Source organism: Rhineura floridana, chromosome 6 (genome assembly GCF_030035675.1).
Source record: "Rhineura floridana isolate rRhiFlo1 chromosome 6, rRhiFlo1.hap2, whole genome shotgun sequence".
NCBI classification, from domain to species: Eukaryota; Metazoa; Chordata; class Lepidosauria; order Squamata; family Rhineuridae; genus Rhineura; species Rhineura floridana.
Genome location: NC_084485.1, coordinates 14,794,780 through 14,866,868, shown reverse-complemented (window position 1 = coordinate 14,866,868; position 72,089 = coordinate 14,794,780). Strand labels below are relative to the sequence as shown.

The window sequence follows — 72,089 nt, the reverse complement described above, 5'->3', positions numbered from 1 at the left end:
ACAATTGTCAAGAACTCAGTAGCGCAGCCCATTCTAGCTGACGTGCCCTCACCACCAGACAGCTGATTTGCAGTGCCAGCAAGCCTCCATTGCCAATGCACAACCAGAAGCACACTTTTTAAGGCTCCCAGTTGTGCATTGGCAGCTGTGTCTCCTCCTGGTCCATATCTGATGATGTCACATATGATGACAGGTTCAGGCGGGCTGGCCATGGTTGGGGGAATTAGCCTCACGGGCCAAATTGGGACCCAAATTAGGACTGATTAGGCCTGCAGCCCAGAGGTTCCCTGTCCCTGGTTTAGACAATGCTGATCTACATGGATCAATGGCCTGACTTAATATAAGGTGGCTTCCTATGTTCCCAGGATTTCAGATGCTGAGAATCAAAACTGTACAGTCCTGCTGAGTGAGTGCACCCAAGAAACAAACTTGTGTTTTTGTCAGAGTTGCAGGATGGAAATGTCAAGGAAGAAACCTACCAATTTTGTTGTCCTATTTGCAAGGCGGCTTCAGATGGCCTTGTGACCAGAACTGTATTGTGGCGTGTAGCACAACGCCCCTTTAATCTGGAATGATAGAATGCATTTTAAATGCTTTCTGACAGCCCCCAAACAAACCTCCAGCCTTCTTAGTAAGTTCCCATGTAAGCTGTCAGGCTAAGAGAAACATTATCATTTATTTTTAAATGTCTAAAAGTGTTAGCAAAAGTCTACTGTGGAAGTTCTCTCCCTTCTGTTTATGGTTGGTGAGTTATTAATCAAAAGAGGAGAAGATGACAGGGTCAAACATGGACATCTCATTCACATGGTAACCTGGACCTTTGACGAATCAGGAGGCCTGTGGATCAAGCAATAGCACGTTTGGCACATTAACAAAAGAAAAGGGGTAAGCCAAATGCCAAGTTAGTTGTCAAAAATGCTCTTCGGCAGTGCTGAATTTAGGAACAAGCCAAGTAAGCCATGGCTTAGGGCATCACATAATGTTGGAGATACATAAGAAGATGTATTAAACTGAAATCGCTTTGGTTTAAATATAAAATCCACCAACAAAATCCTGAGCCTTGACCTCTCCATCCCAATCCATACCCAATCCTGTCCCCTTCCAGGGCTGCTGGACTAGTGCCATCATCCACAGGTTGCCCATTGTTACCTCAGGCCTCAAGAGAAGACAATGGGAACTAGCCTTCCAACACATTTTAACATTGTATTCCACACCAGGCACCATCTCTGCTAAACCCTTCCTTGACACTTTCCCACCTCTCTCTCTCTCTTTTACAGTATGAGGCCTCTGAATGTTGGCATGGCATAGGGCCTCAGCATGTCTTAATCTGGCGCTGCCCGTTGGGGACATGAGTTGGGAAGAAATAACAGCACTCATTTCCTCTGTTCCCTTCCACATTCCTGTTTGAAGTACAAATTACCTGGCTTTCCATGATGCCATGTTCCATTGCTTTTTTAAAAGAAATCCAACACACCCTAGGGGAGGGTGGATCTAAGTGAAATGTGGAAGCGATAGGCTGCTTCCCTACAATATATACAGTATCTTCTTAGCTTTCATCTTGCCGGTGAAAAATTATGTGATGGAAGGTGACTATCTATCTATCTATCTATCTATCTATCTATCTATCTATCTATCTATCTATCTATCTATCTATCTATCTATCTATCTTATAGCTTTCGTCTTGCAGGTGAAAAATCATCTGATGGAGGGTGAGTTTGAGCTGAATAAACAGGAGGAGGAGAAAGGGTTAAGCCTGCCTGAAACCAGGAGAGCCGCTGCCAGTCAGTGAAGGCAATGCTGAACTAGATGGACCAATGGTTTGACTTGGCATAAGTTAGTTTTCTATGTTGCTCCAGGTAGGGCTGGGAACGTCCCCTGCCCAAAACCTTGGAGAGCTGCTGCCACTAGGTGTGGAAAATACTGAGCTGGCTGGACCAATGATCTGACTCAGTACAAGGCAGCTGTCTAGGTTCGAACCCAGGGGCCACCATTTGTTTTGGCTCAGTGGTTCGGATGTGGAATTTCAAGAAATTGCAGTGGGCTCCAGCCACAAAATGCCTGTGGTGGGGCTGTGGCATAACACAAAATGCCTGCCCTGGGAAGAGGGGAGTTAGGAGAGGCCAGTGCAGTGCAAAGAGGAACTGAGCAGGAAGAACGAATGGTCACTTGTACGTTGCGGAGTTCTGAGGGGCTCTGGAGGGATTATGGAGGCCTTTGGCTGGAGGCCACTTTGACACCTGAGTGCAATGCACTGGAGAACCCTATTTTAACTTGCCCTGCTTTCACTCAGATGCTGTTTGCCTCTGGCTGCTTGGATTAAAAAAACACGAACTCTGGGGAGAAAACGAAAGCAAAAGGAGCTGTACTGACTCATAAGAAAAAGTTTTTGCCCTGATGCTGATCTAAGGAAGAAGAAAGCCTGCAGGACTACGTGTGTTTGGTACTTTGAGTCTCAAATGCAGGAGCAGGGGTGTGCTCGTCTGGGGTCGCCGGGGATCATAGACCTGTTACTTTTTTGGGAGCAGGGTCCCAGCCAAGTCCCTATGCACGAGCCAATGAGCATGAAAGGTGAGTGTGCTAGGCACTGTGAAGAGCCCTTGTCCTTTTGTGCTGATTGGAGCCAGCCAGAGGGAAAGGAGGTGAGTCAGCCACTGAGAAGACTCTTCCCAGTAGCTAACACAGAGCTTCCCCTTTCATGCTGATTGGGTCGTAGGGGCTCCTGTTGTACTGGAGCGTGGACTTGCGAGACATGGAGAGGAAGGGAGACAAGGGAAAGAGGGAAAGGGGCATGGCTGTGACTATCATGAAGGGACCCTGCACTTCTGAATTTACCACTACACCACTGTGCAGGAAACTGGGAAAGAATCACGAAGGGGAAGGCAGGTAAGAGAGAAACAGAAGGGAGAAGGAATAACCATGCTACTTGCTAACAATTTCAGGAGGGGAGTTGGAGGGCTGAGCAAAAGGAAAGCCACTAACAGGAAAAGGAATGGGGCAGAAAGCCAGACAAAGAAAGACCTGCTCAGTGGCACAGGACATGCTTTGTAGCTGAAGAGCCATTGTTCCAATTTTTCGCATGCTGATATCCATTCGACGACACAGAGGTAAAATGAGTCAGGCCACATCTGCACCATACATTTAAAGCACTTTTATTCCACTTTAACGGCCCTGACTCCCCCTAAAGGATCCTGGCAACTGTTGTTTGCAGAGGTGTAGTCATCCAGGGTCTCAGGGGATCTTAGACCCCTTACTTTTTTGGGAACCAGGTCCCAGCAGGGTCCTTATGTTTCTAGCAACCTATGAGCCAATCAACATGAAAGGGGAATGTCTTAGCCACTGAGAAGAGTCTTCTAACTTGTTTCCTTGCCGTTTCCTTCTAGATAGATACCCTAAAGCAGGGGTGACCAGTGTGGTGCTCCCTCGAAATGTTGTTGGACTCCCGTTCCCACAGCCCCAGCCAGCATGGCCAATGGCCAGGCATGATGGGAGCTGTAGGCCAACATAATCTGGAGGGCAGCACATTGGCTATATCTGCCTTTAGTGGTTGGCCCATCCTATGTCCAGCATGTTGGAATGTATGAGGTTCAACTCCAACTTGTGGGTTGAGGCTGCATGGGGTTAAAAAGGGTAGCTAGAGAGGAGACCTCTTGGTTGCTAGGCTATACCTGTCCTTTGATCTCCTGCTGTCTCTCCCTTCCTGCTAGACTGATATGCAGAGGATGTTGATCCCAGTTCCTTCCCTCCTTCCCAGTTTTCTTTCTCTTGAGAGGGGAGCAGACATATTCCTTTGTCTCTCCCTCTTCTCCAGCATGGGGGCGAGCACTGGGCTCAGTGCTTGCTGCTCCAACTTAGCTAGTTAGCTAGATATAGGACTCTTTCCTATCAAACATGTACTTCCAGAATAAAGTAGTTATTTCTTATTTTAAAGCTTAAAGTCTCTGTCTGACTAATTTGCAGGGAAGGTAGAATCTTAGCAAGGTTTCGAACACACACGCATAAGTTCGCTCAGTACTCTCCGTTCCGCAGCGCAACTCTGCAGGCTCCTACAGGACATTGGGCCCAGCGTCCTATACAGCACCCACAGAAACTTATCAAAAACACAGGTGCAGCTAGGGCTGGATGTTGGGGCTGAAGTCCGGGGCCCACCATCCCAGAGACCCCCAAATGGCTATCCAGAGAATGGCAAGAAAATGGGGACAGCAGCAAACAGGCATGGGGTTAGCACCTGAGCCAGGATGGGCATGCTAGGGCAGGGGTTGATGCTGGTCACCATAACATCTTCCTCTTCCTCCTTCACATTTTATTGTCAGGGGCAGCTGGCTGGGTAATTACATGGCTATACACTCATTATATTTTTTTTAATTTAGAAACATATTACACTTTTCCATAACAAAGTGGTTCTTATGCCCAAGTAAATGTGTTTTAGCATCAGGTCAGCAGAAACAAACTCCGTTTCATCTGTGTAGTCACGATGGAGCTATGATTTCAGTGATTTGTTTTAATGTGAAACTGCACATGCTCAGGGTATCATCATCATCATTATCGTCATCAGGATTGGCAAACTGGTTTTGCTTGTTTTTTGTTGTTGTTTTGCTCTAACATATCTGAAATGTGGAAGCAGCTGTAAAGCATGGAATGGCAGTGAAGGGAGAAGAGAAATGGTGTATGCTTCATAACTGACATAATACACATGGCCATTTAAAGGAGGGCCTCTGTTAAGGCCATTAGGTCAGTGGTCTAAAATTACCCACTTGCACCACTGATCAAAAAGAAACCTGGAGTGGAGATAGAAGCGATTTATGGGCATCACATACAATGGGTTTAGAATGGCTGAAACAGCACATCTGGGCAGTTGAGGCTGGTCTTTTAGGGCAAGTGGGGCACTCTCCTGCCATCCTCAGTCGGCCCTCAGCCAGCCCCCACTGGTTTGCTTGATTTCTTGCAACCGTTCCAGAAGATGACCCTGGCTGCCAGGTTCTTCTTCCTCAGTGTTATCATTGGTGGCTGGTGCCCATTGGGACTGGTGGGGTGGGAGGCAGGCGGCGGTAGAGCCAATGACAGGCAGCAGTGACTTATTCTGGTGTGGCCCCCATCCTCCTCCTCCTGCTGAGGTCCGCAAGGGCAACACTGAGACAAAGCAGGAGGAAACTGGCAGACAGCGCCACTCTTTGGACTGGTTGTAAACAGGAAGGCAGGCACCTAGAGGCTGCCTAAAGCCAGACTGAATGGTGGGGCAGTGCCCCTTGGCCCAACTGGACCAGCCTCCACTGGTCTTTGTAGAACTCATCAAGGAAGAGGATGGGGATAAAACTAGAACTGGTTGGCTCTGCCAGTCATTGGCCGCCCTGCTTTCTGCCCTGCCAGTCCCAATGGGCACCAGCCAACACTGGATTTGGGTTTAATCCACTAGCAACTTCCCCCACGGAAGCCTGTTTCAAATGAATGGGAGCTAGATCTGCTAGAGCAGACTAGTGTTCTTGAACCGATCCTGTTTATTCCACGAATTTACTGGTGAGTTGGACAGCAGTCTTCAAAGCTCTGTGGATTATTCTGAAGGTACAAAGGTACTTGGTGGGAGTGAAGCTGAAAAGGTACCTGATGGAACAGAAGCTGTAACTTTCCTTTTTCCCTACAGATAACTTTTTCTTAACGGCTCCCAGGTTCGTGCAGGATTTATTGCACTATTAACATGACCATAAACAAGAACAACCTTGTTGATATAGATGCGAGAGCTTTGTTATTTTACCTGCTGACTCAGTAAAAATTCAGAGGCATGTGCAAAGGGCAGGATGATGATGGATCTCTGCAGTTATGTTATAAAACCATCTGGGCAGGTGGCCTTTGGACAGAGGCAATGGATAGCCTGAAGGCAGGTATGCGGCAACAGCCAAGTTAATAGGCAAGGTACGTGGGATGATGGGGTTGCGCATGTTGCGCACGTGCTTTGGGTTAAGAGGTGTGGCAGCAACATATTTCTTTTTCTTTTTTTTACAATAATTTTTATTCAAATTTTCATAAAACATACAAAACAAAATCATAAAACATTCAAAGACAAAAAACAAAACAAAACAAAAATGATTAAACAAAAAAATAAAATGTTGACTTCCCATTTGTCGCAGATCAAATCAGTTGTAGGTCTACAATATATAACAATCCTGTCTCTTAAATTATATTATAAAATCACTTTCCTCCAGTAGTTATCTTAATTAATCATCAAATCTCATAAACATTACTTTATTCTTTCCACAAAAAGTCAAAGAGAGGTTTCAATTCTTTAAGAAATATATCTATCAATTTTTCTCCAAATAAACATGTCGATTAATCCATCTCGTTAATAATAATAATAATCTTATTGTCATAACCATAGTCCAAATAAACATATCGATTAATCCATCTCATCAAAATCTGTTAGGTCCAATAATTTCAATAGCCATTATTCCATTATCCATATTAATTCCATCTTCCATCTTCAATAGTCCTGTTAAGTCCAGTAATTTCAGTGTCCAATCTTCCATTATCAGTATTCCATAATAATCTTGCTGTCATAGCCATAGTCATATAATAAGAGTCTGATGGGAATTTCCTCTATCCCAAATATTTTCTTGCAATCAATTCAGAATAAGTTGCTGAAATATTGTTGTAAAGTCATATCTGTGTTCTTCTTTTTTACAAAATGCACTGGCTCATCTCTTGAGAGTTTTTCCATTGTCACATGGCTGCAGTTAATTCCATAGATTTTCTCTATATCAAGCTCCATCACGTCATTCCAGTCCAGAAGATTATCCAAGCCATTGATAACTTTATCTCTAATATCTTCATTAATTTCTTCAGAGATAACGTTAAATTCCAAACAGTAGATTTTATTTCTAATATCCATAAACTCCAGATCTTTTTCCAATTCCACATTTGTTCCAATCTCCAGGGCTTGTATCTTCCCTTTATTTTTTCTTTTCTCATCTCTGATCTCATTCTCCTCTCTCACAGGATCCCCTATTTCTTTAAGCTCCTGCGTCATTTTGCTCAGTTCAATTTTCAGCTCCTTACTGCCCTGTCACAGGGTTTGTTTCGTTATCTCAATCTCATCCATTATTTTCTGAAACATAATTACTTCCAGATTCTCAGCCACTTTCTTGATTGCCATTTTTAAAACCACGAAAACAAAACAAAACAAAAATAAAGAAGAACCACTTCTTATTTCAGCAACAATTGGGTTAATATTCCAGGCTTGATGACATCACAGTATAAACAGAGCAGCCTGCCTTATCTCTCTATGTTCAAGAACACAAAACAAATTTAGTTCCCAGCATCAAAACAGTTAGTGGCGTCGTGAAGAAGCAGATTCATCAAAATAAAATAGACCAAGAAGAGAATAGTCCCAGACAATATAATGTTCCTCGGAATAGAAATCCCTCTTCTGTTTATATCTTTAGAATGCACTTCCAGGACAGCTTTTTGCAATAGAAACAGAGATAAGCTGTTAATTTCGTGAATAACAGAGAAGAGTTATAGCTCACCCAGAAGTTCTTTAAAGCTGATTCATTTGACAAATCTCTTTTTGCTGCAACAATTTAAACCAAGTAAAAAAAATAATAGAAAGAAGGGTGCTTGCCTGTTAGTCCGTTTTCTCTTTGAAGAAAAGATAAACGTATCGCATTAATCAGATAGAGCTTGTTCGGAAGTCCGTCCGGCATTGCTGGCTGGACCTTTTCTCATAAATTAATGAAATCCAGTCCTCCCAACAAAAACAGGCTTTTGAGGTTGATCTCTACGTTTCTCCCTGCCCGGGAGAAATTTCATCAGTCAAAAAAAAATGTTCTGACTGATTTATATCTGAATAAGCTTCTTTTGAGGCGGGAGCCCGTCTCAAAAGCAGGCACAAGCGAAGTCACCCTTCCCGGAAGTCGCGGCAGCAACATATTTCTAAGTCTTTCAGGTCTATACAAGCAGAACAGGACTGCAAGTGATTGGCAGAGAGGTTCAGGTAGAGCATCATGTGTGGGCTCTTAGATTACAGCTTGAAGGTTGAAGTCATATGTTAGAATTTTCCATCATATGAACTTCACTCACAGAGAAATCTAGGCAGTGGAGGCTTGTCCATCAGATCAAGTGGGGCACCACCCCACAAATATCAGTTTACCCTCCACCAGCCCCCACCTGCCTATCTTCTTACTTACAACCAGTCTAGGGGGTGGCACTGCTTTCATATTCCTTCTGTTCCTTAGTCTCAGTGCTCCCCTTGTAGAACTCAGCAGGAAAACCAAAATTAGTTGGCTCTGCCTCTCATTGGCTCTGGCTCCACCTACTATTGGGTTTCCTGATTTCTGCCCCACTAAATCTAGGTATCAGGAATGAAGGTATCCTCGTTAGCTTGAGGACTAGAACCTTGCTTTAAGCAACAAAAGCGTCAGACTCTTGGCAAACTCTGCTCAGTTCACCATCCCCTTGTCAAACCACACCATATTGTTCTCAGAGGAATGGGTGCTTCTAATATGTATTCCTATGGCTTCCATTAACCTTTAGTGATTTACCTATGTGATGTGATCCCTGATTGGCTGGGATATTGTGATGAAAAAGAAAGAAGCAGCCCCCTTGTTAAACAAAACAAACTGGCACTGAAGCAGCAGCAGAGCAGAAGAACGGCTGCAAACAGGCATGACAAAGTGAAGGTTTTTCAAAGTATTTTTTTACACATACACTCCTGTACAAAGCACTTTTTGTTGCATATAATGTTCAGAGAGAAAAGAATTTGTGCAGCTCTTAATCTTAATGCTTGTAAAAGCTGAAATAACTTCGATAGGGGGTGGGGGAACACACCAGACGTCCAGAGGAATTAGAGCGGCCGTGGAAGATCTGGAAAAGGGCAGAAGTGATGCTTGCTTGCATTTTTGGGGGGGGACGGGACCCTGAACTCTATGGTGAAAATAAGCAATTTCCAACTAACGTTTGTAACGTTCACTCAGTACAAACTTGAATTGTAGTTGCTTAAGAAGATTTTAAGTCAGCTGTCTGAAGCTTTTTTGTCTGCAGAATCATTTTCGTGATTGTTTTGTACTATTTTCGAATGATGATTTGTTGCTGTACACTGCTCTGATATTGTGATCAGAGCTTGGAAAAGTTACTTTTTTGAACTACAACTCCCATCAGCCCCAGCCAGCATGGCGCTGGCTGGGGCTGATGGGAGTTGTAGTTCAAAAAAGTAACTTTTCCAAGCTCTGATTGTGATATACAGGTACTTTTCTAGATAACACATTCAGACTCTTTCAAGTCCAGGATGTCGACCATGAATATTGATTTGTGTCTTCAGCTGTTGTTTTTATGCTGCATTATAATTTTACAAAACTGACAATAAAGGCTATGTGCTTCCACCACCAGCCATGTGCGGTTGTCTTACACACTGAAGCTATTTGGGAATTGAAATATATAAAACCAAGCTGAAAACGGGGTAAATTTTCCTACTCATTGCAGGAAGGGGTCTAATTGAATTTGCTAAACTGTGGACTATTCTGCAAAACTCGCTCTGGGAATGCATGAAAGTTGCACGTGTATATGATGGCCATCAGTTTGGATGGATTTAAAAGAGGATTAGGCAAATTCGTGAAGGAAAAGGCTATCAGTGGCTGCTAGCCATGGTAGCTCTGCTCTGCCTTGAAAGTATGCTTCCAAATGCTAGTTGCTGGAAACTTCAGGAGGGGAGAGTGCTCTTTGCTCTCAAGTCCTGTTTGTGGGTTTCCCATGGGCAACTGGTTGGCCACTGTGAGAACAGGAGGCTGGACTAGGTGGCTCATTGGCCTGATCGAGCAGGCTCTTCTTATGTTCTCATATAAATGTTACCTTTGGAAGAGGGGGAAAAAATGCTACCTTACACCTCAGGTGTGCAAAATGGGAGTCTTGCAACAATCCCTTCTGCAGCCTGTTCAACAGCAGGTCAGACTTGCAGAGCAACTGTTTCATTTCTTCGCATGTTGTCATTTACCATCAGCCCATAAATAACCGTACTGGAGCCATTGATGTCGGGCTCTTGGCAGAGTGTCTGGTCTCTCTGTGCCTGCTTTGCAAAATGACTCACGCCCTCAGGGGCGCGCACAAGGTTAAGAACATGCCTATTGTCTGTGAAGATCATCCTGCTATAGCAGGGGTGGGGAGGCGGTGCCCTCCAGATGTTGAGGGCAGTGAAGGCTGGCCTGTTAGGGCGAAGGCTCAACAACCTCAGTCAGACCCCCTCCTGCCTATCATCTTATGTGCAGCCAGTCCAGGGGGTGGCACTGCCGGTCAGCTTGGTGCCAGTAGTGTCCTTGTAGAACTCAGCAGGAAGGAGGGTGGCAACAAAAGTAGAATTGGTTGACTCTGCCTATCATTGGCTCAGGCCCCAATGGGCACTTAGTGTTGGGCTCCCTGCCTTCCACCCAATGGGCACCAGCCAACGCTGGTTGCTGGACTCCAGCTCCCATCATCCCTGGCCACTGACCTTGCTGGCTCTGGCTGCTGGAAGCAGAAGTCCAGCAACTTCTGCAGGGCCACAGGTTCCCCACTGCCAGGTTATAGTATTGCCAATCATTGGATTTGAAAGTAGCTCGCCTAGCATTATTTTTGCTCCTTGCACAAGGTTTCTGTGAAGCATCCAGTACCACTATCCCTACATCTCCCCGTCACATTTGCCACACCTTCAGACATTTTCTTGCCACCTTCCCTCAGAAGGTTGCTTCCTGTAATACTGTTATGACCCCATGAATTCCGTAAGAACGTAAGAAGAGCCTGCTGGATCAGGCCACTGGCCCTTCTAGTCCAGCCTCCTGTTCTCACAGTGGCCAGTCAGATGCCTATGGGAAGCCCAAAGCAGAACCTGAGTGCAAGACCACTCTTCCCTCTCGCTGTTTCCAGCAACTGGCATTTGGAAGCATACCGCCTCCGACTATGGAGGCAGAGCATAGCCATCATGGCTAGTAGCCATTGATAGCTTTATCCTCCATGAGTTTGTCTAATTCTCTTTTAAAGCCATCCAGGTTGGTGGCCATCATTGCCTCTTGTGGGAGTGAATGCCATAATTTAACAAGGCACTATGTGAAGAAGTACTTTCTTGTATCTTTCCTGAATCTTCCAACATTCAGCTTCATTGGATGTCGCTGAGTGTCATGGCCCCGTCAGAGGACTCATCAGATGAGGATGACTCAGGAGTAACAGCAGCGGACCCAGAAGCAGCAGACCCAGAAGGAGAAATGGAGGAAACTCCTGAGAACCCAGCTCCTTCTCCCCCTCAGTTGCAGAGCACCCCAGACACAGCTGAAGCCCTTCAGCCAGACGCAGAAAGTGAACAGGATACTCCGCCCTCACCTGCAGAACGTAGACAACAGAAGGTCAGGCAGAAGAGGGGCAGGCCTGTCCACTTAAGGCCAAAACGCTGATGGCTCACACCTGCTGACAAACCTGCTCCTTAAAAGTCAAACCTTGGTTTCAGCTTGTTGCTGACTACAACGTCAGTCGTGACCACTGTGTGTCTTCCTATCCCCTGAACCTTGACTGGGACTGATCTCTCAGCAAACTAGACCTGGACCTTCACTGACGTCTCTTCTGGATTTCTGGCTTGGCATGTAAGCTTTGAATGGCCTCTGCCCTTATCTTGCTTCCTCCTTGCTAGCCTGGTAGATTTATAGCCAAGCTGCCGGCTGAGGACTTACGGCCTGGCAATTACCAAGGAATCTCCAGCCCTGCCTGCACCTCCACCGACACTGCTGTCTCAGTGAAGAGCTGACACTGAGTTCTAGTGTTATGTGAGAGGGAGAACAACTTTTCTCTATCTGCTTTCTCCATGCCATGCACAATTGTGTACACTTCTGCCATGTTGACCCTGACTCACCTTTTCTCCAGAGCTTGGGAAAGTTACTTTTTTGAACTACAACTCCCATCAGCCCCAGCCAGCATGGCCGCTAGATTGGGCTGATGGGAGTTGTAGTTCAAAAAAGTAAACTTTTCCAAGCTCTGCTTTTCTCCAAACTGAAAAGCCTCAAATGCCGCAACCTCTCCTCTTAGGGGAGTCGCTGTATCCCCTCCACGCATCCAGAAGTGACAGAAGTAAGACACAGAAATTTAAAAAACCCATTCCAAGCAAACAGGATAAAGGGTGGGGTGGCAGTGGTGGGAAAGTAGAACAAAGGTCCAGAATAGAGAAAGGCCTCCAAGAGGAGGGAGGTATATGGCACCCCTGCACTGCAACTGTGAGCCTCTCTTCATCCTTTAGCCCTTCCTCCAAATGAATTCCCATCACTGCACCATGGCCTTTGTAATCTACTTCCTTCCTCAGTATTCGTCCCTACCTGTGTTTCCATTTCCCTATCAGATGTATCATGGCTGCCACTGACACAGCACCTTCTTGTCTCGCCTTCTTTGGATCCTGGCACAGATAGGAGAGAAGTTAATTCAGTTCATAGTTAAGGGAAAACCTACCTAATTTGCACTTTCTGAAACAATGCACAAACCAAAACACAGCTATCCATCAAAAGGTGCACTTCTCCAAAGTCTGCTGTGTAATTCCTCCAGCCACGTAAGGTGTACAAAAATGCATATATGAGGGAACAATGAGCATAGGAATACATATATTAGTGAACATAATGTTCAAAATACATTATTTCGGGGAAATTGTTTTGCAAAGATTTGTATATTATTGTTTTTGTGTACACTCTGTAGAAATGTAAACGATTAAGCAGGATATAAATGTTTTAAATGAATAAATCAATTTTATTTATTTTATGGAAACATGTATGCTATGGCCCATGGCTAAAAGCGAATAAAGTGTTGTTGTTGTCTAAAAAATCAATAAGACTAAATTGTATACAAAATATGTAGACTGGGAGAAATTCACATTAAAATGTTAAGGTGTTTTTTTTTTTGATCCACAAACAGATGTGGAAATGTGGAGAACTGAACTTGAAACTGGAAAAAAGAGAAATGGAGAGAAACGGAAATCAACAGATTCAGCAATCCCTGGATCCCAGTGCAGCCTTCCCCATGCTCCAGATGTTTTGGGTTCCAACTCCCAGTGGCCCCTGCCAACATGGCTGATGGCCTGGGATGATGGGAGCTGGAGTCTAGAGGGCACTAGATTGGGGAAGGCTGCCCCAGAGACTCTCCTTGTGCTGCCCCATTGCAAGATCCAGGGAAAAGGGCCCTGCACCTCAGACAATTTATGATAGTCATGTACCTGTGTCCAGTGCCAGCTTGTGGCTCCATGTTAGTGGGGCAGTGGAATCCGCTCCAGGTTGGACGAAAAGGCGGAGCAGATTCTACTGCCTCAACCGACATGGAGCCACCAGCTGCCGCTGCATGTGTGTTAAGTGCGGCTCCCGTCTAGGTTAATCTTGGCTGGATGTTACTGGATGTTACCCACTTCCCAGTTTCCTCCTTTGCCCTGTACAGACTTTAGTGTAGTGGCCTTAAATCCCAATAATGGCTCCATAATTCACAAGTGGTCTCCTCTCCATAACCTCTCCCCTTTGGGACCGTGGGACACTGTGTGCATTCAACATCACAAAAACAAACTACATATTTCTCTTTGACAAGGGAAACAACCAGCACAGGAAGCCCTATACCAGTTTGTTTCCATAATAATGGGCGATTCCGGGACAACTTCCTGGTTATAAATAGCTATTGCTATATTGGAGCAAAATTACTGGACGCAAATGGTCACGATGAATTGATGACACTCCACCGCTCACGCCTCCGTCTCTCTCCCATTTTTGTTTTCATACAGGATTTCAACAATAGGTAAAAAACAGTGTTTGGGTCTCTATGAATTTCCTTGGAAATAATCTTGGAAAATTGTCACTTGTTTGCAGGAGCTGGCCTAGAAAGGAGCCGGAAGGCACTGAACATTAATATATTCGCTCTGCTTTTATTGAAAGCTGACAGATCCGAAAATTGGAGGGATCCCTTTCAAGAGTTGGAGGGATCTTTCAAGGTCAGGGAGTCCAACCACCTGCTCAGTGTGGAAGATCCAGGGATAGAGCATTCCCAACGGATAGATGTCTGCTATTTGCCTGAATACCTTTGGAGAGGGAGAGTCTATCAATCTCTAACCTCCTGTAGTTTAAACCCATCGGTATAGACCTAGTCCTGCCCTCTGCTATGTGGCAGGCCTTCAGGTATTTACAGTACCTGCCTGTCAGATTAGGTTTGGCTGATCTTTGAAGGAAAGAGCAAGGCTGAGGCCCAAAGCTACACTTGTAAACTCAAAATTAAGTTGCAAAAAACTGTAACCCTCTTTCTCTATAGCAATCTGTTCATCATGAAGAAGAGCCCTGCTGGATCAGACCAAAGTCTCATCTCGTCCAGCATTCTGTTCCCATAGTGGCCAAACAGATGTCTATGGGAAACCCACAAGAAGGACACAAGTGCAAACTCTCGATCATGTTCCCCAGTGACCAATTTGCAGAGGCAAATTGCTTTGGATACTACGCAATATTCACTCCTTTCTTACATTTATATCCTGCCTTGCTTTTGTCATGGAACCCAAGGTGGCCTACTTGTAGGAACTCCCCCATTCAGGCACTGGCCAGACCTAGACCTGCTTAACTTCATCAAGGTGGTGGCCTCATGTACCTTGCCTTCAGATCATATCCTGGGTGCACAATGTCACAAGTAGCCATTGAAACAGTTTTTCTCCATGTATCCCCTTTTAACACAACCCAGGTCAGTGGCCATCACTACATCTTAAGAACATCAGAAGAACCCTGCTGGATCAGGCCAGTGGCCCATCTAGTCCAGCATCCTGTTCTCACAGTGACCAACCAGATGCCTTTGGGAAGCCCGCAAGCATGATCTGAGTGCAGCAGGACTCTCTACTCCTGCTATTTCCAGCAACTGGTATTCAGAAGTATACTACCTCTGATTGTGAAGACGGAGCGTAGCCATTGTGGCAGCAAATCCCACAGTTTAATCATGTGCTGTATTCAGAGCTTGGAAAAGTTACTTTTTTGAACTACAACTCCCATCAGCCCAATCCAGTGGCCATGCTGGCTGGGGCTGATGGGAGTTGTATTTCAAAAAAGTAACTTCTCCAAGCTCTGGCTGTATTATGAAGTATTTGCCAGGTATCCCTGCCAAGTATGGTGGCTAACAACTATGGAGAAAGCCTTGTGGTTGTAGCACTAAAAATCTAAAAAGTGCTCTCTCTGGGTTCCCCATTATTATTTCTTTGGCATCAGCCAAAGACCTTTTATTTTCCCCAATCTTTTCAGACGTTTTAACCCTGACCCAAACCATTTTTGTTGTTTGTTGTGATGGATGCCCTGGCAAAATGCCCACCATTATGAAGGGTGGGGTATGCATGGCGGGTAGACTTGCTTACTGCAAAAGACTAACTATAGCTGTGCAGAGTTTTGCCAGTGAGAGCTAGGTCACCTGATGTCTCAAGTAAAGGACATATTTTGCCCTCACTTCAACAATTTCCCCAAGTTTAGAACTGTGGGAATGAATGGCAATCAGTACTTAACAATATAACTTAGAGCAGCCTTTCCCAACCAGTGTGCCTCCAGATGTTGTTGGACCACAACTCCCATCAGCCTCAGCCAGCATTGCCAATGATCAGGAAAGATGAGAATTATGGTCCAACAACACCTGGAGGCACACTGGTTGGGAAAGGCTGACTTAGAGAGATCTTGTTGTTAGAAAGGACAATCAGTTGGCTGGAGCCGAATGTGCTTGCTGTAGAAAAAAAGAAAGGAATATGGACACACTCTGTGTGTGCGCGCATGAGTGCGTGCGCACATGCACACCGCTGCTGGTTCAAAAGCATTCTGTCGACCTAACAGCCCAGTATTGATTTGAGTTCATTCTTTGTCAGCTAGCTGCTGCTTTTATCGATTTTTTGTTTTCCCCTAGCAATAACATTGATATTAATATTGATATTTTTAAAGGAAATATCAATAAATTTAAAGAAATATCAAATGAAAGGAAATCTTGATAAAATTATTGTTCTTAATATCTATATTTTAGAGGTATATTTTTTTTGAAACAAAATCCATTTTCAAAAATAGCCATGGCAAATCTCTACATAAAAATCTGATCCGCAACAATAGAGTATAATTGCATTAAAGGAAAATTTGGTACCAAATCTGAATTGGACGGAATGATGGCACATCCCTAGTGTGTGTGCATGGGCGGATGCTATGTGCACATATGTGGCTTTGAGCTCACTCGCCACTGGCAACCCCCAGAAGGTTACCCATGAAGGAACGCAACCCCAGGGCTGGAAAAGGTTCCCCACCTCTGATTTATATAGAGGAAAGGGGAACACGCGGAAGAATAATTGGAATGGGGGGCCCTGCCCTGGTCACAAGCCCCTGGTGATCTCCACTGCCACCACCATGGGCTTCTTTTGGGAGGAAGGGTAGGATCTAAATTTAATTTTAAAATGAAGCCTGTTCCTATTCGGTGAGTTTGGCTTGAATTTGGGTGTGTGTGGGTGCGCGCATGCGTGCCTGTCTGTGTGTGTATTTGGGTAGGGGGTAAGTGGCTAAAGCACTTGTCTTCTGCATTTTCGGATGTGGGAATATAGAAAGTGGTGTGTGTATGTGTGGAATTCATTGGTACTCCCCTCAGCTACTGACTACTCGTTTTAAATTGCCCAGAATGCCCTGGAAAACAGTACATCACAACACAGGACCATTCCAAGGAGCATTCAGGGGGGAAATGGTGGCCCTTGAGCTGCATGGCCCCATTCTGGGCTCCGCTTCTTAGTCATGCTATAGAGCAGAGATGGGGAACCTTCCTCAGTCTGAGGGCCACACTTCCTTCTGAGTCATCTTCTGGGGGCCACACGCTAGTGGTAGGTGGACAGAGGAATAAAAGTGATTTTTACCTTAGTACAGTGTGTGAGCTCCTTTCCACTCACACTCACCCATTTTCCATCCAGAGAACCAAGAAGGGTCATCAGAGTTCAGGGACTCATTGCAGCCAGGTAAATACAGGCACGGACAATGCAAAGCAGGCCCAGCGAGGGGTGCAACTCAGGAAGGTGTGTGGGTTAAGGAGAGCCCCAAGGACTAGAAAGAGAGAGCCTGGACAGCCACATTTAGCCCCTGACGCTCAGATAACCCAATCCTTACTACAGCATGATGGGCTGCTGGGAGACTGGAAACGCAGTTCAAGAGAGTTTCGACATGTGATTTATTTTTAAATGGTGATAAATTAGACACTCCAGAAGCTAACACACTGTTAGGATGATTTTTTTTTAATACAAAACAGCAAATGTTTCAAAACAGGTTCCCCCCCTTCTCTCCTCTTTGCCTTGCCACCATCAATAAACATTAGGAAGGCAAGACTATTTACATTTTAATAAAATTAAGTTACTTGGTGCCACATTCTGTTATAGTCTTTATTGGGAAGTGGAGTAAAATTGCACACAGGGGAGCCATAAAAAGAGGTGGGGGGCGAAATCACTGTGAACAAAGCATAGATTCTGAGATTTATTTCTTTAAAATGGATCAGAGGGAAGACATAGACCTCCTTCCCAAGAACACAGGTCCCAATTTCTCCTGCTTTCGATTGGCATGGGTAAGAGTTAAAAAATGTTTCAGAGAGGAAGAAGCACCCGAAGAGAGTCTGATGTGTCAAGAAGGTGGCAATTGGCCATACTCAACTGGTGTTCAAATGATGTGGCCTCCATGGAAAAAAAGAAACCAGCGTTTAGAAAACACAGAACTGCGCTGATTTCAGGAAACCTCTCAGACCCAAACTACTAGGGCAGGAAGGTCCTTTTATCCATCGACGTCAGAGGAGCAACAGGCTCTTCAGCAGAGTGTTTTCATTTTTTTAAAAAATGGAAGACTAGTTTCTTAGGCCAGTGCCAAGGCGCACCACGAGTCTTGGCGAAGGGGGACCCTTAGTCCTGACTGCTGGGGCATGGTGGCTGAAGAGAAGGCATAGTCCTCTGGCTCGTACTTGAACTGGGTGTGGCTATCAGTCAGTGCCTCTTCAGATTGGCTTGGACCCTATGAGGATTTGCAACAACAACAACAATAATAACTGGACTTGTCATCATCATCAAAGGCTTATTTTCTAGGACATTGGTTATTTAATTTTGCAGCAAAGTTATGTGACTTATAAGCTGAAGTCAAGTCAGATCTCCACTCTTCCTGATCCCTGAAGCTCCTGGCCACATTTACCAAGGATGGAGAACTGGTGGCCCTCCATATGTTGTTGGACTAGAGTCCCCATCACCCCTGAACATTGGCCACGTTGGCTGCGACAACATGGATGGGAGCTGGAGTTCAACAACATCTAAAGCAGGAGTGGGCCCACCCACCCGATCTCCTCCCCTCTCCCCTTCCTCTCTACCCCTACCCTTTCTTCCCTTCTCTCCCGGTTCCCTCTCCTCTGCCTCCCTGCCCCTCCCTCAGGTCAGTTTTCCCTTTCCTAAGCATGATTATACAGGAGTAAATCCCGCTGAACTCAAAAAGCATGCGAATGATAAAACCTGTCCTCTCCTCTTCCTCCCTCCTATCCCTTCCCCCTTGCCCCTTCCTTTCCCTTCCTTTGCCCCTCCATTCCCCCATGGTCAGTTTTATCTATCCTAAGCATGATTGCATGTGAGTATATCCCACTGAACTCAATAAATATGCAAATGATCGAACCTGTCCTCCTCCCCTCTGCCCTTCCTCCCCCCCCCTCCCCCATGGTCAGTTTCACCTATCCTAATCATGCTTGCAGGGGAGTAAATCCCATTGAACTCAATGAGCATGCAAATGATCAATCCATTCTCAGCAAACTTGCACAGCATCCCATTTCTTACCTTCCAGATTAAAAAACAGAGAAATTCACTAATAGGCAAAAAAAACCCTTGCGGTTTAAGAATGTACCTATAGCCAACAGATTTTCTATCAAACTTTAAAAAGCAGGGAAATTGGGCACCTATAGTGAATGCACTAGGGGAGCAGAAACCTGACCTCTCTGAGATATTGTACTGCCCTATAAATTTATAAAAATGCAAACACCATTTGGGTTGGTCTTTCACAGTCTAATCCACTTCCTGTGGAGCTTGGAAGAATTTGGTAACAAGTGCCTCTGAGCATATGATGAGTGGTGGCAACACCTGCAATCAGCCCAATTAACAATCATGCAATCAGACGTGTGCTGTGCTGATCTTGTTTTAAGCAGAGAGGAAGCAACAATATTAAGACAGTTTATATTTGATTTATTTTGCAATTTTAATGAAGTTTCCTATAGTAAATCATTTTCTTTTGCTTCTATTTCTGTGAATATGTGACGTACAGCAACACTTTGCATAATTTACACTAAAAATACTCCAAAAACAATTGTGGAATAATGGCAATGACTATTCTGCAAAATAGTCTCCAATGGACACAAGGAGTGTCTCAGTTTGCATAAGATAAAACAGTGGGGGTAAAATTTATTATAGCAAAATTCTAGGTGTGCTCTATGGTTTTAATTGACAATGCCCACCCTTCCTTAAATGGGGTGGTTTAAGGACAGCAGGCTGAACACATGCATCTTGGGCAGGCCAAGTTTGTTTTTTCCAACAGCTAGATACAATTATATTGTACCATTGTATTTTATCATACTGTGTTTTAACTGTTTGTACGTCACCTAGAGTGGCCATTGGCCAGATAGGCGACACAGAAATTAAATTTATTATATTTATTATTTATTTACAGTGCTTGAGTACCAACATATTGTAATCAGTCTAATTCTACATCATACTGCAGGTTCAGATTCAACTGTTCACACACCCAAAACAGAAATAGAACATAACCTCCAGTTTGAAACACAAAAGGCTGTCTTCACCATCATATGCCATTGACCAATAGACGGCTTTGAAATGAATAAAAATAAATTTGACACAGATTTCTACGATGAATAATGAGAGAAATATAATTTTCTTGGTTAGATTCTCTGTAGAAACAGTAGTAACACAGGAAAGAAGCAAATTAAGAACACCAACAAACATACAAAAATGCAGGTGTTGCCCCCACTCACCATATGCTCAGAGATACATGTTACCAAATTCCTCCAGCTACACAGGAAGTGGATTGGACTGTGAAAGACCAACCCAAATTGTGTTTGCATTTTGACAAATTTGCAGGGCAGTACAATATCAGAGAGGAGGTCAGGTCTCCTGCTCCCCTGGTGCATTCACTATAGGTGCCCAATTTCCCTGTTTTTAAAGTTTGATAGAAATATCTGTTGGCTATAGGTACATTCTTAAATCGCAAGGTTTTTTTTTGCCTATTAGTGAATATTGAGATATACGCTACAGGGAACCTATTCCAGGATCACACAGAGGAGGGGGGCTATAAATAATGAGAATGTGTCAGGCACACTGCAGTTTCTGTTGTACTTTACCTGGGAACCTGAGACAATGGATTGTCCTGGATATTGCGATGTTACAGTGGGTTCCGTTTTTAAAGTGACGGTGCTTTCAGAATTTGTGATGGAGGAAGGGGAATTGGTGGTTGAAGTCGTGGACCCTGGAAGTTAACAGTTTCACAAATTTATACATTAATGGAAGTATGAGGCAGAAGCAGATCACATTTTTGTAGCTGCCTTCTAGTTATCACCCAGATGACTTATTCATATTTCTGTCTCCTTCAAAACTTCTCACATCCACACACAACCAAACCTTTGCTTCAGTTTTAGGTGTGGGGAATCTTCAGGCCCAGAGGCTGAATGTGGCTCTCCAGACCTATGCCTCTGGCCCTCATGACTCTCCCTAAGCAACACCTTACTTCAAACCACGCTCCTCACCAGCCCTCCTCCACATCTTACTTGAGCACTTTTGCCTAGCTGGAATTTTCCTTGAACTGTGGCAATGTCTCTTACTTCCTAGAAGAAAGTGTTTCTGTGTGCATGTGTGTGCATTGATGTATGAAGAGAAACCTCTGTGGCTAGCAGCACCTTGAAAGTTTGGACTAAAACCTGGAGCAGATTCACTGCCCCACTGACACTGGAGCCACCAGGCTCCACTGGCAAGAATGTAGCCACCTGTACAAAGGTAACAATAACATCTATTGCTATAACCATTTTTGTCTCTGGCGCTCCCTACCACTGCATGTGGCCCCCAGAAGGTTCCCCACAACAAAATGTGGCCCTCAGGCTGAAATCAGTCCCCTACTCCTGTTCTGTTGTACTATTAACAGCGCTCAGTTCACTAAGTTCTGATCCTTTCGTAGCCAGAATGGAACCATCCATGCAGTCTTGGGGGAACCCTGAGGTTTTCACAAATAGAAAATACTTATGCTTTTTCCCCCCTAAAAGAGGGGGCACCAAACAGCCAAACAAGGAGTGAATATGCTCAGTGGGTACTCACTCTTGGGTTGGGGGGCAGTGAAAAACAGGGGTGGGGGTGGAATGGAGCTTCCTGGAAAAGGGCATGGCTGGCTGGGACTCTGATGAGAAGCCCTCAATAGCATAACGTTGTGTTGCAGGTTTCACATGTCTATGTCTATATACACAGTCTTTGTTTTTTAATTGTCATGCTTCAAGCTCACCTTCACCCTTGAGAGGTTTTTTTTTTAAAAAAACAACTATTACCCTTTGCTATTGCTGCTGAGGGTCTGGCTAGTTGGTTAGCAGAGTCATGTGAAATCATTCCTTGGACTGCAGCTCTACAGACTGTAAGTTTTGGCAGGGGTGGGGGGAAGATGAAGGTTAAAAAAACCCCACCCCCCTCTTAGCTGAACTGGAGACCACAGGAAAGAGAGATCACCGCAAAAACCAGACAGAGCATGCTTCCTTTTCGTGTCTCTTTCCTCCATGGTCTCCTCAGTGTAGCAGTTTAGATTGTTAGCTCTTTGGAGCAGCACGGCACATGCACAATGATGACATATATTATTCTACAAATTGATACCTGTTGAGGATTTGCCTTTGGTGATGTTTTTTGGTTTCCTCTTCCTTGTCTGGATGCTTTCCTTTTTCATTGCCAGAGGTCTTGGTACCTTGACATCAAGAAGGGCAACAATCGTCAATACTGGTTTAGATGTGCATTTCAATACTACACACACACACTAACTTTTCTCTTTATAGTCACTGCATTTGCGCAATGATGTCCTTGTCCTTCACAGGGCTTTATTTTTCTCATTGGCAGTCCTTGGCTAGTAGATGCACAAGACACAATATTTTGAGAACTTCATGACAGATATATATTTCCTCTAGTTTCCTTCCGACACTAATGGGTTAGGAGGAACAACCATGGGTGAAGAGTACTTTTATCTCTTGGACAAGGAGAGTCTTCAGTCTCTGGGGCAGATGAAGTCTGGGTCCATGTTTTCAAAAGCTGAAAGGCATAAGGAGGAGACCCTCTCCTGCAGAGTGTAGTGACTGATTGAGTATATTTTTAGTGGTTACATTTATATCCCACTTTTCCTCCAAGGAGCTCAAGGTGGCATACATGCTACTCCTTCTCTCCATCTTATCCTCACAACAACCCTGTGAAGTTGGTTAGGCTGAGAGATAGTGACTGGGCCAAGGTCACCCAGTGGTCTTCATGCCCAAGTGAGGATTTGAACCCTGGTTTCCCAGGCCTTAGTCCAACACTCTAATCACTACACCACACTGGAACCCCACATAGTTGTGGTGCGCTCTCTCCAGGAAGGCTTGCCTGGGCCTAACAATCTCAACTGTTTGGCACCAGTAAAGTCATTTTTCTTTTCCAGGGATTTGGGCAGCAATACAGGCCAGGTATATCACATTGCTTTTTAGTGCCCTCTCTGGAGGAAGTGGTGCATCTTGTGGTTGGGTAAAAGGGTTTCACGATTTTTATTTTATTTTATTGCAGCTGGACATGAATGTGTTGCTTTTTCAGAGCTTGGAAAAGTTACTTTTTTGAACTACAACTCCCATCAGCCCTAGGCAACATGGCCACTGGATTAGGCTGATGGGAGCTGTAGTTCAAAAAAGTAACTTTTCCAAGCTCTGCTAATACAGATTTATTTTCATGTATTGTACTTGGTTTTGCATATCATTTCTGGTAGTCGCTTCAGGCAATGGAGGCTGGTGGCTGCGATGTCTGTGGGGTGGTGGAATCCACTCTGGGTTTTAGTCCAAACTTTAGTCCAGATTCACTGCACCATGGACATTGGAGCCACCAGCCTTCACTGGCTTCGGGACTCTGTGTGGGAAAACAGAGACAGATACAGACAATAAAATAAATAAAAGCTCTACTCGGGCTTACAAACCAACTCCGTACCCCATGGAGTTTCATGTATAATCCACATGCATTGCAGACCGGCTCCCCTTCTGCATTCCGTCTCCAGAGTGTTGTGTTGGTTGTGTGGCAGTTAGTGCAGCAGAGACCAGCCCGTCTAGACGAGGACTGAAAATGAAGAAAAATAAATATGTTCAGTGTATGGGAGTGCAGAATCTTGGGATGGGGGGAGGTGGAAGGGGAGGCAGAGAGAAATTACAGTTGCATCACGCAGGAAGCAGTATCAACCCATTTCCTGGATGATGAAGCACTGATGCAATATCAAAGATAACAAAACTCATTGTTAAGTAACAGGCATGGGCAAATCTTTTCAGTTGCTCTCATTTTTCCAGTCTTAAGTTCAATTCTCCACATTTCCACACCTGACTATAATTTCTTTTTAAAAAAATCCTCCCAAAAATTGATCACTATTTTAGTATGAATTTCTCCTTAATATACACATTTTATCAGTTTTTGCCTTATATAAACATTTTTGCAAAGCAATCTTCCAAAATATAATGCATTTTCTATGTTATTTTCGCTAATATATGCATTTACATGTATATTTTATCCTAGTGCATGCATTTGTACATACATTCCTTAGGTGGAGAACTGCACTGAAAATGCTGGAGGTGCAAATTTTGAAGGATGGCTGCACTCCAGTTTGTGTATTCTTTTGGAAAGTGCAAATTATGTAAGTTTGCCTTTACATGCAAGCTGAAGTGAATTTCTCCCCCATCCCTAGGAAGCAAGAAGGTTTTGCTAAGGTCATTCCCTCCATTTCCAATGTCCCAGCTGTGGGTGTTCCTCATGTAGCCTAAACAGCACAATCCATACACACATACACAAAGGCAGCTATCAGTAGGCTTGGGGGAACCCAAAAGTCTGTGTGTGTGTGTGAGAGAGAGAGAGAACCTCAAAACAGAGAAAGAGAGAGAGAGAATCTCAAAACAGTGCAATGTGACTCAGTGCTCAGTGGGAACATATTGTTCCTGGTGTTGCAAGGAGGGTTAGAATTGGAATGTGCAGGTGGGGTGGCATAGAATGGGATGCTCTGGAGGACCACATGGCTGGTTGGCATTGTAAACAAGAGCACCCCATTATGCAACATTTTGTAGCAACTGCCACTATGTCCCTTATATTTGCATTTTTTAAAAAAACTTTAGGAGTGTCCTTCTAATCCCAGTGAAGTTAAATAGATTTTTGCCAGAAAAGATATTTCAGGACACAGAACAAGAATAGCCAAAGAATTTTAAAAGAAAGAGGGGTCACTTTAGGAAGTAAGACAGACAGAACGTAAGAATCAGATCAGGCCAGCAGCCCATCTAGTCCAACGTCCTGTTCTCACAGTGGCCAACCAGTTGTCTGTGAAAAGCCCGCAGGCAGGACCTGAGTGCACGAGTGCTCTTCCCACTTGTGCTTCCCAGGTACTACTGGTTTGGCCACTGACAGCCCTACCCTCCCTTGATTTGTCTAGCTCCCTTTTAAAGCCGTTCAAGTTGACAGCCATCACTAGAACTTGTGGTAGTGAATTCTATAGCTTATCAATGTGCTGTTGAAGAACTTTCTTTTGTCTGTCCTGAATGTCTGTCAACATTCAGATTCATTGCATGGCCCTGAATTCTAGTATTATGAGAGTAGAAAACTTTTCCACTATCCAACTTTTCCACACCATGCATAATTTCATACATCTCTACCATGTCCCCTGATTCTCATCTTTCCCCCCTAAACTAAAAGCCCCCAAATGTTGTAACTTTGCCTCTTAGTGGAATTGCTCCAGTCCCTTGATAATTTCAGAAGCTTTCCCAGCATACAACATCCTCTTTAGCTGTGGCAACCAGAACTATACACAGGATTCCAAGTGTTTTTCCACCACAGATTTGTATAATGGCATTTTCATATTGGCAGTTCTGCTTTGAATCCCTTTCTTCATGATCAGTTTGTTGTTATATGCCTTCAAGTCGAACAGAACCACCCTGTTCAAATCTTGTAAGTTCAGATCTGTGTCTTCCTTTATGGCATCAATCCATCTCTTATTTGGTCTTCCTTTTTTTCCTACTCCCTTCTGTTTTCCCCAGCATTATTGTCTTTTCTAGTGAATCATGTCTTCTCATTATGTGTCCAAAGTATGATAACCTGTTTCATCATTTTAGCTTCTAGTGATAGTTCTGGTTTAATTTGTTCTAACATCCAATTAGTGGTCTTTTTCGCAGTCCATGGTATGTATAAAGCTCTTCTCCAACACCACATTTCAAATGAGTTTATTTTTCTCTTATCCGCTTGTTTCACTGTCCAACATCCATACACAGAGATCGGGAATACCATGATCTGAATGATCCTGACTTTAGTGTTCAATGATAGACTTTGCATTTGAGGACCTTTTCTAGTTCTCTCACAGCTGCCCTCCCCAGTCCTAGCCTTCTTCCGATTTCTTGACTATTGTCTCCATTTTGGTTAATGACTGTGCCAAGGTATTGATAATCTTTGACAAGTTCAATGTCCTTGTTGTCAACTTTAAAGTTGCATAAATCTTCTGTTGTCATTACTTTAGTCTTCTTAATGTTCAGCTGTAGTCCTGCTTTTGTGCTTTCCTCTTTAACTGTCAACAGCATTCCTTTCAAATCAGAGTAAGCCCCATTGAATTCAATACTTCTGAGTAGACATGGTTAGGACTGTGCTGCTATGGTTATGTTTATCATACAACAATTTGCTTTCTTGTAGTTTCCATAATGTATTAAGACTCTATCCATGACAGCATTTTTCAACATGCGGAAAACATACGTAGCATGCAAAGAAGTTTGTTTTAATCTGGGAGGTCTTTGGGCCCATCCATAACTTCTTTTAATCTGCAAACCCCTTGTGTATCCATTAATTCACCAGCATCCATATGATGTTCCCCACCAGTTTGAACTTTCTCCTGGTTAAATCCGCACTTCCCCTACCCTACTATAAACCGATTATTTTTTCTGTTCTGATTATTAACTGCTCTAACCTCAGTAGTGAGGACGTCTTTCCCCACTTTTTAATATTATGGGCGGATGATGCTAGATCCCACCCTCTGTCCATGCCTCTTCCTTCTCCCTTACAGTTCATTCCTGCTTCCAGTACTGAATGGGGTAGTTCCTCCTTCTGGCTTCTGTAGCTGTATCACAATGATTTTTTTTAAAACCCTTTTGCAATCAAAGGTAAAATCAAATGTTTAATGAATAATATTTCCACTTAAAAGCTATTTTACTCTGTGTTTTCAATGAATTGTTTGTGTAATATCGCAAAATATAACCAGGTTAAATAAGGAGGTTTTTAACTGAACTTCCTTGGGCTGATAGGGTAAAGGGGGGGAGGAAAGGAGCAAGCTCTGGTACTTTAATGTGGCATTGATCCTGCAGCCAATCCAGCAGCAGGCAAAGCCTCTCTTTTTCTGCCCAACAGATGATGGGGATGGGAGGGGGAGCCAAACATACCAAAAGCCAAAAATCAGGGAACCAGAGGAAGAGGAGATCAGCTTCTCTCCCTCCAGGAAGCCATTTCTTTCTCTCTGTCTCTGTGAGGGCATGCACTGTAAGTTGTGTTCTTTTCTTCTGAGCCTGAAACTGATTAATCTCGGTCCTCCCTTTGCTAATTTCAAACTGAATGACAGACGATCTCTTGCTTTCTCCCAAGGAGGGCAGTGAAGGATCTAATACAACTCCGGAGGAGGAGGCGTGAATGGTGGGTGCACTGGGGAGAAGAAAAGCCCTTTCAAAACAGTAACAGCAGAAGATAGTAGGAAAGAATCGAACATGGAAAGGGATTTGCCTCCCAGTTTGACAAATGTAATGGAATCAAGAGTAACCAGTGGCTCCCATCCTTAGCATACACTATGTTATATGTAACAGCCCAGATGTTTATTTTGCTTGCACTGGGGGGGGGGAATTCCATTAACTTTGCCCTTTTGCACATCCACAAACCTGTGCATGCATGGTAATTGAAAACAGTTTCTGTGCTCTTCTGAAAAAGGCTGCAAAAAGCAAATGATTGTTATGGACCAATCACTGAAAAGGGGTGGACTTAGGGGAGGGGCTAATGCTAAAGCGATTTAGATTTTTTAAAAAGCCTACAAATATGGATGTTTGAAAATTGGGTTTTCACAATAGAAATCCGACCACAAACAGGACACATATGGATCTCGAGGCCACGAAGTGAATATGAAAAATAGACCTTCCTCTTTCAACAAGCCTTTTAAGTAGAGACCTTATCCCAGTCTGTGTCTGTGTTGGAATTGCTTTTAAAGATGTTTTTAAAGCTTTTAAAAAATATGTTTTTAAAGCTGTTTTGTTTTATTATAGTTCAAAGTCTGTTTTTAAGATGCTTTAGAGTGTTAGTGTTTCTGTTTGCTGCCCTGGGTTCCTACTGGGAAGAAGGGTGGGATATAAATGTAATAAATAAATAAATAAAATAATGAACTTCCACCACTCCAGTCTTTGACACCCATTGCATTTGATCGCAATTCACTGAACTTGTTTTGGTCATGGCCCCCATACTAACTTGCCTAAGTCCACATGGTTTCAGAAATAATGCAGCAACCTTCCTCATAGGATTGTTGTGTAAACAAATATAGTAAAGTTTATAATACAATGCAAGAATTAAGATTGCTAGAAGAACATGGATGGGCCACTGGGGATCCCTGAGCTAGATCTCTCATCATTACCAACTAAGGTAATTTTCTCCAGCCCCTGGTGCCTTCTTTAAGGTATGTTCAAACATATGCCTATACTTGTGTTCATGAAGAAAATTAAAACAGTAGCCTCTCTGTTGCCCCCCTTGTACTTTTAAGAACTTCAAAATGAGAAAGTGCTAAGAGTTAGAATTATGGAACCCACCTTGTTTCAGTGCTATTTCTCTGCCCTAAACAGAGAGAGAGAAAATATGACTGCTACATACAGTCAGAAGTCCCACATGAAGTTTGTATTCTCTAGTAGTGTAGTGACAACTTCAGAAGTACAGGGTCCCTTCATGATATTCACACCCCCCACAGCCACGCCCCCAGGATTCTTCTGCAATTACAAACTTACAGAACCAGAATAAAACTGCTGTGTGCATAGCCTCCCCCTGCCCCCAAATCTCTCTCTATGGGGCCTAAATGTTGCCAGAAACCTTTTGACTTTAAGAATTCTGAAATAAATAAGTGTGAGACTAGGATCTGGGAGACCATGCAGCTCACTTCTCACTTACCCTAGGAGCCAATCAGCACGCAAGGAGAGGCATGTGTTAGCTACTGAGAAGAGTGTTCTCAGTGACAGACTCACCCACTTCCACTCTGATTTGCTCCAATCAGCATGAAAGGACAAGGGTGCACACTTTCCTCTTTCAACAAGCCTTTTAAGTTGCAACCTATCCCAGTCTGCATCTGTGTTGGAATTCTTTTTGATATTTTTTAAAAACAATATGTTTTTAACGCTTTTTAAAAAGATGCCTTTAAAGCTTTTTTTAAAAAAGGTTTTTAAAGTTGTTTTGTTTTAATGTACTATAAGGTCTGTTTTTATAATGTTTTAAAGTGTTTTTATTGCTTTTGTTTGCCGCCCTGGGCTGCTGCTGGGAGGAAGAGCGGGATATAAATCAAATACTACTACTACTGATGATGATTAGCCAAGTGAGAAGACTCTTCTCAGTGGCTAACACACTCCCCTTTCATGTTAATTGGCTTATATATAGGGAACCTGCTCTTAAAAATTAAGGATCTACACCCCCTTGAGACCCTGGATGACTACACTCCTGGCTGTTGATTGTCTGTACAGATGCCAGCATGGGAATGAGATGACTGGATTTGTCCTTGTTAAAAATAACTACTGGCATGCTAGTTTTGTGTGTAAAAGACTTTTTGAGAAAATATCCAGGGAGCTTGCAGTCTAATCAAGTACAGGCCTGAAGCAGATACAACATGTGGCAGATTGCTTGTTCCAGCTCTCACTTCAGGTGCTTCAATAATACTTCTTAGCCTTAAAGTATCAGTCCTTCAAGATCACCATCCAATTGCCCTGGAAGCTGTGTACGCTATGAAGAATTCCATATCTGTTTACTTTGCTATTAAAAACTTGAACCCACAAATGATGAATTAAGTGAAGGGAGCAGGAATGAAAACAAGAAGCCTTGCAAAGATCGTAGCCAGGACTGGCATTTCAGGAAGATGGATGGGGTGACATGTTATAGCGTTCTGGTTGCAGAGACAATCCCCAAGTTGTGCCCACATGCTAGGATTGCTCACTTCTCTGCCGTGGACTAGTTCATGACTGCTTGCAGACGATTAAAACTTTAAAAGGTCTTTCTAGATGCTATGACAAATTGCACAGTGGCGCACACGTTTCCTTGGTCACCTCGCCCAGAATGCCTGGCTCTGAGAAAGACACCTGTGGCACTTTCTCTCAGTCCAAGTGCTGGAAGGAGCAGAGAAGCCACCAAAACTGTACACATGATTTTTTTTAGGGGGGGGAGGAGGAAAGTGGCACTGCCACCACTAAGAGGATTGAGGGATGGGGGGGGCATCAGCTGGACTGCACGGAGGGCCCCTGAAGTCTGGTGCTGGCTCTGTGAAAATGCTCTTTGTTCAATTCCCAGACAAGCCCCTGCATATGGGAAAAGAGGGGCCACACCTTTAGGAAGTGATAGAGCGCATGCTATGCATGCAAAGAGAAGGTCCAGGGTTCAGTGTCTGACATCTCCAGGCAGGGCCGGGAGAGACCCTGATCTGAAATCATGGAGAGCTTCTGCTAATCATGGTAGTCAATCCTGAGCTAGATGAACCAGTGATCTGACTTGGTGCAAGGCAGCTCCATAAACATTCCCTAAAACTTCCTAGTTCATTTTGGGGTGTTGCAAAATTAGTGGGATGTGATAAAGCACAATGCAGGATACTTTGAACAGTACAAAAAGCACTTTTATACATGCTATTTTTCTTTCTCTTAAAAAGGAATCTTATTAAATAGAAGCTGTGCCATTACACATTTGAGAGGACTGTAATACTATTAGGAAACTTTTATTTTGCATTATAAACCCCTTCGGCATGCCACGTTTAGCAGCAGCAACAGTTTACAAAATCCTTATACTGCAGTCCTCAACAAGATTTTTTTTCTTAAAAAATCCTCTGTGATCAAGATAATGAGAAAAGCCTGAATAGATCATAATATTATTATTGTTAATTAAATAAAATCAGGTAAGACTGTAAGGATTACTGAGATACTGCTTGCAAATGGAACAAACAGTCCTGTATGGTAGGCTACCATTATGATCCTCAGTCATAGCGCAGAGGTAGGTCCCAGAGGCAAAAAGAAAATGACTTTCCTGGAAGTGACTTTTCAGATCTGGGCCCTACCCTTTAGCACAAACATGCATTTGGGAGCCCACTTTTTTTTACCATATATATGTAGAATAATAGTGCTGCTGTTGTAAGGCACCCTAAGTCAGGCTGTAACCAGGGTCGTGGTTATCCAGGCTCTCAAGGGGTTTTAGACCCCTTACTTTTTTGGGAGTAGAGTCCCAGCAGGGTCCCTATGTCTCCTGCATCCTACAAGCCAATCAGCATAAAAGCGGAGTGGGTTGTCACTGAGAAGAGTTTCCTATCGTGCTCTCTTGTCCTTTCCTGCCAATCAGAGAGAATCAGAGTGAAAGTAAGACTCTTTTCAGTAGCTAACACACTCCCCTTTCATGCATATTGGTCTAGGGACGTCTGTTGTTGTAGGAGAAGGCAATAACTAGGATCTCATTCTCAACCCAGCAGTAAAAAAAAGGGAGGGCATGGCTGTGACTATCATATAGGGACCCTGCACTTCTGAATTTGCCACGGCGCTACTGGCCGTCACCTAGTAGTACAAGGACAGTAGTGTAAGTAGTGCAAGTGCAAGTAGTGCAAGGGCAGTCAACACAATGTCTCCTCTACATGTTGTCGGACTCCAGCTCCCATCAGCCCAAGACAGCATAGCCAATGGTCAAGGACATTAGGCAGTTTAAGGCGACAGCCTCAGGTGTCAGATGCTGGGGGGTTGGGAGTGGTCACAGGGTGGTCAAAGGACAAAGAAGTGTGCCACATGGCCTGCACCCCTTAAACTAGACTGCTGAGGCGAATGGATACTACCCCATGATCAGTGTTGAAACAAAATTCATGGAATGGAAGGGGCGCCATCTTATCCTTTCCCTAAGGCACCAAAACGTCTTGGTCTGGCCCTGATCAAGGAGGACAGGAGTGGCAGTCCAGCAACATGTGGAGGGCCACAGATTAAGGCTACCTAGTGAGTTCACAGCAGAGTTTAAATTTGGCCAAGAGGCTTCCTAGTTCACAGCCTAGTTTTAAAATATGGTACATTAGCCCTAAAGGAAGAGAGCTACTCTTCTAGGAGAGAGACAGTTGGTACAGTCTTTTTCTCCAACATTTGGCATTTGAGGTAAAAGACAAAGTTAGGTCTATTTGGGTTGTCAGGAAGGGAGGGATGCACATCACATTTGTTGCAAATGTTCCAGCAGTTGTGTTTTGTTTTAAGAGAAAGTGAATTCCTTCCAATTCCAGGCTTTCTTCACAGACTTTTGACCTTGGCTAGGAAGTGGTTGACTTCAACATTGCGCCCCACAGTATTTGTTTATACAAAACCAGACTAAGCCCTTAAAACAGAAAGTCCATCTGTGTTCAACAGCCAAATGCAGCTGATAAGCTTTCAGTATCATGGACTTTGCAATGCATTTCATGTTGAACTAAGTTGAAGAGAGTTCCAGACTCACAAGAACTCAAGCTATACATGATACCAGGAGTGTAGTTGTCCAGGGTCTCAGGGGGTCTTAGACCCCTCACAGAGGTACAGTTCCCAGAGTTCCCTGGGGGGCTGATTGACTCTGAGAGTTGTAGCTCTGTGAGAATAGGAGTCTCCTAACAACTCTCAACACCCTTCACAAATGACACTTTCCAGGATTCTTTGGGGGAATCCATGACTGTTTAAAGCAGTATGATACTGCTTTCAATGTCTAGTGCAGATGGGGCCAAAAAGAGTACATCTGTTGATTTGTACAGCTCAGCTATTGTGTACACAGTTGTACACTGGTTCAGTGTAACATGCTGAGCTTGGAAAAGTTACTTTTTTGAACTACAACTCCCATCAGCCCAATCCAGTGGCCATGCTGGCTGGGGCTGATGGGAGTTGTAGTTTAAAAAAGTAACTTTTCCAAGCTCTGGTTCTACCTCCAGTGTCAGTGGCAGTAAGCCTTGGAAGCCCTTGTGGCATACAAACAGTATGTAAATCAACAAATAATCAAACAATAATACCAGTTCACAGCCATTCTGGTGAGTAGCCACAGATAGCTTTATCCTCCACCAGTTTGTCTCATCCGGTCTAATAAACAGAGTTGAAATCCTGGCAAGATGGAAGTGCCGTGAGTGAGCAGTTCCCATGGTCAGGGAAATATCAGTTGCTTGTTCTGGATGGGGTTGTGCTCCCTCTGGTAGTGTAGTGGCCAATTCAGAAGTGCAGGGTCCCTTCATGGCCCCTCCCCCTTTTTTACTGTGGGGTTGTTAATGCCTTCTCCCTCAACAACAGATGTCCCTAGTAGCCAATAAGCATGAAAGGGGAGAGTGCTAGCTATTTGAAAGAGTCTTCTCAGTGGCTGACTCACCTCCGTTTACTCTGTTTGGCTCCAGTCACTGGGAAAGAGAGCTATGCTAGTCAGGCGGTATAAAAATCTAATAAATAAATAATAAATAAAGGGAAAGGAATCATGTTGGAAGACTCTTCTCAGTGGCTAACACACTCATGCTGATTGGCTCATAGGATGCTGGAGACATAGGGACCCTGCTGGGGCCCTACTCCCAAAAAAGTAAGGAGTCTAAGCCCTCCCTCCAAAATCTCAGATGACTACACACCTGACTCCCTCTGAAGAAGCAGTTATGCCATCTGAGGGCACTTTGGGATTCCAGCTGTACTGTTTAAGGCTTAGGTTACATTGATGGCCAGGTGGGCCTTGTCAGCTGCAACCTTTCCTGGATCAGGTTGGCTTGGCTATGGTGGTTCACATTTTTATGCTGTAAACCGCCCAGAGAGCTTCGGCTATTGGGTGGTATAGAAATATAATTAATAATAATAATAAATAAATAAATTGGTAATCTTGAGGATAAGGTCACTGTAATGTGCTCTATATTAGCCTACCCTCCAGGCCAGTTCAGATGCTGTAGCTGGTGCAGAATTCTGCAGCCCGATTGCGATGGGATGTTGGCTACTGACAACATTTAAAGCCTGTGTTGAGGGAGCTGCACCAGCTGCCAGCACACAACTGAGCTATCTTCAGGGTCTTACTATTAACACATAAAGTCTCAAGCAACCTGGGACCAGTGCACTTTTTAAAAAACCATCTTGTTCCTTCTTCTCCTTCCCAATCTTTGTGATCAAAAGAGGAACTGCTCAAGTTGCAGGAAGCCAGATTTCTACTGGACATCAGGAAAAACTTCCTAACTGTTAGAGCCATACGACAATGGAATTTGGGGGTACTCCTGGACTCAGCTTTGAGCCTGGAGGCCCAGGTTTCTGCTGTTGCCGGGAGTGCCTTTGCTCAATTAATATTAGTTTGCCAACTGCACCCGTTCCTTGACCTGTCTGACTTGACTACAGTGCACACACCTTAGTTACATCCCGATTAGACTACTGTAACGCGCTCTACATAGGGCTGCCTTTGAAGACTGCTCGGAAACTTAAATTGGTACAAAGAGCTGCAGCCAGAATGTTAACTGGAGCTGGGCTCAGGGAACACACAACCCCTTTGTTGTACCAGCTCCACTGGCTGCCAATATGTTTCTGGGCACAATTCAAAGTGCTGGTTTTGTCCTATAAAGCCTTATACGGCTTAGGTCCAGGTTATCTGTTAGATCGTATCTCCCCCTATGATCCTGCCCGGACTCTGAGATCATCCGGTGAGGCCTTATTTTCTACTCCTTCTTTTTCACAAGTTTCTCTTGTAAAGACACAAAATATGGCTTTTTCGCTGGCTGCCCCCAGATTGTGGAATTCCCTCCCCAGTGAATTAGGATTAGCTTCCTCACTTCTTTCCTTCCGTGCTAAGGTGAAGACGATCCCATTCAGACGGGCTTTTAATTGAATTGGTAATTAACTCTTACCTTGTATTTGATTTAATTCATTTTAACTATTTTAATTCTGTATATTTACTGTTTTAACTCTTCATGATTATTTTTGTAAGCCGCCCTGGGTTCTTTGGAAAAAGGGCGGGGTATAAATATTTTAAATAAATAAATAATAAATAAATAAAATTACCTAGAGAGGTAGTGGGCTCTCCGACACTGGAGGCATTCAAGAGGCAGCTGGACAGCCATCTGTCGGGAATGCTTTGATTTAGATTCCTGCATTGAGCAGGGGGTTGGACTTGATGGCCTGATAGGCCCGTTCCAACTCTACTATTCTATGATTCAATGAAATTGCTTGCAAAAATGTGTACATTACTCAAAACTGCATACAAAAATGTATTTGTTAGGAGAATTTTCAATGAAAACACTGAATTATTTGAATGAGGATTTAAAAAAAAGGAATGTGGAGAACGGAATTTAATATTGGAAAAATGAGAAACTGAGTGAACCAAAACTGGCAGATCCTTCCTTCCCTACCTAAAGGCTTTTATGGGGTCAAGGAGTATCAGTTGATAAATAAGCTGAGGAAGCTACATTGGCTACTGCAGCTGCCCTTCTCTGCCATTTTCCTCTTTAGGTGTAGCTGGGTGGTAGCATGGCTGAATCCCTACCTGCTAGCTGCTGGAGTCACCAGTTCAAGACCTACTGTGGGCTAGGGATGAACAAATATGTCAGTTTTGGTTTCTTTAGTTTACCACACTTCTACATTTGTTTGTGGGTTGTTCTTTTTAAGTCGTCATGAAAAATTGTAGCATTTTACATATTTTGTGTACATTTTGCCTAATATACACATTTTGCAAGCAGTTTTTTCCTAATAAAATGCATTTTCTATATTTTCACCAATGAATGTGTTTTTATGCACACATTCCCCTAATATAATGCATTTTTGTACACCCTTTTGGTTGAAGAACTGCACTGCAAAATTCAGAGCAGTGCAAATTTCAAAGGATTGCTGCATTTTGGTTCATGTATGGTTTTGGGTAGGTTCATATTAGGTAGGTTCATATTAGTATGCAAACCAAATTTCTCCCCCCTCTCTACTGTGAACTCTTCCCTGGTAGCAACTGGCTATAGTTAAAAAGGTCTATAAACTATATCTGCAGGGCAAAAGCTCCGATTCTTTGTGCGCTGATAACATTGCTGCTGTAAGTTTTGCAAAATGCTCTGTATATGCACAGCTCTTTCTTTTCTTTTTTGCAAACTTTCTTTTTTTATAAGTGCAGGCTTTAAAATCATGTGACTGTTGTTCTTTTCCCTGCCCCCATGCATATACTGCAGTGTTTTGCTTTTGCTTTTCACATTTGGGGGTCCAATTTTGAGTTTCATAAAGGAAACCTAAACTTTCAAAATGCATGCCCATCCTGCAGATTAAATCTGCAAAACTCTGACAAGAAGCAACTTGTCCACATTTGAATTTAACAACTTCTCCTAATTTTATACTCTTGTGTGTGTCCCCCCTTTGCTGTTACTCAAGTAAAGCTTCAACCTCTCCCTTCACTTGTTTAGCCTGCATAGTACACACGATACATTTAAAGCACATTTTGCCCCCCAGAAGCATCATGGAGGTTAAAATTTCCATCACCCTTAACAAACTACAGTTCACAGGATTCTTTGAAGATGGAAAATGTGCTTTAAATGTAGGGAATAGATCTCCAATGGCAGAAAAAGTGTTGATTTGTCCTTGGGATTCCAAAGGTATTTCCCATGACCTTCAGCTGGCTTTTTTGGATAAAAGCTATCAGAGCCCGAGATACGTAGTATTGCTAAGGAACAGACTAGACATTGTGGTGATGGGTGAGTGTATCTATTCAAACTTGGAATTTGCCCTAATCAAGGTAGAAAAAGGGTGAGAATGTGGGAGAGTTGTCCAATTCTAACAGCAACAGTGTATGCAGGTGGGGATGGAGAGGCCTCTTTCATTACTGCTGCTTTGCCTCCTCAAAGGCTGTGAGCACACTAGTTGCCTACAGCAAAGCGTTTCTATTGGCCACACCTGGAGGGGCAACGGGTTGATCGGGCAATCAGTTGCGACATCTCTTCAAAGCAATTTTTTAAAAAAACCACTTGAGCTGATCCAACCAGGTTTATGGTAAAGAGAGGTGGGGTTTGACTAACAAGTGCCTCTGTTTCAAAAGAAGAGAGGTGGAGATGCACTGGAACCGGCAGAACAGTGAGTGTGTCTACCCTTGGCCTCTCTCTACAAGTGCTTTTTCTCCAAATTGAGCATGCTTCTAGCATGAGAGTTTGGCTGAGAACAAAAGTGTCTTGGGAGGATTAATTCTGCACCCATTTCCCTGTGTGTTTTTTAAAGGGACGTTCTTGGGGTGTTCACACATTACATTTGAATGTACAATCTGTGTTCACAAATAGCTGAGCTGTATATTAGCAAAGTGATTTGTAGGGAGAGTGCTATTGCACAGATCCTGCTTGTGGGCTTCCTATAGGCCTCTGGTTAGCCACTGTGAGAACAGAATGCTGGACTACATAGGCCTTCAGCCTGTTCCAGCAAGATTGTGCTTCTGGCTGTGAGCAAGACATTTCTGTGCTATTGCAATCTGGCAGGCACCTTTCCTTGTGCAAAAATGAGGAAAGCCCTCTGCCTTGTGCATGAACATCCACTCATTTTGAAAAGAGCCTCAGAATATAAGCAGCACCTCACTGGATCAGAGTCACAGTTTACACACACACAATATATCAGAAACATCCAGGAAGCACATTCATCAGAAGAGGAGGGCAAAAGCTCTCTCATATTTGTTCCCGAGCAACTGGTACTTAGAGGTATACTGCCTTGAACATCGAGGTTCCTTTTGCCTATCAGACTAGCAGTAAAAGAGAGAGAAGCAAGTGCTCAGAAGAAATCAATCTACCAAACCAGCATTTCAACACTGTGCAGTCCTGACCACAGCACTGTTTATTCATTTCTATACTGTACAATATATCTATGCAGTGTATAGAAGGTGAGTTAAAACCAAAACAACCTAACAAATACAATCATGCGCAATACGTCAAAGAAGCAGAAATACAAAAAATGGTGGGGCCATCAGACATGAAGCTGATAAAAGTGATGAAGTCATTTCCTAAGAAGGCTTGTTGAAGTAACCATATTTTAAGTTGGTGCCTGGCATCATTACAGGTGATGCCAACTTGATTTCACTAGGAAGAAAACTCCATAGCCCCAATATGCCACAAGCAGAGAGAATGTACTACTACTACAGAGGAGGGAAACCTCACACCCAAATGTGGCCCTCAAGGCCTTTCACTGTGGCCCTCAGAATTCTGTCCAGGCCACACCCCCTCACTGCCTTGCTGTGCACCCTCCTCTAGTGACTTAATTTGGCTAGAATGTGTCCTTGAACTGTAGCATCACCTCTGGCTTGCCTGGATGGAAGATGGTATGTGGCCCCTGGAAGGTTGCTTATGAGGAAATGTGGCCCTTGGACTTAAAAATGCCCACTCCACACCTAAAAGCTCCAGAAGTGACATTAAAGACAAAGGCAGGGGGAATTGTCTAGTAAAACAAAAGCCAACTTGGGATTAGCCAAACTTACCAGCCTTTTCTGTGGCTTGATGAGTGGCCGGTTAATGCCATTCATTTTGTGATAGAGACCACAGGCATTACACAGGTAGTGCCCTGTCCCATCTTTCCTCCAGAGTGGGGTGGACATGGCCCCACAGTTAACGCATTCTCTGCCATCTCCAGGAAATTCCTCCAGGAACTCTGAAACAGAAAGAAAGACGAGACACATTTGGTTAGGCAAGATAGCCTTTATATTGCATCTCCTTTGCCAGTCATTTTGGATTCAAGGATGGGGCTCTGCTTTCTGGGCCATGGCAATGCTTCAGGGGCTCTCCCATAAAGTCCACTGGCTTTATAAATACCAAAAATTATCCTGCCCTTCCTCCAAGAAACACTGTTCTTCCCCATTTGTTTTCTTTTTGGTAACTTTATCCTCCTAACAACCCTGAAAAGTAGGCTAGACACAGAGGGAGAGAGTGCAGATAGCCCTGAGTGGGGGGATTTGAACCCAAACCTCCCTAGTCCTATTCTAACTTCACTACACCACAGTAGCACAGGCTGCATCTGAGAATCCTGGTATGTCTAAATTCCTGCCTTTTTGATGTCACCTGCTGTTATGCATGCAGACGGAGGAAGGAATCAAACCTGCAAAGTGACTCTCCTTGGCTGTGGCCGCTGGGGGTATCAGCGGGAGGCAGGATGCCTCTGAATACCAGTTGCTGGGAATCACAAGTGGAGAGAGTGCTGTTGCACTCAGGTCCTGCTTAAGGGCTTCCCACAGGCATATGGGGTCGGCCACTGTGAGAACAGGATGCTGGACCAGCTGGGCCTTTTGTCTGATCCAGCAGGCTTGTCTTATGTTCTTATCATGAGAGTTGTAGTTCAACCACATATGGAAGGGGGCAGGTTGGTGAAGGCTGGAATAGGGCTGCATCAGAGATGGGGAACCTGTGGCCCTCAAGACGTTGTTGGACTACAACTCTCATCATCCCCCAACCCATTGACCTTGCTGGGTGGGGCTGATGGGAGTTGGAGGCAGGTAACAACACCTGGAGGGCCATCAGGTCCTCACCCTGGATTGAGCTACACTGTCTTCTAGCCCTTAGCCATGGGGGAAAATTCCAATATTTGAACATGAGGCAATTGTTAAAATGGGTCCAGAGCTTGTCCCTGCACCACCAAATTGCGTTACCTTGGTCTCGAGGGGGGGGGGAGATGATAATCCTTACCTCAGCAGCCTTTGCAGTTGCAGTGCCCTAACCCTTTCCCCAATGAAACCCATTGCATTCCATGAGACCAAGAGAATGACAAAGGCTCCCAAGGGGCCCTAGGAGGATGGACCTCAGAGCGAACTTTTCTTCTGCTCCCCCACCATCCTCACCCACAGAGTTTTTGTATGCACACACACATATATATACATTTTGAGCCAACCACCTCTCTCCCACCCCCTGTCCCCAAGGGCAACCTTAACATTTTAAACTGCACAACACATTAAAAAGGAAAAGGAACTTTGAAATCCGTCATATCTAACTGTCAGAAGGATTAGACATAAAATTAAGCCAGGAAGGAGCTGGAATCAACTCCATTCTGGAGAAATCCCACACAACTGAAACCATAACAAAGGGTCAATTACATTAGGATCCAACAGCGCACTCAGTCAAGCAGTTCAGTCCAGCATATGCACTTCCTTGCTGTCTATTACACTAGCCTGAATGATGGGTCACTTTGGTCTGAAGCAAAGACATGTAAAAATATTTTTTCAAAGTCCTTGATCAGAATTTATTTACCTGCTGCTCTTCAAAAAAAATCTTATCCTGGTAGAGACATGAGTGCAGATCCCCATAAATACAGCATTTATTATTATTATTATTTAGATTTATTAGTCGCTTGTTACCAAAAAGGTCTCCAAATGACTTACATTTCTCCGTTCCTATATTTGCCTAAGAATGTCATCACGCAGCAGGTGGTGCTACAGACTGCAGCATGCCTCTATATTTCCGAGAGCCACTGGGCCAGTGGAGGAAGGAGATGGAGGCAGGCGGGTGTAAAGGGTTAGGGATAAAGGGCTGGTGAGCAAAGCGGGCAGGGGTGCAGCCCCTTGTAAAAACATAGTAAAAACGTAAATACAATGCCTGGATGGGTGGGAGGGGACACAGAAAACATTAACAGTTTCATATTACACCTACAGCTCACTAATATTCATATTACACACACATAACAGGAAACTTTGGCAGCACACTAACAATTTTCAAGAGGCATGGCTACATGCAGAGGGAATTGGGCTTGCCAAAGGTCAGCCTTCCAGAAGGTTTAAAGTATTTCTGCCCTGAAAACTTCTAATTGGTATTAGACAAATTTCACTGTTCCCTAGCCTGACTTCACAGAAGTGCAGCTCCTGGATCTGTGGAAACAGGGGAAAGGCTGTAAAGCATAGGCAGATCGGATGCTTCCGCAAGGTCTTTAGAGCCTCTCAATTATATACCTGCTATTTTCAAGAATAAGCTATTCTATGTATGTCTCTCATTGGGCTGGCAGGCTTTAGAATAAAAGGCAACACTTTTGCAACCTGAAAGCATCCAAGGATTCAGAAAAGGAGTTCCTTTACTATACTCATGCATGTGGGTTGTTCTTGTGCCTGCCCCATGGACTTTGCTACCCCTGATTTGGGGCACTGGCTAGAAGCTGCCATAGTGTTATTTAAAGGATACTTCAGGGTTTCTATTTGGATTGACAACCCCTTCCCAACTATATTACTTGCCCCATATCCCTGGAATAGATGGAGTTTAAAATAAAGGAGTATACCACACCCCTAAATATACTAGCCAGTGTCCAAAGACATGCAAAGGAAGAATCATGCACCCAGACACAACGTGCTTCATGATTTTATTTATTTATGGCCACTGCAGCTTCCAATGCAGAAAGAGACAAACCACCATCTGTGGCCTGTCTCTTCAGCAACGGGAACAACAGTTATGCAAAAAAGAAACCAATTACCAGCTGTGTTCTCTTCCCCACCACATACACATCTGCAATTTGTATCTCTCTTTGGCACAGTGGAATTAAAACTTACTCATTTAATTGGAACAAATTGCTTCCTAATGGGTGCAGTCTAGAGAAAGATAGCAGCCCTTACCCCCTACAAAAATCCATATTGATCCTAAAACAACTGGAAGAGGAGAGGTGGACAGAGGCCAGAGAAAAACCTGAATGTAGGGAGTTTAGTACCACCCTGCTTTCCAGGAAACTCACCATACCTGCTATCACCTGAAACTGGGTGTGTGAGGTACAGCTGATCAGTTGCTATGTGGGACACAGCTGTGGGCAATCTGAAGTAGCCCTATCAGACTTTGGTGCCTTCCTGTAAAAACAAGCCTTGCCATCCATGGCAAGCCCCCACTGCTGAAGGGTCAACACCAAAGGGGAGCTTTTCTTTAACTCATCCCATGGCAGAGTCATGGGGTATCACCCCCTTGATTTACAGGTACCATGGTGATGTTTGAATCTTATAGAGATCCTAGGGAGAGGCCAGAAGGTTCAGGGGGTCCTCTTTATTTTGAGAGATTGTGGGGAGGGACCTGGGAGTTTGTTTGGGCCCTAGGCCCTGAGCAAGAGCCTAAATGGATGGGTAGAGTCTTGAGTGAGAACCAGGGTGCTGGGGGGCTGTCATAGAAAGAGAAGGGATGTGTAGTACCATCAGTACCTAATTATGGTATTCATATCAATATATATATAGCACTTTACAGGACGTTGTTAGCACTTTAACCAGTAAGTGTATATGAGCCAACAGTGCAATGTGGCTGCAAAAAAGGCAAATGCTATTTTAGGTTGCATTAACACAGTGTTTCCCAAACTGTGGGACTCCAGATGTTGCTGGACTACAGTTCCCATCATTCCTTGCCATTAGCCATGCTGGCTATTCCTGATGGGAATTGTAGTCCAGCAACATCTGGAGTCCCACAGTTTGGGAAACACTGCATTAACAGAAGCATACTTTCCAAATTGCATGAAGTACTAAGTTCCCCTCTATTTGACAATGGTTAGACCTCATCATGTGTACTGTGTCCAGTTCTGGACACCACACTTTAAGAAGGATGCAGACAAACTGGAACAGCTTCAGAGGAGGGCAATGAGGATGATCAGGGGACTGGAAACATAGCCCTATGAGGAGAGACTGAAAGAACTGGGCATGTTTAGCCTGGAGAAGAGAAGACTGAAGGGAGATAAGATAGTATGGGATTCTCTTCTCAATCATCCCAGAATACAGGACACAAAATAATGGGCTCAACTTATAGGAAGCCAGATTTCAACTGAACATCAGAAAAAACTTCCTAACCATTAGTGGTAGGATAATGAAACCAATGGTCTAGGGAGGTGGTGGGCACTTCAACACTGGAGGCATTCAAGAGGCAGCTGGACAGCCACCTGTCAGGAATGTTTTCACCTGGATTCCTGCATTGAGCAGGGGGCTGGACTCGATGGCCTTATAGGCCTCTTCCAACTCTATTCTATGAACTTGTACATTGTATTTGTCTCTTTGTACAGTTTGCATTTTGTAATGTGTTGCATAGATTATACTTTGGGGCTATGTGTGGGAGTTTTGCTGTTTTAGTTTTAACTGTGTTCATTTGTATTTAGTTTTATATACAGTAACATGCCCTGGGGCCTTCTGGTAAAAGGTAGATAAAAAATACAAATATAACATATTAGGATTCCATTCACGTTAATGGGACCAACGTGCATATGGATTTTGCCCAAGCAGTTCAGGATCCTAGCATAAAGAAGATCAAGTTTCTAACATTTGTCATCTTGTCTCTTCCAGATATTTTTGAAGACACAGCTATTTCTCTCCTGAAGTATACTGACAGAAACATTCTGTCCACACGAACACCCGTTTTCCTTTTTCAGTTAATTTTCTTTAATTAGTAATAAATATCTTGTCAGAGTAGCGGCAGTAACTAATAGCAACTGACATCTGTGGAGACTTGGAGGGTGCGTGGCTAAGACTTGCCCCCAGAAATCCTTGCCGTGTGCAGATTGAATGGGCCAGCTGAAATGCGGGCCAGCTTGGTTGTAAAAATAAATGATCAGGATGATGTTATTCTAAGATGATAAAAGGGGAGGCGGAGGGAGATCAGGAGACTTCCCTGATTTCAATCAAGTGGTGTTGCTCATTGACTGGTGGCGACAGGCAGGCTGGACAAGACCGGGTGGAATGTCTTTGGCTGATGGAGAAGGTTGGGGGATACAGAGCTCTGGGCATGACAGCTCAGAGCTGACAAATGACAGACTCTGGGTAGAGGTGGGTAGCTGGGGGGTGGGGAGGGGGTCAGAGTCAGTTTTACGGCTTTACTTAGTCTAAATCCTGACCTCCTAGTAGGCCAGAACTTGTGCACTGAGTTCTGATGGAAGATCAGAACCAAACACATACACACACACTGTTGCCGTGCTTAGCTTTTAGGACTGGAAGCTTTGAACTGGAAGGCTAACCACGGCTTTCAGGAGTTGCTTAAAGAGGCAGGTCCATTTTAAAGACTGGAGAAGGTCTTCTGACAGGGACACCCACCAAGGCCCCATCTGCACTATACCTTTAAGGCAGTATCATGCCACTTTAAATCATGGCTTCTCCCAAAGAATCTTGGGAACTATAGTTTGTTAAGGGTGCTGAGAGCTGTCAGGAGGCCCCTATTCCCCTCACAGAGCTTCAAATCCAGAGTTCCCTGGGAAGAGTGAATGGAGTGAATGACTATTAAACCATTCTGAGGGGAGTTGGAGACTCCTAACAGCTCTTCTTAAACCCCATGCAGACCTGGCCAAAAAATCATACTGGCTGACTTTGGGGTATATTTGGACCCCAATGAGATTTCCATTGGAAGGATGGGGTCACTTTGCCCCCAGATACTTTTTTTTGGTCACCACAGATGTGCTTGACCTCACCAAAGCAGCTTGAGCCAAAAAACACTCATGCAGAGGAGGTAGAATTTTTCTGAGCAATATACGGTGGGCCCTTCTCCATGCATATGGAGTAAATTGGGATATTTTATAACCCTGGTTGTTTGTTTCGTTTCCAGAAGGAAAATGGTTAAGTGGTAGCTGGCTGAAATTCGGGGACATTGTACAGACTAAAACTGGTGACAATGGCCTAGTAGGACATCCTGAAGGTCTACTTATGTGTAAATTACACAATGAAAAATGCACCTGGAGTGAAAAATTACCCCTCAAGTTTGCATAATTGTTAATGAACTACAATTTCCAGAATGGTTTTGGGGAAGCCATGACAGTTTAAAGTGGTATGATACTGCTTTAAATGAATAGTGCAGATGGGGCCCAAATTAGGCACAAGAGTTTTAAAAGCAAGAATGAGCTTTCCTTGTCAGAATGAGTAGGGCATCTTATTGTGTGCAGTAAATCAAATCTACCCCTTCCTGGCTTAACCCCACTTCAGATAAAAATAAAAACCTGCACGCTTGGAGAATGTCAACTTGACATTTAATGGAAAGAGGGCACTACAGTTCTGGGGCACTAGCCAAGAATGCCTTTCATACACAACAGCTACACAGACCTGAATCACAGAGGGTATAATTTAGAACAGTGATTCTCAAACGGTGCACCCAGGCACGCTAGTGCGCCCTAAGAGGTGGCTAGGTGTGCCTCAAATATTATGAAAGTATATTTTAAAAATGAGAAGAAACCCATTTGTATAGGGTAAGTAATAGTTTTCTATAGTTTATTTTTATTCATAGTTTAAAATATATTAATATATTTTTAATTTTGTACATGAAGTGCGCCAGAAAATTTGTGTATGTTTTACAGTGTGCTGCAAACCAAAAAAGTTTGAGAACCACTGATCTAGAAGGTGCTCTTGAACAGTCATAATAGGAAACTTAAGGGATAAAAAGGCAGATTCATAACTGATCTCCACCAACACACTTTCAGTATTGAAAACCACCACAATACATGGAGAAACTTAAAAAAAGAAGGGATTATAAAATCCATTCTTAAAATGGAGGTACAGGTCACAATATGACAGTTAAGCACATTTAATCCAGGGGAAGAAGGATAAATATAGGACGTACATGGACCCATCCTGCATCAAGCTGGTCAAGGCAAACAGTGTAATCCAATGCACAAACAGAAAAAAGTCCCACTGTGTTTAGTTTAGTTTTCTGTAAAAGAGTGGACAGGATTGTAGCCTTAAGTCATGACGAATGATAGCTGGAGCAGGACCACACAATGAAGGCCATGTAGTTGTTGTTGGTGTTGATTCAGTTTCTTACCCTTCACCACAAGGTCCCAATAATTTAAAATGCAACATTACAATCAATTTAACATGATGGTTGATGTATGTTAATGAAGGGAAGTGGGCTAGAGTGGATATGCCTACTTGAAAATGGACATATATACTAGTCTATATTTATAAACATAATTACATTACACTCAGTCCCAAATACAGTTTGTATTAGAGTGGAACACATCAACACAGTTCCCTCTCTGGAACTATGTGTAAGAAATCACATATAAAGCTCTTTACATGTCAGGACCCCAATACCTTTCGGAACACCTCTCCTGCTATGAACTTGCCCAGAATCTTAGGATCTTCTTCTGAGGCCCTTCTCCTCTCTCTGAAAGAGTTTCAGAAGGGGTGACAAGGGCCTTTTCAGTTGTGGCTTCCCATTTGCGGAATACTCTCCCCAGTGACATTGCCTAGTGCTTTAGCTGATCTTTCTTCAGCACCACGTAAAAACATATCTTGTTCCCAGGCACTTCACAGACTTAGATAATGTTATTAGTGTGCTGCCAAGCTTCCTGGGGCTGTCATGGGGATTGCTTGTTCCATTTTACAGTTTTATGGTATGTGTCTGTTTTTAATGTGTTGCAAGTCGCTTAGTGATCTTCAGGTAACAAGCAACTGATGACAATAGTAATATCCCTCATCCACTTGTATTTAGACATCTAGGCACAATATGGTCTGTTTTTAACCCCATCAGTTTCAGATTCTATATGCTGTAGGGCTTTTAACCAGTGGATGGGCCAAGCATACTGACGTTATCCAGAGAGGTGGGCAAAGACACACACAATTATGGATACGCCCACTGTGAACACTCTGCCCCAGCCCACAGGTTAAAGACTGTGCTGTCAATGACACACTGAGGCAGCCAATCCATGCAGGCTGACCTGGGGTATGCCTGTTATTATTTATTTATATATACCCCACCTTTCTTTCCATGATAGAAACCCAAGGTGGCTTACATATGGTTCCCAGGTGGTCTTCCATCTAGGCACTGACCACCTGACCCTACTCAGCTTCAGCAGGGAGCTGGCCTCATGTGCCTTCAGACCATAGCCTGGGACCATGGCCTGTTATGCCCGTGGAGGTTGGTCCATTAGAGCAAACAGGGCCCTGGTCCATCAGCCTCAGTCTGCCCTCCTCCAGCCCCCATTTGCAGATCTACTTACTTATATCCAGGCCAGGGGGTGGCACTGCCTGACTGTCAGCTTCTTCCTCAGTCATAGTGTTGCCATTTTAGAACATCAGGGAGGAGGCGGAGATTAATTAACTCTGCCTGTCATTGGCTCTGGCTCTACCTACTGTTGGGTCGCCCTGTCCTCTGCCCTACCAGTCCCAATGGGGACCAGTCTCCACCCCCCAGTACACACAAAATGAAAATAACTACTGTTGCTATGTTAAAAGGAACCACAAACACTCCAGAGGTTGCTTGTACGAATGCCACTATGGACAAAACATGTTACCACCACCCTAAGAAAGAAGATGTAGAACTAGGCAGCAGCACTAAGAAATGTGTGGCGCAGCTTGCAAAGCAGGTCCAGACATGCTCAGGGGGTTGCCAGTTCAAATACAAACTGAGGAATTGGTCTTCCCTTTCCAGATAGCCATCATTACACTGAAATGGTGATGATCAGCAATTGAGTGCCGAGTTCCATCATTCACCTTTATATGGTGTAAGGTTTAGGACAAAGGAAGTTCTTTTTCACACAGCAAATAGTTGAACTATGGAATTTGATGCCACAAGAAGTAGTGGTGGCCACCAACTTGAACGGCTTTAAAAAGAGGATTAGATAAATTCATGGAGAATTAGGTTATCAATGGCTACTTGCCATGATGGCTATGCTCTCCCTCCACTGTCAGAGGCAGTATGCTTCTGGATACCAGTTGCTAGAGAATGCAGGAGGGGAGAGTGCTGCTATGTTCAGGTCCTACTTATGGGCTTCCCATTGGGGCATCTGGTTGACCATTCCAAGAACGGACTGCTGGACTAAATGGACCTTTGGCCTGATCCAGTAGGGCCCTTCTTATGTTCATAATTGTATCCTATGTTCTGCCATGGTAAGGTACACAGGACAGCTATTGACAGGGGCTTTTAAAAAGAAATTATCCTTTCAGTGAAGTCAATGGGAGGGAAACATCCTGTGCCAGATCTGTAGATGGCAATATTGCACCAATTAATGGGGGTATCCCCATGGCCTAGAGGAGTACAGGATGTGGTGTTAGGTGGCACAAGGAAGAAGGACATTTATCTCACCACACTGCAGCCACTCCACTGGGGGAGTTCCACTGACGTAGCTGTCATGCCTGTGGTGTATCTGGTGTTCTGGCTACAGAGTGGATGTTCCAATAAACTTTAATGCTTCTCAGCAGGCCAGAAACTCAACTATAGGCATGCACCCTAAGTCTAAATGTGAACAAAATAGCACTAAGGGGAAAAAATACTATGTATACATCAGGCACCACCTTTTTGAGTTGATAACAAAGATCTGCATATTATTTCAGTATCTATACAATCTATATAAAGCATGAGTGATAAACACTTCAAAGAAAAGAGCTCTCTTTCCATCCCATTACTGGAAATTGAGGGACCATTGTTGTAAAGAGAGTCTATCAAGTCAATCAACAGGCCCCTTAGTAGAAGGCATTGCTACTTCTCTCTAGAAGAAATGCCTTAAAAAGAAGTCACCCCCCATCTGTAGTTTTGCTTTTGCTTTCATTTTTAATGTAGCAACTTAAATACATAGATCTGCTGCCCAGTTTAAAAGATACCCCTGCTTTGATGAAAATATATTCATATTTAAAGTTTGTTGAACCAAGGAAGCAGCCAGGAGGATTGTGCAAAGTCTGGATTTTCAGGTAAGTACTCTGTGCATGAGTGCGTCTGCACCAGAAGATACAAGACAGCAATCCTCTGGACACTCATGAGAAAGCCTTATTGAATACCATGAGATTTTCTTACAAGTGAAACATGGATTGGGCTTCACATCCAGACATTTAACTCTGGATTGTAATCAAGGTGTACATAGCGGCTTCCTAAATTCCACCCAATTTCTTCGCCAATTTATTTTAAAATAAAAAAAATTCTATCAAATTCACGAACTGATAGCGCAGGACTGAATGTTAACTGCTAAAAGGAACCAAGCTTGCAGAATATTAAGAGCAAACGTTGAACAAGGCATAAACAAGACTTAAACAGTTATGAAAAAAAGAGATGCCTCTCAACACCAATTTATTTCATGACACACACAATCACCCCCTCCCAAAGACACTTACGTGGATTCAGATTCGATTGATTTCCATCCCCCTCCTGCCAGTACCAATTAAGTCATGTCCCTGTTTGATGACAAACCAATAGCTCAATAATATTATACACTTATTCCTGAACTCTCATCAAGTTCAGCAGGGTTTACTTCCTGATGAAGGGTACATACTAAACATACTTAAAGCAGGACTTGCATCTTGAGTAAATGAACATAAGATTGCACTCTCAAGTGTGCTTATTTTACTAAACTATTAGAAGATAAAATGATATATGCCTAGAAAAAACTTATACTGATTTTATGTTAAAATCATACATAGGTTTAACAGTGAAGCTGACCTTTAGGTAGCACCGTCACCCAAAGACAAGTTATTTCAAATACCCAATTTAGTTGAGCACCTGTATGTTAAAATTAAACCTGTTATATTAACTCTACAAAAATTAAATTAAGCCACACACACCAAACCTCAGTACAAGCATGGATATGTAAAAGACTCAATAGACTCCATCCTATAACTTAAGAGACTGAAGAACTGACACCAACTTTTTTTAAAAATCAAGTTTAAAATATGTTGGGAAAGGGGGTACAAATGATATAGATAAATGGTGGTGGCCCCCAAATTGTGGAATGATCTCCCTGACGGGGCACGCCTGGTGCCAGCACTGTTATCTTTTTGGCACCAGGTCAGGACTTTCCTCTTCTCCCAGGCATTTTAGCATGTGTTTTTAAATTGTTTTTTTTAAAATGTGTTTTTAAATTTGTATATTTGTTTTTAATGTTTTCAATGGTTGTAAACCACCCAGAGAGTTTCAGCTATGGGGTGGTATACAAATGTAAATAATAATAATAATAATAATAATAATAATAATAATAATAATAATAATAATAATGAAGTAAATAGATTTTAGTCATGTATTTCAATGGGCCTCTTCTGAACTTATGGATACAACCGTATGTTATACTTGCAATCAATTTGATCTTTGGAAATTCAGAAAAGAGTCTGAAAGTGAAAAATAGGTGCTTATGTTTGAAATGAGTGCTTAATGACATGCTCTTCTGTAACTGAGAAATCTTCAAATAGAAGTAAGAGGGAAGACATGATTTTGACCCTGATGGAACTGAAAGGCAACCTAATTTTTTGTTACAATGTTAATAGTGCTTGCTAAATGAAAATGTTACCTTTTCTACTTTCACATCAGAACAGGGACTAACCTCAAATTATTTTGTACACCATCCTGGCATCTTCTGATGAAGGGCAAATTAGACATTTAAAATAAATTTAAACAGTATATACAATTGCAGCCTACTAGCCCTATAGAATTCCGTGACACATGCAACTCACTTCTACATACACATTTACTCAGAAGTAAATTCCTCTTTAGAGTATTTGTTCAGGGACCTTCCCTGAAATTACCTAGATAAGCATGAGCAGTCTTGTTGCCAACTAATCACCATTATTATCATCATCATTATTACTATTAAAGAAATGGAGACTGCAATCCTAAATCTGCATATTTTTTTCTTTGGCTACATTGCAATCAATCCGGCTCATTTCAAAGTAAACAAGATTCAGTGGTTTAATTAGAGCTGCAATCTTCCGATCACTTACCCCATTGAAAACAGGGGGACTTTCAAATAAAAATGCGGCATCTCTGTCTGGACATTTACCAATTAAAGCTTCCAGCTCCTAAACTTAGAATCAACACCCTTTGGAAAACCATGAGAGAATGCTCTGCCATCCAAGAGAGCGCGCGAATTCAATGTGGTTTGTAGATCTGGCTAAACTTAAAAGGACAGCAGCGGATCTGCATTGCACAGGGACATCTGCTTGCTTTTTAAATTCAGATTTGAAAATATTTTTCCCTTGGATGGAAAGTGAAAGGGGAATATTGCTTAGAACTGTGCTCTCAGGGGCATTTCAGCGAGTCTTCAGATCCTATTCCTGAAGCCTTTCTGTTCTCTTCTGTGGTACTCCAGATAAAGGATTTTTTCTTCTATTTAAAGTCAAAGACCTAATTCTGTTGTTTTTCGGATAAATATAAGGGGGGAAGAGAGAAGAGGGGACCATCAAGCAAGATAACAAAAGATAAAAAGTTGAAGTCGATAAAAAACCCAAGGACTTCAGAACAAAAAATAAAAATAAAAATGAAGGGAATTGTAGGAAGCAGATCAAGACCGATTTTATTAGCCAAGCGCCTCCTTAAAAAGTTTGCTTCACTGGGATTCTTTTTTTAAAAAAACAACAACAGTGTGAACCCGAAGCGAAGCAGCTTTGCTTGTCCCATGCCTAGCAGATTTTGAGCGTTTGTTGATGGATGCCAACGCGCACATAGCTGGGGAAGGGGAAGAGAGAATTAGGAGCCTCCGAGTCTGTTCAGATCTAAACTCATTTACCCCAATAAATTACTTTTAAAAGGCGAAACGGCTGTAAATCTGCTCACCTAATTTAAACCCCAAGCAGCGTCACCGCGGAAAAGCAGGACTGCAGGGATGTTGTCGAGAAGGGCAGATATTCCCCACATTCAAAACCGCCGCTACTATTTTTGACTCCAAGGGAAAAGCGCAACCCCGTGGCGTTTTCCTGCCTTATATGTCAATATAGAAAGGCTATACGGCAAGACAACTTCGGAGAGACCCAACAAAAACCTTTTCCCTTCTCATATTTTGCAAGAAAACTCCTGGGAAGAGACAAAAAGGTTTTGGAAACAACTAAGCCCAGTAAAACAGTGTTCCAAGAATCCTTTGCATACTTATTTTGGAGTATGCCTAATCGAATCCAGTAGATTTACAATCATGTAAACACACATATAGAATCAGCCTACATGGTATCAAGGCATAGTCTAGACATAGAAGCTCTTGCACACATTCAGGACAAAAATGCTGAGGACTAGCCACATATGCCTTCAGATTGTGAACCTTCCCTCATCCATTTTGAGACCCTGTTCTTCCTGCTTCAAGCACTCATCTTTGAGCAAGAACACAATTCAGTAAAAACATCCACCAATTTAAAACTGAAATTTAGACCTCTGTTTTGAAATGATTTTTTTAAACTGGCAGATAATATCTCAGTGAGCTAGATTTTAAATAAAATGTCTGAAGAACAGAAGATGGTTCTATTTTTAATCTGGATGCAGAAAACTTCCCTTCTTTTGGAGAGGGGCATCTGTCTTATTTTTAATATTGACAGGTGATAGCTAACAAGAACTGTGGTCAGGAAGTCAACATCTTCTCCCAGTACCACATTACTGCTACCCTCCCAAAATATTCCAAGAACTTCAAGAGGAAGAAGGTAAATTGCCTCCCAGCCTGATGGTCAACCTGGTTAACATGGCAGTACTTGGGGATATGCTGTTGCCCTCAGACCTGCTGCAATGGCATATAAAATCATTAAGACATGGCGCTAGTCCCTTTGTTGAAACAAGATTTCAAAATTACATTCTAGAATGGAAGCAGAACTCCCCTTTACTGATATCAGTTGATGGAAACCCATTGCCGTGCAATTGTTCATTCAGTTTGACATAGATGTGAATGTGACCCAAGAATTCCTTCCTAACTGTGCTGCTCTTGCCAGAAGGTGAAGATCTAAGGGCAAAATGTTGATGAGGCACAGTGGCTAGGAGTGAACACCCCAGCCCCAGTTCAACTCACAAAGTTATAAATCCAAAATCACCCTTAGCTACACATCCACAGCATGCAAACCAGTGTCTATTTTACTTCCAAGTAAACATGCGTTAGCGGCCTCAAGCCAGACATTGCTTTCTCAGCCTCAAGTTATCTGCTTTTTTAAAAAATAAATATTTACCAGGGTAATGTACTTCTGAAGTGTGCTGAATATTTGAAATAATGCAGTTTGAAAATATGAAGCATTGTCATCAAAGCCTCTTATCCCTCTTGGAGACAGTTTACACACACCATGCAGAAAGGTGCTTTGCATAGGACACAGCATAACACCTGAATATAGATAGATAGTAATTGCACATGTAGCAGAATGAATGTAGGTATATAAATTGATCAAAAGTTACTGCCAGCCAAAATACATCCAAGTGCAAGAGCACTCAGTAAATACTAGTACACTGCATGAAACAATTTATGTTGCTCCTTCCCATATAAGACCCAAGTGTACCCCTCAAGTTCCTTTTTATCTGAACACTAACAGGGTTCAGGCACATTCTCAAAATCCAAGGGGGTTCCTTCCTGTGACTTCACTTGCAAGGTCACTCATTTACTGCATGGCAGCAGTTACACCAAGGACAGAATTTGGCTTCCGAAACAATGCCCCATGCATGCAGACTCCCAGAATTAGTTTTTACCATTTCTAGCCCCCTTTGTCAAGGACGTTACCTTCATAAGTGGCTAAAGCAGTGCTTGCTGAAGATTCTTGAACACTAGGATGTGGGAAGGGTCTATCAACCTGGCCAATGTACTCATTCTTCTGACTAATATTCCATGATTGCTATACTTCATACCTCTATCCAATGCCACAATTTACATGGCAGGCTCAACACTATGTCTGGTAGATTAACCAATAAAGGGAAACTTAGTATTTTTTAAAAATGGATCCTGCCGTTAAGTATTTCTATTTTTAAAAGTTCAGAACAAACTTTCAAACCAATTTAAGAACATCAAGAGAGCAATCAATCTAGTTCAGCTTCCCATTCCCAACAGCGTTGAACCAAGTGCCTTCCTGCCTTATTGTGGACTTTCTAGAAAGAACTGACATTTCTAGATTCCATTTAGCCATCATGGCCAAGACCACTGAGAGTGGTTGTTTCTTAGATGATTCCCTTTTTTTAAAAAAAATCACCCAAAACAGGCCTATAATTTCCAGCAAACCTTGGAGGAGAACAAGAGACAAGCTGGCTTGATACTGGTTTCAGTGTAACCTAGATGTGTCCTTAGACCAGGAATGGTAAACCTCTGGGCCTCTAGATGTTGCTGGACACTGATTTCCATAATCCCTGAACCCATTGGCCATGCTGATTGGGGCTGATGAGAGTACGAGTACAACAAAATCTGGAAAGCCAAAAATTCTCTGTTCCTTCCTTAAACGATATGCACTTTTTGGCTCAAATGCAGAATTGTCCAGGTTCTGGAATTGGGGGGTGGGTGGGGTTGTTTATGATTAATTAAGGCCACAGACAGATTGTAGGTTCCCCCCACCCACCCCCACCCCACACACACTGAACATAGTATAATACAGGAAACTTGATTCACATACAACATGAAGCCAAACTATTGCTTTGCAAAAATGGGCAAAACATTCAGGCTTCTGGAGAGGAGATAATGGCTCCTTTGCTCCTTCAGTCATACTGCTGCCACAATGAGCCAAACCTGGGTTTGGCTTAGTGCATTGTCTAGACCAAGGCTTGTGGTTTAGCTGTCCCAGACAAACCATGAACTGTAAACCATAAGAACAAATTCTGGTTACAGCTGGTGGTTTATCTAAGATGGAGAGAGCTAAATCACAAACCTGGGTTTGGATGAAACACTAAACCAAAGCATGGCTTTGCTCAGCGCAATGCAGCAGTAGAATGACCTGAGGAGGAGCAAAGCAGGCATGTCGTCCTCTCTGGGAGCCTGCACATATCCTCAATCCCACTACGCCACAGTCTAGCTTAGCACTATGCATGACCAGGCCATAGTGTGCACACTTCTTTAATATCCATCAATAAAAAAAACTGTTTAAAACACAGTGGCCACATCCACACCGTACATGGCTCCCCCTCAAAGAATCCCGGGAAGTGTAGTTTGTCAAGGGAGCTGGAAGTTGTAGTTGTGTGAAGGGTAAACTACAGTTCCCAGGATTCTTTGGGGGGAAATAATGTGCTTTAAATGCATGATGTGGATGTGCCCAATGATGCCTCGACACAAGGTATTGGCAAAATAGTCTCCATCATAATACCTTCAGGTTTTGGGAGAGAGGAAAATGACCCATCTCCAGTCTAAGGTTCTCAATAGCAGAGAACCACATGAAATTAGAATGGTTTCTATTGGGGAGGACATGGGGGGAAGATACGTTACATACCAAACGTGGGTCTCCGGCCAGGCAAGCTCCCCTGCCGCGTCTGAAGGCTGTGCAAGACGCTGCTCTCAAAGTGCCCTGTGGTCCAAGATGGCGGCATCTCCGCAGGGCTGACATAAGCACCTGGATAAGGGCTAGAGTAGGATCCATTGACCGAACGCACCAGAGCATTGCCATACTGGTCATGTCCCCCGGCACCCAGCAACAGGGGGCTCTGGTAGCCTCCATCTCGTCCGGTGCCACTACCACCAGGGGGGCTGTGAGAGTAAGAGAAACCTGAGGGTGGGTGAGGGCTGCTAGCATTGAAATGCGATGCCTCAGCATTGGCTGGCTGCGCCCACCCTGGGTGGCTGCTCAGGGGATGGCCCTGGTGGGCAGGTTCACAACTCTGCAGGTAAGGTAGGCTCTGGAGCATGGTAGGCATCCGGCTAGTTGGCACGTACACAGCTGGGCTGGCTGGCGAGTGCAGGAAATTGCTGGAATCGTGGGAGTATGCAGATTGGCCAGGGTTGGGGGCAAGAGCTAAGCTCTGGTACATTTTGTATCCCTCAAAGTAGCTGGTAGGGCAGAATCAGAGCAAGCCACGAAGTTGGACAGCAAGGGTTGGAAGTGGGACATGAAGAACTCGGCTAATCCTCCCAAGCTGTTGCAGCCACGGCAGCTTTCAAGCACCTAAAAGACAGAAAAGAGGAGAAGTAAGAACAGATGTTCCAGCTCCTGTGTCTAGCCTTGCCTCCACCAGCCTTCTTCCATTCCTGCTCTAAAGCTTAAGCTGCATACACACCCTAGATTTAAAGCACACACCTTGCCCAAACTGTAGTTTGTTAAGCATACTGGGAATTGTAGTTCTGTGAGGGATAAATCACAGTTCCCAGGATTCTTTGGGGGAAGCCATGTGTTTTACATGTATGGTGTCTACATGGACTTAGAGAAAGTGGTCTGAACATATTGCAAAGGTTGGAAGGAGGGCATGGAGCACACAGCGCTTGTATTGTCAGGAGTGCCAACTTTTTTATTTCTTCTGCTCCCATGCTTTAACAGCGGCTTGACATCCTTCCCCAACAAATGATCATATATCAGTCAGTCAAAATTGTCCTAGCAAAACCTATGTAGGTGAAGGTTGTTTTGGTTTTTGGTATGAAATACACCAATAGACATAGGAGCAGGGTAAAAAAAGGTGGCAGCATGTTCATTTACCCACCACCATTTATTTCTTCCCCTTCCTCTAGTAAGATCAGGGTAGCATACATGGACTTACCCCACTGGTATTTTTTTTTAAGTTAGGAAATGTATAATTCAGCCTTCAGCACTGGCAGCATACAATTAAGACAATATAAAGCTATGCAGTTAAACCAAATGTAAGATCTTCACAATAACCCTGTGAGGTAGGTTGGACTGAGAAAGGTGACTCATTCAGGTCATGTTGGAAGTTTTATTGCCAAGGGCAAGGGGTGGACACCATGCCCTGGACACTAGCCATACAGATCTAAAGCTGATGAAGCACTCCTAAAGCACACTTACATTTGCAGCTCAAACCTGTGCGTGTACATTCGGAAGTAAGGCCCAGAGGTCAAGCGGACTTGCCCCCAAGAAAGTTTGTGCTTGAATCCTTAGATCTGGATTCCATTGCAGTTCACAACCTACAAAAATCAAATTCCTGTCGATTCTAGTGATCTTCATATTACATACTCTCTATGTATAATCAGCTCTACAGAGACTTACTTTTATAAAGGCTTTTACACCTACTCAACATAATCTTACTGAGCTCCATAGGCCTATGTTCTAGTCAACGGGTTGTGGATGCAGCCTGCATCTATAGACTGACAGATGCAAAGAGAAGTAGAATATTCAGCTTTAAAAAAAAAACACCACAAAAAACCTTCCCCATAGGCAAAAATAGATTGTTTGTGCCCTAACAGTATATTCTTCTGCAAGGCCATTTGGAATTTAAACCCACCAAGGTCAGTAGTGCTTATTCCCTAGCAAGTGAGCACAGGATTGCAGTCTGTGATGGTTCCAAGCATACTTCCCCATGGCTTTTCATAGGCTCAGGGAGCAAGCTGCAGAATGCTCAGATTTACTTATTTTGAAGTAGTTCTATCACCTCCAGTTGATATACTCTCTAGAAGTACCTGAAATTGCTTTGAGATTATTCATAGAAAACGATTCATAAATGGGCATGGGTTCCCAGGCTATAAAGGCACATAAGGCCAGCTCTGTGCTGAAGCTAAGCAGCGTCAGGTGTGGTCAGTGCCTGGATGGGAGACTGTCTGGGAACCATATGTAAATCTACCTTGGGTTTCATGAAAACAAAAGTGGATGTAAATGTAATAAATAAATAAATTATTAATCATTATTCTTACTGGATATAACCCCATGCCTCAATTGAAAATTCATTAAAAAGTCTTGTGGTACCTTCAAGTCCAACAAATTTATTATGACATAAGCTTTTGCAGGCCAGAGTCCACTTTGTACGTCATCCAACAGGAATTAGGCATATTCAGAAGTTGTGAATTGAAGCATAACAGCATTTCAACTTAAAGTGGTTTTTTTGGGGGGGAAGAGATGGGAAGGGGATAATTTATGGATGGAGCATCACATGGAACACATTTGTGGGGATCCAGAACAACAACCCTAACCTCTTGAAATATCATCTTCTCAAGGAGATCAATTTAAAAAAAAATAATAGAGAGAGGCATTTCAGCTCTGAGTAAATTGGTCCATCTATTGTGGAAGTACCAATAGCAGCCAGCTTCATCTGGATAAGGTTTTTCTCGCCAGCTGAAAAGTTAATCACACCTTACAAATACATCCGGTGAATATTAAGAATGCATTCCCATTAAATGTGTCTTACTAAAAAATGATAGAGTAAGCCATAAGAAGCCTATGGCGCTTCTTTGGGATGTCATATATATATGTGTGTGTTTGTGTGTGTATGTAAATATATAAAAGTACAAAGGTATCATAGTAAACACCCCCTCTCCCAGTATGGAACAGACCACAAAAAACAAAGAAGACTTGAAGTGCTCTGCATGTTGACTCTGAAGGCAGACCCCGCTGTCTTCAGCGGGGCTTACTACCCAGTAGGTGTGCAAAGGATTACAGCCCTCTCCCCCCGCACACATCGATGTGGTCTGCAGCTTTGGAAGTAAGAAAAGGGACACACTTGGCACATTGTAGACGGCAACTTGTGGGTGTGAATGTCATATGCGGTGGTGCCACTGACTTTGGGGCTGGGGGGAAAGATTAGATTCATTGATGGAGGTTTCCTATAAATAAAACACAATGAACCAGAAGAGCTAAAGGGACATTTGCAGACCTATGTTGCTCTTGGAATCAGGCGCTGGGGATGAAGAAGGGAAGGCCATTTCCTATGGAGGACAGACAGCCATCCAGCTGGTCGCTGTCAAACACAGAATGGACTTTTGGTCTGGATCCAGCAAGGCAGCTCTTAAGCTTCCTAGCTGAAAAGGGCGGATAGAGGCCAGCTTTGTGGACTGGGCCAGGGGGCTGCATGTTTAACTGGTGCCCCCCCTCCCATTCATTTACACCCTAATTCTAAAAGCATTAATGGGGGTTAAGTTACGTTGGCACCAATGGATAGTAATGCACATTTAGAATCACACTGTGTGGTTGTGGCTAAATGCACTTGAGTGATCTAAACGCAAGACAGGGATGGTATACTGTTTGTGGATCAAGCTATAACTGAAAGCAGAGCCTATTTAGACAGAGACTACCAGGTTAACATGGCACACTGCAACAGCCTGCCAGCCCTTTTTCAGATAGTCACTCTTAACTGAGTTCTGAATTGGGCCAAGTGCTAACAATTAAACCCGTGTGTGTTCCCAATATCCTCAGTGGAGGAACTTCAGTTCTAAACCATAAATATGTGCAAGTCAGTCCCACTTCTTTGAAAGGAGTCAGCTCCAGGTAAGTGGATGCAGACTTTTTATCTTTAAAGAGCATATAATCTGGAATTAAAGATTGCATCACAGATGCAGTAACAATCTAATTTCTTTCTTTTTATTAAGATTATTCACAGCTAGGTTCTGTGTCCGCTTGGAAGCAGAGCCTAATTCCAGTAAGACTCATTCCAAAGTAAGTATGCCTGGGCCTGCAATCCATACTTAATACCATTTACTAGGAAAGATGTCTTGTTGAATTTGGTGGGCCATTTCTGCAAAGGCTTGGATGAAAAAGAAAAACCAAAAATAAAATTCCAGGAGTTCATAGTTTCTCTTCTATCTTGGAACATTCTTGAATTCCTAGAGCGATTTATGCTCCCCATGCATCCTAGTAATGGTTACAGAGCTTGGAAAAGTTACTTTTTTAAACTACAATTCCCATCTGCCCCAGCCAGCATGGCCACTGGATTAGGCTGATGGGAGTTGTAGTTCAAAACAGTAACTTTTCCAAGCTCTGGTTAGAATAGATTATTCAAACCAGTCTAAGTTTTCCACCAAATGACTCTACTATCCTGATAGCAGCTTGTCACCCTAGTGACAATGTAGGGAACAAGACAATACACTAAATCCAGCAACTTCAGCTAGAAGGCAACATAAATAAAACAGCATTTCTAACCACCCTCAAAGCCTCATTCCACACATTAAAGCAACACTCCACTAAAAATGTCAGTGTGTCAGGGATGTTTAGGGGTTAGAGTGACCTTGTGAAGAAGCACTTTGCTTTAAGAAGGATCACAGGTTTTAAAAAGAAGGGAAATGACAAAGACGAAGAAACGTGGAATAAGTACAATCCTCTGTATATTTATACAGAAATAAATAACAACTCTGCTGGTGTATTAAAAAATTAAAATGAAAGCCGCAAAAAAAAAAAAGTTGCAAACGTCAAATATCTAGGAAGACACCGACGCAGTGCAAACTAACGTTGCAATTCGAGGGCTCCAGACACATTTTGTTTTAATTTAACTAAAACAATGTTCTGCTATACAAAATAGCAGTAAAATTTCTGATGCGTTTAGTTAGTGGGTTTTGGTTGTTTAAACACAGGAGCAATAGGACTGGAGGCAGACTTTAAACCCACACTTATGTTTTACTCGAAAGCAAGCCTACCGGGCTTAGAGGGCTCGCTCTCGACTCATCGTGTATTTTAACAGTATTGCATTATTGTTGTATTTTGGTGTAGTTTGGTTCCTTGCTTGTTTGTTTGTTTTTTTGATTCTGTTATATCTATTGTATTTATATATTGTGCTTGTTTTATTTCTGATGTACACCGCCCAGAGAGCCTTTTTGGCTTAGGGCGGTATATAAATTAAATTAAATAAATAATAATAAATAATGTGCGGCTGCGACCCCGGATGCACCCGTGAACAGCCCTGTTTACTCGGAAGTAAAGACTACCGCTCAAGTTAAGGGGGATTCCAAGCGTGTTCAGCGAGGCACCGGACTTCGAAATGAGCTTTGGAATCGATTGGAGTTTCTTTCCAGCTAGCTGCGGAGTCTTTGAAACCAACTTTGTTTGCCTTACACAGGTTTTCTTTACTCGGATTGCTTTCGAGTATGGAGTCCCACTGAATTTAGAGGAGCTTACTGGGTGACCTTGGGCCAGTCACTGCCTCTCAGCCTCAGAGGAAGGCAATGGTATACCCCTTACCAAGAAAACCCTATTCATAGGGTCACCATAAGTGGGAATCGACTTGAAGGGAGTTCATTTACATTTTTACTTCCGAGTAAAGCACGAATGCGCTCAATGCTTTTCATTGGAAGTAAAACGTCTAACCGAAAAACCAGAGGGGGGAAATGCTACTCACCGAAGGCTGTTTATTTTTTACAAGCCGCCAGCCTGTGCAAGCCTGCTCCCCTTGAAGCGACAGTTTGTAACAAGATGTACTCCCGAAGCAGTCCAGTTTGCACTTAGCTTCGAGTTAAAACTCGAATAGTAGTTGCTTGCATGATGAGATTGAAACTACTTTTTAAAAAAGAATCTTAAATGGCTTTTCTAAGAAGAAAGGAAAAAATATCGAAAGTATTTTTCCCCGGATTTGGGAGGTCCCAAGAAAAGCAAGTTCGCTGAAGTGATAAATCCCTTGCAGAATCAATTGGATGGGGGCGCGCGACCTCTAGGGCAATCCTATATAACGAGCAATTTTCGGAGTGGGGGGGAAGAAATCACTTCTCCAGTTCTTTCGTATGAAAAGAATATCTGAAAAGGATATTTTTTTAAAAAAAAAACAGGACAGAAAGAAAGAGGGATTTAACCAGGAAGCTCGTAAATCACAGAAACGGTTATCAATCGTGGGTCTTTGCAAAGCTAATAGAACCCCCCCCTTTCCCAGTTTCTCCAAGTGTGGCATTATCTGGGAGATAAGCCCAGCTGCAGAATAGATAAATTAGCTACAGAGAGAGAGAGATACTTACGCTTTAACAGGCAAACTTTCATGATGAAAGAGATCGAAGCAAACAATACTTAAAAAAAAAACCCACAAGGAAAAATCCTAGAGAAAAGGTAAGCGGGGGGAGCCGATTCCCAACAACCCCCTTCAAGCAGCCTGTCCTTTGAAGAGCAGCTCTGCCGCCCAGTTGCTGTCGCTGTCTTATCTCTGATCCTCCCCCCTGATAGCTACTTTTGACCCGGCTCGCCTATCGCGCCTTAAACGAGCTCCTCTCTCGCCTAATCTCGGCCTGAAAGTGATTCCCTTCATCTGCGGCTCGGCCCCTTTACGGCAGGGGATGGGGCCCGGTCATGTGACTGCTCCACTCTGGCAAGCTGCGCGCTGGCTAGCTAGGATGAGACTGGGTGGCGACCATTTCAAAAAGGGTGGGTGGATTTCCCAACCCCAAAGCCAGAAACTAGTTTTAAGAATTAAAAAAAAGAAGAAGAAGCAACGGAGGGTTCTTCGGTTTCCTTTTGGATGTTTAGCCAAGGCTTCTGGTTTTTAAAAATTTTTCCTTTTCAAATCTGCTTCCAGAGGAGACTTCTGAAGTCTCTCAGACACCCGTGTGCGGAGCATCGAAGGCTGGGGGCGGTTAATTGTTAGACTGTATCGCCAATCGGAACTAAGTTATGAGACCGAAAGCTTTTCTGCGAGGGTTCGCTCATGGTCTGTGGCCTGCAATGCCTCCCCCAACTTTGATCTGAATCAATTCGTTCTAAAATCAAAGCGGGGAGAGGAGAGAGAGATTGAAGGCTGTCAACCTAACTTGGGACTCGTTCCTTGGGCCTACTCTTGTGTAAAACACATGCTTAGGGTTGTGCTACACGAATTGTTTCCGGGAAATATTAATATAAATGGGGCGTTTACAGGCTTTTTTCTCTTTCCTATCCCCCCCCCGAATATTTTCTTCTGTTCTTGACAGTTTTGTTTCTTGCTTTGCTGATCCTGTTTTTTCTCCCCCACCTTTACACCTCTTTATCCGTTCTTGTTGACGTTTTCCCTTCTCTTTTATGGTTTTCATACTACATCCTAAATTCCAGATATTGCCTGCTAGCTCGCCGTCTGTTTGGTCCTGTTTGGACTATCTGGCTTAATAGCCCATCTGCGTATGTATCTATCAATCGATCAATCTATCCATCCACACACATACCGCCTCCGCTTGAATTAAATTAAACTCGAATTAAAGTGTAAACCGGTTTTAAATTTAATTGTGTTAGTGACTTCCCCCCAGAAAAACAAATATAAAATTCCTCAGCAGCGAAAAGTTTTGACTGAAGTAAAAAGGTTTTTGACCCCTTCGAGTTTTAGGCTCATAGTTTTACATTTTCCAATGTTCGATCAGCGAGTAAAAACTTTCCCCCCTCCTTGCCTTGAGAGTGTTTTTTTTAAAACGCCTTAAAAAGAGGAGAGAAAAGGAAAAGCCCGTTTTCTCTTTCGCCCCTTCAGAAAACTGCCGCCTTTACGCTTATACCTGAACTTGGAATTCTAGGATTTCTTGAAACTGACTAAACCCTTTGCAGCTCTTCGCCTTGTCTGTGAACAGAGCTTGTCAATTACCTTGTCAATTTCAAGGAACTATTTTCCCCTAACGTGGTGGAATATTATCTCCTTTCCCCACCGCGGAACTGGAACCGACTGGAGCCGAAATTAGGAGAGGAGGGGACGCTTCTTTTCCTTAGACGTCAAGGGCGGGCGGGGGAGAGATGGATTCTTCTCCCTTTGCAGGAACAAGGTGGGCTTTTTTTAAAAAAAGTAAGCGTTCCTGACACAAGAGAATTAAACGGAATAGCGCTTTCTCAAAACGATTTGGCCCACATTGACTTCAGCGGAACAAGCGCCCTATGTCGTGACTCCGGCGCAACTGGGTCGAAAGGTGTGGGGAAGACCTTTTTAAAAAGGCGAATCTAGTTATTGGCTGAAAGCGAATTCGGGGCCAGATTCGGTTGCGCTTCGAAACTACCCAGCCAATTGTGTCACCATCTAATATTACACTATAGTTTGATAAATTTCCCATTAAGTTCTTCATATTTTCCTTCCTAACTGAAAGAGGTTTTAAGACTGCTGATTCTATATACCTTTATGCGGACCTAAATCTTATTAGATTAAATGGAGTTTACTCCGAAATGATCGTGTTTAAAGGGTGCAGCCGTAGCGACCCAGCCCTCACTACGTTTACTCGAAAGTAAATGATTTCAAAGGGATTGTCGCACATACTTAGAAGCAAGTCCCCTTAATTCGGAATAAAAGCTCAGAGGTAAGATCAGAGTGTCTTCTTTACTCCGGAATAAACAAGGAAGTTGAGGATGCCATTAGGAAAACTTAGACTGGATTTCGCTGTATTTCCCAATACATTTACAGGCCCTGGCTGGATCTCAGGGTTCTAGTGAAAACAAACGGAGATACCACAAGCCTGAAGTCTGCCTATCTTTGACTTACATTGCATTAAACAACATCAAAGCCTCGCTGATTTCAGTCCCAGTTGAGGGTTCGAATGACGTCAGGACTGAGGAGTCCTCAGGAAAATGGTTGTAGGTTGTCCCCTGAGCAGGCCCTCAATCCCGACCTGTTCTTTCTTACGTGGCCTAAATGTAAACACCTGTTGCTTCATGACAATTTTTAGAACGGGGTGCCGGGAAGAAGTGACAGGACGAGCAATAGTGTTGTGCCACGCGAGTTTCCTTGGACTTCCCAAGCAACAGTCACTCGCGAATCTCTTGCAGAACAATTGGTTTCCGCAGAAGGTCCCAAGTTGAATCCCCGGCATCTCCAGGTAGGGCTGGAGAAGGTTCTCTGCCTGAAAGCCTGGAGAGCCACTGACAGTCAGTGTCGACAATATTGAGCTAGACCTACCAATAATGTGACTAAGCTAAGGCAGCATTCCCCGTCCTTATGTTCCAAAAATGACCCCCGCCTCATTTGCTTAAAGGCAAAGTGATTTGGATGTGATTGGAAAGGGGGTCAGGAAAAATGTACAATTCTTCTTAAGCAGACCCTGCCCCCCTCCCTCAGCCCAGTTCCGACTGACCTGAACGGAATTACTCAGGATTTCATTGGATGTGGAGTATCCTTTACAAAAGCAACTTCGCATTTTAAAGAAAAGATTTGCCAACAAAAGTTGGCTCTGGAGTCCAAGGTAACTCATTTTCATCCAGCTGTGACTCCTTCCCGTAAGCTCAGGGCCTTTGAACTGAGGTGGTTTCATTGATCTCAGGGGTTGAAGGAGCAGGGGATCGCCCTAAATCGAAGTGACTCCGGTTTAAGTAGTTTGTGGATCGGGCTGTTGCTTCTCCTGAGCATCAAGCGATATCGATAAAAATCCCTTTCCACCCTGGATTTCAAAGGCTCGTCCCAATCAGAAAGATGCACTGACGTTTTCTTCTGGACTCCTTGGCTGCAGAGCAAATTAAGGAACCGAGGGCTTCTCAAATGTTCGGGGAGAAAGAAAGCGAGGTCTCTATCACAGCAGATCAAATCCAGCTAAAAGAAGGAAATAAGGGAGAAGCGAAACGATTGCCCATCTGCCTACCCCTGAACAGACGCTCTCTGCTATGAACCGCTGCGTGTCGGGCAGAGATTCAACAGGTGCGGCCTCTGTCTAGGCAGAAATGCAGTCATGCCTGTGGTAAGGCTACCTGACATAAAACAGTTGTTTAAAACAGCAGCCTTCCTTTTAGGACTGGAAAAGGAGGCAGCTAGCTAAGGTTAATTTTGCAGTTGTGAACACAAATATTACACTTCTGCCACCACCCTGGCAAAACAGTTGCAAGATTTGAAGGCATCCAGCAACTCTACGTTGATGTCCCATACCCCATAACGTAGTTGGAGACGGTTGTCCGTTGGTACCGTTTGCGTCTTCATTCTTCCAGATTTCTAGTGCATTTTATTGTTAAGAGTATTAGAATCCGCCTTGTAAGTCTGTCGCGATGGATAGGCGAGATTTGGCGCAACTCTCAGTGTATTCAATGGGGCTGACCTTAATGAGCATAGGATTGCAGCCTAGCTATCCTCTCCGGCTGGGTTAGGCTGCTGCAGTCTTCGACATACTTACCTGGGAGCAAGTCCCATTGCACTCAGTAGGCTCACTTCTGAGTAGACCTGCCAAGAATCGGATTTAAACCTGCCTAAAACCAGACTGAACACTTGTCAGGATCATTCAGACCATGGTATTCTCGATCTCTATGCATGGATGTGAAAGTTGGACAGTGAAAAAAGCTGATAAGAGAAAACCAACTCATTTGAAATGTGGTGTTGGAGGAGAGCTTTGCGCATACCATGGACTGTGAAAAAGACGAATATTTGGGTGTTAGAACAAATTAAACCAGAACTATCATTAGAAGCTAAAATGATGAAACTGAGGTTATCATACTTCGGACACATCATGAGAAGACCTGATTCACTAGAAAAGACAATAATGCTGGGAAAAACAGAAGGGAGCAGAAAAAGAGGAAGGCCAAACAAGAGATGGATTGATTCCGTCAAGGAAGCCACAGACCTGAACTTACAAGATCTGAACAGGGAGGTTCACGACAGATGCTCTTGGAGGTTGCAGATTCATAGGGTCGCCATAAGTCGTAATCGACTTGATAGCAGATAACGACAAACAGCAATAAAACTAGACTCTTTGTCTTAATGGAATAAAGAAATATACGGCTCTGAACAGGCATTACGATAGGGAACACATCAGTAAATGAGAACATCCCAAGATCCTTTTCCTCCGTATCTTCTCTTCCCAAAGACCAGAAATGATTAACCATTCATTCCTTCAACTCTCAGCCATTCCTAATTTCTCTTCCTTCTCTCTTTAACTTCAAAAAAAAAAAAAAAAACTTCTTTCCCGCAGTCAGGTTACTCACAGAAATAAAACTTCCAGCGACAAACAAATGATCAAAATAAAAACTGAGGATCACGAGAGTCCCCCTTTTGGCTGGTCTGCGTTTTCCTGCACGCTTGCTTCCGAGTAAGCCCAATCGAACCCCCTGAGACTTCCGTGAGCACGCATGAGGCTTGGGCTGAGCGTGCAGGACTTCACGGCTGTTTTATCATCATTTTATTAAACTTTTATTAAACTGCTCTTAGCTTATTGCCTTTTTGTTGGTTGACAAATTGGCCTTTCCGAACAACAGCAACCCCTTAGCGAAGAAGACGACTTACAGGGGGGCGGGGGAGGGGAGAGGAGAGACTAGATCGGGGTCTCCTGGTAGATCTCGGGATGATTTGTAGGAGAACTGCGAGGATTTCTGACGCCCGTTTAACAAGACCCCCAACAAAATGATCCCCCCCCCGGCCGAAATTATGCTGCTGAAACGAAAGTTTGGAGTGGACAGGACTGGATGTTTGTGTAGAAGGACTAGTTCTTGAACTCAGAGAGAATTCCTGGGCCTAGAATTCCCAGATTCCCAGTGTGTGGCTTTTGCCCCAGGCTCTGACTGGTACATCATGAGTTTCTAGAACAACTCTAATTTCTATAATCGATTAGACTACTGTAATGCGCTCTACGTGGGGTTACCCTTGAAGACGGTCCGGAAATTGCAGCTGGTACAGAATGCGGCGGCACGCTTAATAAAGCAAAGCCGTCGCCGGGATCATGTCACCCCAGTGTTGATGGAGCTACACTGGTTGCCAGTTGTATACCGGGCCCAATTCAAGGTGTTGGTATTAACCTTTGAAACCCTAAACGGTTTTGGCCCAGTTTATCTGAAGGAACGCCTCCAGTATCACCAAATATGCCGCCAAACAAGATCGGCCTCACAAGACCTTCTCTTGGTCCCACCGGTGAAAACAGCTAGGCTGGTGCGGACCAGAGAGAGGGCCTTCTCGGTCGTGGCCCCCACCCTCTGGAACTTGCTTCCTTTTGACCTTTGACATGCCTCCTCCCTGATGGCTTTTCGTCGAGCCTTAAAGACCTTGTTATTCAGGTAGGCCTATGGGATTTCTGGGGTGGGTTAGGCTATTATGTTGTATTACTAACGGGTGGTTTAGATGTATTGTTGTTTAATATGGTGACTGTTGTATGAATATGTTTTAAATTGTATTTTATATTGTGTAAGTCGCCCAGAGTGTCTGTTACGTCAGACAGATGGGCGACTAACAAATAAAATTTTATTATTATTATTATAACTGAACGTCGATTTCCACAAGCTGGTAGCCTCCCCATTTTTAGCGGATATTACATTACTGTAAAAAAAAAAGTCTTCAAAGCACGAAAGAAGCAGTTTACAATCGAAGACAATAACAGCAACATAGCAGACACAACAAACGGCTTGCTGCCTTGTAATGTTTATGGAGAAATGTTTGCATAGAAAAGGAGCCAATAATGGCCCAGAGGAGACGAATCCCTAAGTGCTTCGTTGCTAATCTATCTAGTCAGTTTGCCCCTCTGCAAAATGGGAAGAGACCTCCAGCCTGCGACGTCAGACACGTTTCATCCCTAGATTTGCAGCGCTGTTGAACTCGGGATCAGTTTCCACTGAGTTCAATGAGATTTACTGCCAGGTAAGTGTGCAAGATAGGATTCCTGCACCACCCACATACAGTGGGTACTAGGGGGTCATCAGTAGTGGAGTGGCAAATTCAGAAGTGCAGGGTCCCTTCCTGTTAGTCACAGCCATGCTCCCTCCCACCTTTTTGCTGCTGGGTTGAGAATGAGATCCTTGTTAATGCATCCTCCCTCAACAGCAGACATCTCTAGGAGCCAATAAGCATAAAAAGGGAGAGTGTTAGCTACTTAGAAGAAACTTCTCAGTTGCTGACTCACCTCCTTTCACTCTGATTGGCTCCAATCAGCAGGAAAGGACAAGGAAGCATGTTAGAAGACTCTTCTCAGTGGCTAACACACTTCCCTTTCATGCTGACTGACTTGTAGGATGCCGGAGACATTGGGACCCTGCTGGGACCCTGCTCCCCAAAAAGTAAGGGGTCTAAGAGTTAAGCATGAAGTATGTCCCCTTCTTCTTTGGAGGTACTAATGTTGTCACAAGTCCTGCGATTCGCCCACCAACCCCCTGTGGCGATGAGGACGCTGGGAAACAAAGTTTAACTCCCACAGAAATCCCATTGAGTTCAATGGATTTAATCCCAGATTGAGGGTGTATGACGGGGTTGCAGCTCCAGACGTGTTTTGTTAATGTTGGTCAATTAACTCAATCAGAGAAAGACCATAAAGGAAGGTCAAGCTGTTGTCCTCCGCCCTTTTCGAAACATTTCAGAATTAAGATCGAAAACAAGGTTTTCAATAAAAATAGAGGGAGAGGAACAAGGATCGGGATGGATGGCCCCCGTGAACTACTGTCGTGGTAAATTCTGACGCGCAGGCGCTCTTCATGACAACCCCCCAGAGCCAAGCCACTTCTAAGACTACAGGACAAAAATGAACTTCTGGACAACGCAGATTTTATATGGCTTCAAGAACTAACCGGATTTTCTTTTTCTCACCCCACCCTCGGTTTTACTGAACTGCCAGCCTGACGAAGAGTTCTGTTGGAGACAAAAGCTTGCTCGCTATTTTGTGACATTTTGGTTGGCCATAATTAAACGGTTTCAGGTGTTTCCCCCAAAATAAAAGTGGCGGTTTCACCCTTAGCCATACATGCTGATGTAAACTGCCTCTTCCTCTCCTTAGTGTATTTGGCGGGTCTCCCTCTTAGAAAACCTCATTCAGTTTGGCAACCAGCGCCTCAGGAAACAATACCATCGTCCCGGCTGTGAATAAGTGGAGGCGCTTCCTCCTTGCCCCTCCCGGCTCCGCTACACCACTGGCGCCTTGCCCGACGGCACCCAGAACTGCCAGTTAAACCCAATCCGCTTTAAGCCTGCGATCTAATACACACATACCTGGCAGGAAGACTTTGAGTAGGATTGCTTTCTTAAATGGTCTCCTGGGCGTTTTAGGAACGCGGGAAGCTGCCTTGTCCTGACCATTGCTCCATTTAGTTTATTGTCTACACTGACTGGCAGCAGCTGTCCAGGGTTTCAGGCAAGGGACATCCCCAGTCCTACTTAGAGTTGCCGGGGACTGATCCTGAGCTATGGGCCTTCCCACGGCTGTGACCAGACATCTGGGTTCTAACCTTAGTTTCTTTTTCATCATCATTTGGAATCGCCGTCAGGAAAGCGAACAACTTTGGCAGGCAACACTCCACAGATGGCTTCGATCCTAAAGGCTTGCCTTTGCGATCAATGGGATGTATTGCAGAGTAGACATGCATGGATAAGAGCGGGCATCTTCGGGATCGCCTGTGCCGCGCGTCCTAGGGGATTCTAGAGATCCCTTTGCAAGCGCCCGAAATAGGTCCCCCTTTGCTTAATCAGGTCTTTCCAACGTATTTCCTACACACCAGACCTAATCGCGTTTTTATTTATTTAGAATATTTGCATACCGCCTACTACCTCAGTCTCCAGGCCACCTACAACAATTTTAACAACCCAAATATTAAAATCACCATACAGAATAAAATACAGCAGATGACCCAGGCAGCGTTAAAACGTATTATTTATTTAGACATATTATTTGTTTAGAACATGTAAGTCCTCTTCAGACGTTACTTAACAGGTAAGGAGAGTGCGCCCGGAAGCCCTAACTCGTGCCGCAGCGCAAACGTCTGAAGGGAGACCTCCGTTCGCATCTCGAGGCTTTCAGAAGATCAATGTTTCTGACAAGACTAAACTGGTCCACCCTGTAGCTATAAGGGCTGACGCAAACGTCTGAAGGTAGGGAGCCTTTTGGTACAGGTTTCCACGCGATTTGGAATCCACTGTGTGTGGAAGCCCGTACAGGCGAAGGCACCGCCCCTTCAGATGTTTGCGCTGTACAGGGTGGAAGAGGAGGGGCTATTAGGTGTGGTCCTGCTCAGCGGGTACTCTTTTTAACTGCAAAGTGTAAGAGCTGAAGGCGATTTCAGTTGCAAGTTCAACCAATCTATCCGTCTAGGAGGAAAAAATACTCAAAAGTTGATCCCATTAGTTTCAAAGAGACTCCACCACACCATACATATGAAACATATTTAAAGCACATGGCTTCCGAAAAGGATCCTGGGAACTCTAGGTTGTCAAGGGGCTGGGAGTTGTAGCTCTGTGAGGGGTAAGCGACAGTTCCCAGGATTCTTTGGGGGAAGTCATGTGCTTTAAATATATGGTGTGGATGTGAGCTAATTTCCAAGGCAATATGCTGAGAATTGCACCTAACTTTGGAAAGCAGCTCACTGAGATCAATAGGAATTACTTTTCAGGGAATAACAACTCAGGTTGGTGTTAAATGAGGCGTCTAATGCTGATTCCTGTGGAAGAGCCTTTTCTGTGGTGGCTCCACTTCTGTGGAATGATCTTTCCACTAAGGTGCTTCTTGTTCTGACTTTGAATTCTTTCAGAGTGCCAGGTAAAGACTCACCTTTTCTTCAGGGGCTTTTAGTGGCTGATGCATTAAGTCATTTTATGATGTTTTTAATTATGCTATTTATGTAATATTTTGATGGTTTTGTTTATTATGTATTCTGTTCTCATATCACCTTATTATTTTGTAAACTGCCCTTTGACCATTTTTGGTGAAGAGCAGTATAGAAATCTCTTAATAATAAACAAGGGTGGGATAAAGCCTCAAAAATTTTAATGTGGGCTGCCTAGTCTATGTTATGCTAGCATTTTAACCTTCATGCAGGGGTGCTTAAACAGTTAATCATAAAAGGCTTCACCCCCTGCCAGAGCTTTGCAAAGTGTAGTTATGGACTAGGTAAGGGGCTGGAATAAGGGCTGTTGTGAGTCTGGAACTTGCATCATCCTCTGTGTATTATTTACTCAGAAGGAATTTTTGGGTAAGTGTGCCCAGGATTGCAGCCTGTCCATAAATTAATCCAGATTAAGTTAAAATGGATCCAAGGCATTCTGTTTTATAACTGTGATTATAATAGAGCCATTCTGGTGTATAGTGGTTAGTGTGTTGGACTAGGACCTGACAGACCAGGGTTTGAATCCCCATTCATCCATGAACTCACTGGGTGACCTTGGGCCAGTCACTGTCTCTTAGCCTAACCTACCTCACAGGACTGTTGTGGGGATTAAATGTATGCCACCTTGAGATCCTTGGGAAAAGGTGGGATATAAATGCAAGCAATAAAATAAACAACTAGTGCGATATTGGGGGGGTTCAGAAAGAGGTGCACTGGTTATTACTACTGGAATACTGTGCACCATTAATGTCATTTTCAAATGAAATCTGGATGCAAAATCCAAAGTTCTCTTTAGCAAGGAACAGAAGAGCACTGCTAGATCAGACCAATGGCAGCTAGATCCCTTTTGGTGCTGGCAAGCAGGCCGTGAAGGCAGCAGTCCTCACTAGTATTCAGCTGTAGACTGCTTCTGTATATGGAGGCTTGATTTAGCTGTCATAGCTGATAGGCACCACTAGACCTATCCTCCACGAATTTCTCTAATCTATTTTTAAAGGCATCCTTGTGGGAGCAAATTCCATATATTTAATAAAACTAGAAATCCAGTTCATTACTGGGAATGCCTTGCAATTGTAAAGGCAGCCATCACTTCACAGATGATCACTTCACAGGTCCTTCTGCCACACACCACCTCAGCCTTCAGCTCTTGCATTTTGAATGGAATCATTTCACACCTCAATCGTGTACAGAATCAAGTGACAGATAACATATATGTGTACAAACCCAGCTGAAACCTGCCATTATGTCACGTTCCAATTGACTGAAACAGGATTCTCTTTTGGACTCTCTTGTCGGAAGCAGTAGTGGAGTGGCAGATGCAGAAGTGCAGGGTCCGTTCATGTTAGTCATAGCCATACTCCCTTTTTTTGCTGCTTGGTTGAGAATCAGATCCTTGTTAATGTCTTCTCCCTCAACAACAGATATTCCTAGGAGCCAATAAGCATGTAAGGGGAGAGTGTAGCTGCTGAGAAGAATCTTCTGAATGGCTGACTCACCTCCTTTCACTCTGATTGGCTCCAATCAGCAGGAAAGGACAAGGAAGCATGTTAGAAGACTCTTCTCAGTGGCTAACACACTCCCCTTTCATGCTGATTGTCTCATAGGACACAGGAGATGTAGGAGACATTGGGACCCTGCTTCCAAAAAAGTAAAGGGTCTAGGACCCCCCCTGAGACCCAGGATGACTACACCCCTGGTCGGAAGGTGATCCACACTTTTGACATTGTTAAGCAGCCCTGTTGCTTTTAATAAAGTTACTCTAGAGCAGGGGTTCATGGAATTGTACAATCATAGAATCATAGAGTTGGAAGGGGCCATCGAGTCGAACCTCCTGCTCCGT

At 43.6% G+C, this 72,089-nt stretch overlaps 1 protein-coding gene across 5 annotated transcripts; it reads right to left on the bottom strand.

Moving 5' to 3' along the window:
- Positions 1–17,140: 17,140 nt before the first annotated feature.
- Positions 17,141–62,451, bottom strand: GATA5 (GATA binding protein 5). Of its 5 annotated transcripts, XM_061631064.1 has the most exons (8): positions 60,796–61,088; positions 55,940–56,058; positions 54,422–55,090; positions 37,883–38,052; positions 23,180–23,320; positions 21,857–21,944; positions 20,353–20,477; positions 17,141–17,981 (listed from the first exon to the last, which is right to left on the bottom strand). In XM_061631064.1, exons 3-8 carry the CDS (start codon positions 54,954–54,956, stop codon positions 17,826–17,828), a joined length of 1,215 nt encoding a protein of 404 aa, XP_061487048.1. In that variant the 5' UTR covers positions 54,957–55,090; positions 55,940–56,058; positions 60,796–61,088; the 3' UTR covers positions 17,141–17,825. The 5 variants fall into 5 exon arrangements, with proteins under 5 accessions (XP_061487048.1, XP_061487050.1, XP_061487047.1 ...); XM_061631066.1 differs by lacking the exons at positions 55,940–56,058; positions 60,796–61,088 and adding an exon at positions 62,370–62,451; XM_061631063.1 differs by lacking the exon at positions 55,940–56,058.
- Between the last annotated feature and the right edge of the window lie 9,638 nt (positions 62,452–72,089).

Coding starts and splice junctions, on each gene's coding strand:
- GATA5 (XM_061631066.1), bottom strand. CDS start 54,956: ATGTACCAGAGCTTAGCTCTTGCCCCCAACCCTGGCCAATCTGCATAC. Junction 38,053..54,421: donor TGGCCGGAGACCCACGTTTG/GTATGTAACGTA, acceptor TTTCTGTTTCAG/AGTTCCTGGAGGAATTTCCT. Junction 23,321..37,882: donor TCAAGCCACAGAAAAGGCTG/GTAAGTTTGGCT, acceptor CTTCATTTTCAG/TCCTCGTCTAGACGGGCTGG.